A 72,089-nucleotide genomic window follows, 5' to 3' on the forward strand; every position below is an offset into this window, starting at 1 on the left:
CATGAATCTTAAACACAAGGAGTTATTCTATTTTGCTACTTTTTCTCCAGTACAAAAGGAAGCTATCCAGGAACTATTCACTTAAAATCCACATACATGCCTGGAACTAGCTTGACTTGTATGTGTAACCATTTCGGTCACTTGACTTGTACCCTGCATTTTTCCCCCCATRCTGTTTCTACTGCAAGTTGAAGCAAAAGATCTCCCCCTAGCAATTTCTCCTTCCCTCCTCATTCTGGAACGAGTTTAGTACCAACTCATTTTAGATGCTACTGGAATTCAAGCTATTACTGAAATACAAGCAGTGAATGAACTTAATGCTCTAGTTGACCCTGCTTTGAGCAGGGGTGTTGGACTAGATGATCTCCAGAGGTCGCATCCAACCGCAACCCTTCTGTGATGCTGTGACTGCAGCAATATACACATGTATGGATGGTTACAAATGCAAAGCTCTCTCTCTGCTAAGGTGCAAGACAACATGGCTCTAAAGTGCAGCTTATGACAGTGGAGAATCCAGACAGCAACCAATTTGTACATTTTAAACACTCTTCAGTCCTGCAGGGAAGGCACTGTGCTTTCGAGCATCCTGGAACATCACAATTCAAGTTTCCTGGTAGCTTTTATACTAGCAATTCAAAAAACCCTGCTTTAGAAGAACCTATAAACCAAACTGGTAAGGAGGTCTGATTTCAAGTGAAGCTGTACTTAGGTCTAATCTGCCATTACCTAGCATAGCTATTCCCAAATAATTGCTCCAAATTTCTTCTTTACTTTCATGACTCAAGGAAAAAGAAAAATCCACATGTAGTCTAATATTTTTAACTGGGACAAAAGAGCAAATGCAATGAATAAAAAACACTCCTAGGACAGAGCAATTGCAGAATACCTTATTCCAAAATAGCTAAGTTGATTTCTGAYTGCAGACAAGGTCCTATTTAGGCTCTCGTCCTTTTTTATTAGCACCTACACATCTTGACAGACAGCAGTTTTCAGCATTTATTCAAATTGCAAATCCCTGACATCTTTCTGATGGAGGCATGCTGTGGTGTACCAATGCTCACCTTTTACAACAAGCTTGTTAAAACAATTTGCCTTTGCTTAGTTACCTTCGTGGGCCATTCAGCAGTAGCTGTGAAATGCCAGGAGTCTCCTGTCCACAGGCTGGAAATGACTCCTAGAAAGATACAATGGATTTTCCTTTTCAGTTGAGATTAGACATTTCCCAGGACAGAACAATCATCCAGAGGATTCTCCCGCTATGACAGAGGTGAAAAGCCTCTCCTGACCTTTTTAATCCAAATAAAAGAGAGTACGGTCTTTCTTTTTTTTAACACATATCCATCATGGAGGACCAGACATAAAGCCATTTCATTGTCTTCCTACCATAGTCATATGCCTCTCTTTACTTTTGCCTTTTCCAGACCACTCTCCAAGACACTTTTACTTTCTTTGCAGTGATTTCCCTCTCTGTTTTCACACTGTCCCCTCTCCATAAAATGCCCTTCTGAAGTGAATGGCCACTGGAATAAGGGGACTTTGCCCCAGACAAGGCCTGCTCCCTCTCCACAGACCTCTGCTTTCGCTGGCTCCTGCTCCAAAGCATCAGGGACGGTTCCCAAGGTGCAGCAGTGCCACAAGCTCTCCATCCTGGCTCTGTGGCCAGTCTTGGCACATGAGGTGGTCAAGGATATATTAGCGTTGTGGCCACACCAGCACACCCTGCTGATCTGAATCTATTGCAAAAAACAAACAAAATGAGGGCATTAAATATCCCAGGCACAATTACAGGCATTTAAAGGAGACGGAGTAGGGGAATAAACATATACTAACTGAATTATTGGTCCAATTTGAAACRTCTGCATTCTGTGACAGACGTGCCATTACACATGTCCCTCAGCCATACGCAATTCGAGGAAACTAAGAAATACAAAAAGCCCTACTTTCCTATGTAACTGATTCAAGACCTGATACAAGGCTCCAGCTTTGCGGGGCACCGCCAGCTGAAGATGTGCAACGGTATCACTGCAGGTGTCCGACGGAAGGGCTAAGGCAGGAGCACCCAGTTCGTTCGGCAGCCAAACTTCAGGACATGACTCTGGGCTGAGATTTCTGAACAGAGCTAGGCAAGAGGTGGCAGCTCGGCAGGTGTCCTGGTAGAGATTTCAGAGGAAGCCTGCAGAATTGCTGGCTSTCCCCAGCATTACCAGCTCCTCTTTTCTCTCCAGTACAAAATCTACCRAATTTTCAAAAGCTTTTATTAACATAACAAACCTTTATGTGTTTCAGTTCCCTGGCTGTGCCTCTCCGCAAAGCTGCTTTGTTGTCTTTGCACTTAACAAGACAAAGAAGATGGTTAACAAGAACTTTTGCAGATACATTTTATTTTTATTTTTAAGACCTTCGCAAGCCAACTCATCTGCTCTCATGGGCTTCTTGCTGATACGTCTCACTTTATTAGTGACTTTGGCCTTGAGTGTCTCAGCTGTTTGATCAATACTGCAGGGGGTCAGTGATATTTTCTCACTTTTAGTGTCTCRCTGCCTTTAACTTTGTCACCTGATGAACAGCGCTACCCCTGGAACGCTTATCTCGTATCGATTTTCTCCAGGCTCCTACTGCATTTCCAGCTGTCCCACCATTTCCCCCCCTGTCACCACATGCCCATTTAATGTTAACTTATCCCCTTTCTCCTAGGCTCCTCATTCTTACAGGTTTTTTTTCCCCCCGCACAACAGCAGATTGTCAAAAAAACAATTTCCTTTTTTCACCTGACTCATTGTTATCCTTCAGCCGTTTATTGTTTGTCAGCCGGGCGCCCGCTGGTCTCTGCGCCCACAGCTCCACGCTGGGATGGGCCAAGCAAAGGTGCTAAGTTGAAGCAGACGTTCAAAAGCTCCCTGCACCGCCCCATCCAAACCTCCACCCGAGCCTCAGCTCCCGGGGCTGGTGTCCAGGCGCCTCCTGCCTCTGAGCTCAGGCCAACGAACGTCCTTGCCRGTCCCTCCCTTGAATGCCGTTTTCAGCTCTGGAGGGTGCAAGTGCCCTCACTGTGCCTGCAAGCTCAGGCTCCCCGACCGGCACCTGAGGCCAGGATCACTGTCCTGGCCCTTTCCTGCAGAATACCATGACACCGTTACAGCCAGCGATCCCCGCAGCAGTAAGTGGGATGTTTGCTGCTGTTACCACTTTACCTGGGATGAAAATGCTCAGGTCACCTATGAATYTGGGAGTGATGAGACCAGGTAACAGTGACTCTTATCCCTCCGCTGTCATGCCTTCAGCCCAACCTGGATTTGAAACAAGTGACAGGTGCCTGTCGTAAGCTCTGGAAAGCAGCTTGTCATATATTGCACCACCGTACACTTGATAGTAGAGAAATGACTGACAGCTACCAAAAGCTCTGTCTATGATGGAGTGATGCCTTTAATAATGTTGATTATAACTCTCTCAAACCGGATACAGACACCTTTGCTAGTTCTATCGTGAAGAGAGGTACCAATCTCAGATATCTCATCCCTGGGCTTACGCCAAACTGGGGTGAAACAGCAGAGAAGCATTTGCTGCAAGTTTTACACTATTAAGAAAGCCAACTATAAAAGAAGGTTTCTTTGATGATTAGTCCAGCAACTAAAACCTTTTCAAAAGACGCCTCTGTGACAACCAAACATGCTCTGTCCCCTAATATCTGAGAATGGCATTTGTCATCTAGAATTAAACACCTTCCCACTAGTTGAGCAAAAAGGCTCACAAGCAGAAAGTCCATCTTCCTCACCAAGAGGAAAATCCTTCGTCCCRTCTCAGTAGCTCAGCAAAATCTTAAGCAAAACAAAGCGCATTTCATGTGGCACAGAAAACTGTAAGAGCCTTGTCAATGGTCTCCAAATGCATGTCTGTCTGTCTGTCTCTCTAATGATGCAGATTTAAGCCAAGTCCAAAGGGTTTCTTGGGGAACCCTGCACAGACCTCAAGGCACAGGGTGTTTAATCACACTGTAAATTGCTCTGAAACAGCCGGAGTATGAAAAAGCCTTTCACGTTCCAGCTACATCACTGGCAGTAGGTAGCTGGTTTTAAAACTAGCAAAGTGCTGCCCCAAAGAGAGTCAGCCCATTCCATGCTCAATATCTGAGAAACTTCCTCAGGTACAAAAACAGCTGCTACTCCAACCAATCTCATTTCCAGAGCTTTGGGATTTCTACCCTGTCCACTTTACCCAGCAGCTGGTAACTCCCACTCACATCCTTAGCTCAAATCTGAACAGTCAGACTCAACTCTGTATGACAGTTCAAATATGCCTGTCCTTTTTTTAAGCTTTTTTTTTTAAGCTTTTTTAAAGCTTTTTTTAATTTAAGCAAATTTGAAAAGCCTTTGAGAACAGTCCRTCTTGGGCCACTTATTTCCATTTTTTCATTTGGGTGCCTTGCAAGTACTGTGAGACCAGTATAATCTGTACACGTACTGCATTGATCCTCCAATGAAATTCACAGTCACAGAAAGGAACGATAAGCGTACGCACTTCTTGGGCCTTATTTTGAGGGCTGAAAGCTCTCTATACCTATCCTGCATGTAATACAGCTCAGCACCCTACAACTGAGAGGCAACTCGTGCAGGCAGCGAACCTAAATCCCTTAACTCACTCATATATTTAAGGCATACGCAAAGCTTAAGATTACAACTAGCATTAAACAAAATTTCAGTCATCTACTTTATTTGTGAAAAGATTAAGCCTCAAGTTTAGCATTTGAAAGTAGTACTGCTAGAAATCCCTTCTGCAACTTCTCCACTGTTCCCTGTCCTTCCCTGGGGAYGGTCCTTGAGTGGCTAAGCCATGAACCAAGAGGGGAAAAACATCAGAAAGGGGAGCAGATCCACAGGGCACAGATGCTGAGCCAGCACAGGAAAAAGAGGCAGAAACAGGTAGTTAGGGGGTGCTTTAAGCCAGCGCTACTGCCAGAGACATGTTGTTATAACCAAAGTCAGAGCTTGTGAATTCATTAAGCTAATTTTTCCAGAATTGTTTTAATTTTTACTGTTAAGTCATTTCCATTTCAGCATTTTTAATATACTACAGTAATTTTTCCTTTTAGAAAAAGTTTCACTTGCAAGTGTGCTTCAATTTAAAACTAAGAGCAAAACAAAATAATTCACATGGAATAGAACATTTCATACAGTCCAAAATAGGATTTCTGATTTTGCATTTCAACAGGAAAATGCAAAGTAAAAATAAGTTTCATCTGATATTTAACTTTTTAAATTTCAGCTCATGCAGAAAAACAAAAAAACCCCAAATCCAAAAGATCAATAATTTGCACAGTTCTATTTTCAGTCCTGTTAGAGCCACACAGATGGGGGAAGTCCATTGATTTCAGTCGACCAAATCTAATAGGTTTCCATATTTCTTTCCTGTGAGTCTATTACAGACCCATGATTTTTAGCCTTTAAAAATCCTGAGCTCAGGGATGCAGAGAGCGTGAAAGGTGATCGCTTACCTTGTTGTACTTTGACTATAGGTTGTTGGCTTGAGATACCAAGTTGGAATTGCTCCATTTTTAGGCAAATAGTATGCTGAACTTCAGGGGAAAACACTGCACTATCTGTATTAATACAGGGACATTCCTCTGCAAGACTTAAGTCCAACCTTTTCTTGATTTTTGCCTTTTAAAATATTTTTTCAATTAAAAAAAGAAAAGAAATCGGTTTTCAGCAGTTGAATGTCTTCATATCTAATCTAATACACTAGAGTTTCAATCTTGCAACTACTTACTACAAGGTACTTTCTCTATCTAACAAGTGCTGCAGATCATTTGTAAACATTCAGAGATTGGTTCTTATGTCTAATAGATCATGCTGTAGAAAAAAAGAAATTCTTTCAGAAGACAAAAACCCCACAATCTCCTTTTACAATGCCTCAGGTCCTGCTTGTTCTAGGAAATTCCTTCTACCTTSGGGTTCAGAATGGATCGATTCTCTTCGGTTGACTTCCTCATGGCGTTTTGCCTTCTGGTGTGGTGARCATCAATGCCTTCAGAGGAGTGTTTATTTGGGCAAATGCTGCTATATTGCTGTGTAGAGTGAAGGGAATCAAAGCTCATTCAAATGCTGCAATAGGAAGATGGTTTCTCTGACTAGTGACTGTGTCCAGATTACCCCCCACACCCAGGGGAAACCAGAAAGGAGGATTTATTTGCAGACTATCTAGCCGAACTCTCACCAAGGAGGTTGGAGAARGGTGAAGGAGGTATTCATCATTCTGCACACAAAGCAGCAGGACTTCCCCAGAATAGCAGATATGGAGGAAGACCAGGGAACACTTTTTAGCAGCGAAAGGTTTCACAGATGCTTCAGTTTCCCACTGGGACTAGTGGAAAAGGAATCAGAGGCAAATAACACTTGCTCACTAGCAGCAAAGCCAGAGTCCCAGAAAGCTAGCTAGGATGGGGAAGACAAGTGTAATGGCAAGCGCTGCAGAGATAGCACCTCTCCCCAGTGCAAGGATGCTACACAGGTCCTGGCCTCCCAACTTGCTTCTGATGATGCCACTCAGTCCAAATGAAGTTACAAACAGGTCTCACCCACCTCTTTGCTCCTATGACAATATACATTTCTAGGGATGCTGGGGCAGCTTATTCCTCCCCTGCCTGTAATGAGCTTTGAACCCCTCTAGGTCTTACTGTGCCCTTCTTCCAAGCATTCCTGGAGGCTGGAGCACAAGGCTGAAGTGCCGCCAGCCGCTCTCCCACCCTGCACATCTCTGATGAACRCTCAGCGTGCAGCATGAATGTTACAGCGCCTGCACTGTACAACCCTCTCTCAGTCTCATGGCATTAGGCTCTCTGATTTAATGTATATGTGCTCCTTTATTCACCTAACAAGTTTATTCCTTTGTCAGGTGCAGCCTCATATCAGAAGGCTGTGCTGAGAYGGGTATGTAGGGAATTTATTGCTATAACAGGTTTATTCTTACAACAGCTATTCATTTATGCAGACTCCCCTTTATTTGGCATCTCTGTGCATAAGTGGACCGAAGCAGGCARTCTCCTCCACAGCAACCTACAAAGCAAGCCTGCATTGCCCTCATGTGGCCAGCTGCTGGATCTGAGACCCTGTACATTAATCATAGCAGCAGGAGTGTAAAATTCAATTTTACCTCTCCATTCATTCTGAGATGAGTTGAAGGCCGGCCTTGTACATATAAACCACACTTTACTTCATCAGAGCCCTGGTAACAAATGGAGTGTCTTCTTTGGGGAGTTTAACCATCAAAAAACACTGCGCCATTTAATTCCACGCGTGCCTAGGGTCAGAGAAGGAGCTCTTGGCATCAGCAAATGYTTCAGCCCTCAGCTGCGCAGTAAACTATGTTTTAGAGATTGTTCCTCAATACGAAATGATCAGTCCATTTATCTGCTAAAGCAGCCTGTCTCTTTGTTCAGTCTCCCAATATTTTTTCCGCTGACCTGATCTGGACAATAAACCAGAGTCATCTTAAGATATTCACCGTTCAATTTGTTACTTGAGTGCCTCCAAGCCAGGCTGTCCCTGATGTCAGCACTGCAGACTCCCCAGCTTTCACCATTAACCCGAGTGCCCGTGTCGGTCTCCCCCAGACCRAGGGCTCAGAGCCAGTGCAACGATGTCCAGTGCGCCTGGCTCACGGGGACAAGCTCCCCAGGTGCAGTAACCATACAGCCACAGCTACTGCCACATCCCAAAACTCCTGCAAGGAGTTCTTTTGTCCAATGTGTCTCTCACACCAAATATACAAACGGTACCCTGTGCAAGGACCCGGGCCTCTCTGCTCCCTGAGCTGTAGTCACACTCCTTCCCTCAGTCAATGCAACGTTGATTAGCTTTTACAAAGTAACTGAGCTGTACTCAAAGGGTGCACCATGCCCCCGTTTCAYCCTCAGACACTCTTCTGGAGGTGGGGGTTTTTAACACCTACAACTGAAGAGGGCTTAGAAGCCCCACTGTAGCCTATCAAGTGAATGCATGAAATGCCAAGCCATCATACAGAGCAGGAATTTACCTCTAATCTGTCTAGTCCTATAGATAGGACGATGACTTCTGTACAGTCACGCATGGTACTGAGGTCCCAAGAGCTAAAGCCAGTAAGTCTCCCAGGTCCTTGCAGCTCTCTGCACACTTACTAGCACAGGTCAAGAAACAGTGTAACCATATTCATCTCTCTCAGAAGGACTTTATAATTCAGCGGCACAGCTGTATCACTGTTGGACATCACCATCCCCCTGGTGTCTCTGTTCTGGGTTTCCAGTTTTAGAAAACATATTTTTTCCAGTTCATGTGTATCTACATCACCTTACAGAGAGGCTTTTAGAAACTTAGTTCCAGGAGAGTTCTCATAGCACCACAAAGAGCTGGCCTCCCAACTGGACTACCCTCTCAAACTCACTTCTTTCTGGCTATGTTAAGTGGGTCTCCACTCAGCAATCTGCCTGTCATGAACCTTATTCTTAGGCATCAATAGCCTCTTTACGTTGCATAGAAGATCAGACACCTAAACAAGGCTGTGGTGTCCACTCCAGGAGCCAGACATCCAGGAGTTAGACCTTGCAGATCCCTGAGTCATGCCCAGAGTTCTTTCATGCCTTTAGCTGTAAATAAATAATGCAAGTTTACACTACAGTGATGGAGGGATTTAATCTTCAAAGATGTTAAAAGACTGTCCAAACCACTGAACCATACYAGCTGTTCAGACAAGAAGCTGCCTAGAAAGCTGCTCCTTACAATCATTAATTTTGATTCGCTTACCATTTTTCATTACGCATCTGTCACCATGTTGCCCCATTCAGGAGGTTCCATATTGCATATTCAGCGCCACGTAAGCACCAAGATTTCAACAGCAACCTGCTGATAGCATGAGCTTTCTCAATACATCCCGCCTCGATTGCATCACAGAAACAATTCAGCCAGAACAACTCGGACACACAGAAGCAAATGAGAAACATCCAAAAACTCAAGAAGTAGACTCTCAKTTCATTCAAAAGGCCTTGTGGTTGGAGTGCTGTGCATGTGTGTGCAGAACACAGCTTGGACTGATGAATGACTGGAGAGTCACAGACAGGGGCCACAACCTGAGATTTGACATGAAGTCCAGGTTGTTTGTGCAAAGAGACCCAGATCATGCTCACTGACCTCCATTAGGACAGACCTGATGGTGTTTAAAATCCACATTGACACACAATAGYTGATCAGTCCAGTGGATCAGACACTTGTATCTGCTCAAACTATTTGCCAGCAATGGCATGGCTGCTTTCAGATCTTAGCTGGCTGTACACTTCATAGAAAACCCTCCAATCCCTAGAATTGGTAGTAGTTTTTTGAAAAATTTCCTCTAGAAAACTTTTCATTAAAAAAAGTTTTGATATTTTTTTCCCAAGGATGATTCTAAAACTTTATCCATGTTTTGAAGTATGTCCATACTTCTATTGCTTTTTTTTCCCCCAAATAGAAAGGGTGGTGGGGTAACACCCACTTACAATTCTACATCTTTCTATTGTGGGAAAGCAYGGAGAAGAGAGATACATGGCAAACTTCTTTCTTCCACTTGACTATGACAGGAGAAGGGTGCGATGGAAGACTTACTTTCTCTACTACTTTTCCTCCTGTGACTGCAAAGGAAGGATTAAATGGATGCAAGGGACAAACTCCAAAATCTAGAAGTGAAATTGAAGTGAAGAAAAAAGTGCAACTCAAATCAAGCATAATGTTTAAAGATCAGTCAGCATGGAAAATTATCAGATGTCAGCAATCTGCTTATTCCAATTTTAGAGTTTTCTCTCAGAATGTTTCAACTAGCTTTGGTTAGAAAACTCAAAACATGCTGCCTGGAATGCAAAAATATTTTTGGCAAGTGAGTTTGCATCGTTTTTGTGGGTGTGAACATATCTGACAGACATTACAGTCTCATACTGCCATAGGATAAAATTGCACCCACACTTACACTTCAGTGAAATGAACTACAAGTGGATTTACCCAGTGAGAGACGAACTAACATCAAAATTCAGATGTTCTAGTTTTTTCTGTCTCCAGCCAAAAATTCATTCCAGAATAAAATTTTGGAGGGAGGAGGCTGATACAAGATGTCCATCTGAATTAAGGCCTCTAATTTTTGTAAAAAATACACAAAATTGCCCATTCCAAAGCAGTCTGTCATACTGGACTTTTCAAAGGTATTTTTTTCCCTCAGAACTAGGTTTTGGAAGACTTGTGAGGATGAAAGACACTTACACATTGACTGCCTCCATGTGCTCCGTTGAGTGCCACCAACTGCATTCTGTTCTGGTCAAAGCTTAATTATATTCAGTTTAATGCTTCTTTCATTGCACCTGACACAGGAATCCTCATAAAGCCTAAAATAACTGTCTTTCCAGAAATGATTGCTTTTTTCAGTACAAGGTCCCCTAAAAAGCTTCCAAACCTGAATAGAAACTTCACTCAAATGACTGAGCAGTTGATTCCCCTGTATTTCAGCTTTCCTGGTTCTGGGATCTCCTCCTACAATACATCTTCCTCTATATACCGCTCCTCATACTGAGGAGAAGACCCTTAAATAGACTTAAAAGGACTTGTTGACAAAGGGAAAGAAATCAGGAGGCATCTATAAAAGGCTTTCAGATGGAAAACAGGAGGAGGATATAGAGCAGATCCAGGACCTACCATAGCAGAAACCATTCTTACCAACAGCGTATCCCCCATCCTCCTCTGACTATTGCTTCCTTCTTTGTTCAGTTAATGATGCATATTTTCCACATAGACCTTCTCCCTCATCTTCRTACATCTTCCTTGTGGTACAGCACATCCTCAGGAAGCCTCCATATGTTCCTTAAATTGAAAGGTGCATATGCAAAGATGAACAACACTAACGACAGATGTTCCTGTCCACATGGTAACCTGCATGGTGTGCATAACAAATGCTCATATGCCATGAACTTGGTTAACAAAAAACACCGTTGGGAACATTTTGAACAGTGATAACTTTGGGCTTCCTGAAATGCTTAACTGCTGCAATTCACCATTTAAAGAATTAACTGAAAAGTAGCTTTTCCATAGATGTTTTTTTCACAGGATGGGAGTCTGAAGGCAATGTGAGTCTGTATAGCCTGAAAATCATCCCCTAACTCATCTGTGTTCTTGAGGCTCAGAGATGTGAATGCCTTACAGCTTAGCCACGACCACGTGGGCACCTTTAGTCAGATGTAAGGGGAAGGACAACCTCTTCACTCTCACCTCAGTGAATGTGATTTGCACTGCTGCAAATGAGAAGCACATCCACAAGCTGTAATTATTGGTTCATTTGCTCTACAGACTTCAGTGAGCCCCGTTACCTAGACCGGGTGTCCGAACCCTGGGTTGACTCCCTATCACACAGGTGCTCAGACTGACTACAAGCCTGTTATGAAGGTGTATTTTGTGACAGGGCCAAGAATGACAATCTCTGGAAATGCTTCAGTGMAGCAGGCCCTAAGCACACAGCTGCAGCCCATGAGCTGTATCACCTTCCACTTCACTCTCCATTCAAAGGAAGAGAGCCCCATGGTGTCTCCRATCTATCCTTCACCACTGTAACACATGCTTTCTCACTAGCTAATCCCCCTGAAGTGCAAAGGGTTAAATCAGCATCAGCTGCAATTTCCAAGAAACCAAAGTGATTTCGAGCAAGACAGGGCCCTCCCCTGCGCATTGCCCAGCTCCACGCACTTGTGATGCAGCTCTGAGCCCCTCTGGGTGCGCCTTCTTGCCCACCACCCTCCCTGGGGAGCCACAAAGAGCCTTTTTCGGTATTCTGACCGGTCTGACAGCTCGTAATGGCCATCAGTATTTCATACTGTCTCAGCCTGTATTTACATGTCAGAATGGCTGCTGTGATCAATGCCTCGCACAAACACTAACCCCAGTCTGTGCCCTCGTTGTAACAGCAGAGAGACTTAATGTCTCTGCTCATGGCCTACCCCCCCGCTAATGGCAGTCTTTGAGATGTCAGTGAACATCTAGTCTTTGGGAGAGGCAGGACATTTACTTTGGAAACAAGCACACTGGAGGCAGTTTTGCTCATCTTTCATTCTTCTAGATAAAGCACATTCCTTGCTTCTCTATTCTCCTCCTAAGCTCCCTTATATGTCCCCACTCCTGAAGGCAACTGCTAAGATGTGTCCTGTTGTGCCAGATCATGAACACACATGTATGTACCCCCCCCATATTTGGCGATAGCCTTCAGCCCCCCCAAAACTTTGACTTTTTTAAATAGACAAGACAAAGAATGAGAAGGAGGAAGGATTAGCTCCACCTTACAAACACATGATGTAATTAGCAGAATGTTAGCCCAGCTCYTTCTGATCCTAACCCCAGGCCTTGCATCTGAAATGGTTCATTCGCTGCTCTCTAGACTAAGCAGGGTTCTTGGACAGCTCATAGGTCTTTCAAAAAATTCTGATATCTTATTAGGTACTGAAGGGAGAAACAGTAGGAGTTTCTTAACACCTGACTCATAAAAGATGTTTCCTGGCATCAAAACACTCCCTGTCTGATGGGATTATCTTTCTGCCAATAAGTTTTTACAATAAACAACCTGATTCTTGGCCTGAAGGKAGCCAAGCAGCCTTTGCAACTTTTTGTTCTCCTTCTTCTTCCCTCTCCCATAGGTTTTGACAATACCTTTCATCTTTGGTGCCCAGCAAAGTAGTACAGGATGAAAAGTCCAGAGGGAATTTTTTGTACTTTGTACAAAATTCTTTGTACTGGATATGACACCGTTGCTCTGAAGTGTGGACAAACTGGAAATGAGATAAAAGTCTAGTGGGAGGGTAGACTGGATTCATTTAACATCAGCAAAGCACATACACAAGAACAAGCGCACCAAGTCATCTCAAGAAGTTTATCCTGCCTCCGAATGAAGCCAGCAGTGGATACTTATAAAAAGAAATAAGGCATTCCTACAGTGCTTATATCCCATACATGCATACCTTCAAACTCTCCACTGAGACAGAAACTTTTTGGACATAGAYTGATACTTTCAAAATAAAAAAACATGGACTTCTGGCCTCATCATGCTGCTCTGAGCCTTGTTCACATGTCCAGAGCTCAGAGCAAGTCTTCTGTAAGCAGAATTAGTACAGACGCTTGGATGGCATCTTTCCTGGGATGTCGATTTTGCTAAAACAACATTCACCATAAGGAAGCACTTTGCTATTTTACCAGTATTTCATAGAGGAAAACCATTCAAGTTAATGYGAAGTCTTAACCAAGATAACTTCACTAATTTAATATTAGAAGASCAATTCAACTCACCTAACTTAGTTACATATCAAGATATGAAAAGAACAACAGTATGAGGAAAGAAAAAAGGTCTAAGTAACCCACAAGATTTGCAGCCTTATGTTGAGACTTCAGTAAAATACCAGGGCATACCTTGCTTAATAAGGTCCATCTGCTCCAGCCTTCAGCTTTGATTCTACAGGAGGACCCTTGCAGATGCACAGAGCTTCTGTGCAGAAATTTTGAACTTGAGGGATTCTATTAATTCTCAGCTTCCTTATTATAAAAATATTTCTACTAGCCAAGAAGGTTGCAAAATTTAGTTCATTGAAAATCTGAGAGTTCCAGCTGGAAGTAGCTACAGAAGAGTGAGAGAGTCTTATTTTTAATTTCAGCTGTGGTTGGTCATTTGGATAAGCCAAGTATAAAAGCCACAGACAAGTACTGTCAGTCTCCCTGAAGTATTAATACACTTCCAGCCAGCGCACACTTCCATACTTTCAGCTATGGCTTACAGTAAAGGTGCCATTTTTAGGATTTGGGGTGTGACTGAAAGAGCTGCTATAGAAATTATTGACTTACAGGTTGGTTGGTTCTTAAACCAGCAGGGCTCACAGCACTCTGGACTTTTCACTCATCTCTACACTTGAAATACTGACTTCATCCCACATCCACCAAGTGCTTTCTTCCTTACTCCCTCCTCGTCTCCATTTATCACYTAACTGACGTTAATGTTAAAACAAAAGAACAAGAAAACAATTTAAAAACCGGCCAATTATTTGTTCCCTGAAGTACCAGTGCTTGAAACTGCTGCCTGCCATCTGCCGGCACCTTTCTGAAAGTGCAGTCAGTCTTAAGCAAAACGGCACAGTTCTCTGAGGAAGCTTGTGGAGAGAGGTAAAGCTGTTAATTGGCAGAAAAAATGGACAAGCTCTCAARGACAAAAACTCTGCAAGTCTTAGAGAAGACTCAAAACTGGATACAAGGACGGGTTTTCCCATATGCCACTTACGTACCGCTTGCAAGTTGTTTTTTTTCTAAATCCCAGTAGAGGATACTCATCTTAAATGCTGAGTCATATTGTTTTGTTTTCTTTGCCAATTATTGCTAGTATGGTCACCTTGATAAAGATTAATATAAAATTATGAAGTTACGCTAATAAATACTGGTTCCAAGTTGCCCTCATGGAGTTGCTCAGAAGCAATGAACTAGGCCGGTAAACGCTACGTACCAGGATGATGGGATGAGAAAAGTTACAGAGGCAAATTCATGCTCCCAGATGAGTGGGTTCTGAAGGGCTAACAGAAAAAAAGATACAACTCCTCTCAGTTTTTAAAGAAAGCAGCTGAAACATAAGGAATGATTTCGATAACTACGTTTCAGCATAGAATCACCCTTCCAAATCCCAAGCTGGCWTGTTGTCCAGATGCTTTTCACCTCCAGCAACACCAGGTGAATGACTGAGCCCAGCTTCACCCAGTAAGCCCAGCACTGAAGCTACCACGTCTGTGTTTGTCCGTCAGCAGCTGGCCTACCTCTCAAACAAGCAGTCCAGTCCTCAGCTCCAAGACTGCTGCTCAATGACTCTTATCGCAAGATCCAGAAACCACACAGAGAGGATGAGCGTAGTGAGACTGCTCAGCCGACTCATTCCCAAGCAGCTTCTGGAAGTCCAGTTTCCCACCGAACAGGCCAGCAGCTCAGCAGCCAGTAGACCGGCAGCAACCAGAGGAGTAAACAAGCAAGGCACTTGCGTGAGTCACTATGCGAACTGATGCTGAAGAAACTTTTGCACACGTGCACCTGCCCTCCCTTCAGATCTCTCCCTGCTTCTCTGTTCCTTTCCTCCCTCCTCCTCCTCCACAACCTGCCCTCCTGACAGAAGATGCTGGCCCAGCCCTCCCTTATAATCAGAAATGTCTTTGCAGAATAAGGCTGGAATTACCTAAAGCAATTTTAGTGTGTTATGGCCCTGTCCTCTCCCACGCAGAAATGCTGCTCCACACTCTCCCTGTGTTAGCGGCTCTGTCCTGTTTTTCCATTTGTTGGACCAGGAAACAATAAGCACCGTGGGCCAGAGCCAGAGCAGATCTGAACCACCAGAATCTAGAATGAGTCACAGAGAAACACAGATAACCGATTCTGATAAACTACTTTTTTGGTTTAAAGATGTATGCAGTCTGACTTACCGCTTTTTTCCAATGCCTGTCTGTAATGTGCTTATTGTAGCACATACATAAATAACCTAGCTAAAAAAAAAAAAAAAAAAAATCATCACAGCATATTATCCTGAAGTTTAGGGAAGTCTGCTGCACACATGGCTCAATTACATACCCTATTCATTCACAGAATATCCAGACTAATCAATCCTCATGCATCTGGGTCACATATAGGGTATTTTTAATCATAAGGCACGCAGAAAATACAGCAGTTGCATCTCCCTAAACACTTCTTTGCTTTAGTTTTTTGAATTTTAATCTTTTAATTACTGGTCTCTTTCTTCATATTAACCAGAAAGAACTGTGACTGTTTTTTCCATCAGCTTATCAGAATTATTTTTAATCTACAAGATGAGAAATACATTTCAATTAATATTGTCTTGGCTGAATTTTTACTCCAATTTAGCTTCACCTTATTCTGCAACTGACAGCACTGAAGTCATGAGCAGAAGCACTGACAGCCCTCTCTGATGGGCTTCAGGACCATAGCTTCTCTTTTTTCCATGGTAATTTGACATCAATAGGTTGTAGATTTACTTTTTAAAAATACGGATCTCCTTGCCAGTAAAGGCATAACTTCTATTTCTGTTTCAAATAGTATTTTAATGCAAGAGCCTAATGTTTTACAATCTTTCTCTGAAAACGAGATTTAAACTGTTTCATAATCGCCTTTACAAACATCTTCAAATGACTCCAGCCTCCCCCGCAATGGCACACAGACTGTTTATCCAGCAAAGAGCCAACAACAAGACAGAGTTTCCCATTTCCTTATTCAAAGTTATTTAAAGCACAGTGCTACATACAAACGTAGCAGAGAGCTTTAGGCCAAAGTTTAGCAAAGTAAAGAGATTTTCAGACCTTTTAAGTTTTAGGGCTCTGACTTCAAACGCCTCCAAAGGGTCCACGTTTCTGATGGAAGCAGTGCTTTCGCTCTAAAGATAGCTTAATTTGGACACTAACGAACTCATTCTTAGCCCACATCTTCAGTCCAAAGGCTGCCTATACTAACTGTGAGTGCACCTCTGGCAATACCTCAATAGCCTGTAAAACTAACTACCCTGCCATGAAGACATGTCTTGGTTTCTGTTTTTGTTCACACAGACCTCTTACATTCATACTTACACCGGAACAACTGCTTGTGGCACATTACAAAGCTTTGACATCCTTGGGTTCTTGCTTAGCAGGAGCCACAATCATTCAAAGAGAAAATTTTGCCGATGCACAGCCAGGTAGCACCACATCTGGAGAACAGGATTCAAGTGCAGCCAAAGCTCTCAGAAATGGCAAATTAAGTGGCCATCCACTGAAAGCACATCAAATATAATATATATAATCACCCAGTGTGCGCTGGGAAATCACCCATTACTCAGATGGGCTGAAGTGATGCATTCCTCGATTCAATGGTTTTATTTTTCAAGAATATTTCCAGAAGACAGAGACACACGGACATTTTACAAGTCTTCATGTTCAGTTCTTTCTCTGATCCTTTAGGAGGAAAAAAAAAAAAATGCATGTTGAATCTTTTTAGTAAGCGCGAACGATGCTCTTGGCTCTGGCTGGGAAACCGTCCCTGCCCCAAAGAGCTTCCATTCTAAGAGAGGATGAGGTTCACAGCGAAGACAACAAAGGAGGTGACATCGCTTGTCATGCTGCTGGTGCCATATATTGACACTGGTACATCTTTTTGTGCTGGCAGTCAGTACACAGACGACACATTGCACATGACAGAACGTGTTCTCCCTGCAGGTGTTTGAAAGGGAAAAGGTAAAAAAGATCAAGAATATTTTCAAGGCAATCATGCGAAGAGGATGACATTCATTCTACATAGAAGTTTTCACTTATTTACATACTTAAAAGAAAAAAAAAAGAAAAGAAAATTGTGGTTAACGTGCCAGAAACACATCCACCAAGTCAACTGTGTTACAAAAATAAAACTTTCAGACAATGTATTTCTAAAATAAATATCAAAATGGTAGGAAAAAATAAATACATGTATTCCAGCTACCTTGTTTATACACCAAAAGGTACAGGTCTTTATGGAAAAGTAGCCATGGAGTCCCTGTTAAACCAGCAACGGTTTGGAGCATCCTTCTCTTGCAGTAAGAAGACAAGTCCAAAGCAGCAAAGAACAGATACTTAATAAAAAATATATATAGGACTGTGTTCCTTATTAGGAAAGTACAGAACATTTTCATCTTTCTTGAATGACATAGGCTAAGAACAGTGTTCCATGATATATCTCTGCTGCGATTTTCTGGGATCTCCAAGTGGTGATAGGCTAACATCTTTTCTCTTATTAGAGGGGAAAAAAATAAAGCCCCACCTGTGAACTTAAATAACAGTGAACATAAATATATAGTCTCCAGATTGAGAAAAATTTAAAGATCTTCTCAAAAAGGCCGAGCTACTCTTCCTCCCTCCTACCCAAGCAGCACATCTCATGTATGGAAACCACACGTTTTTAAATACAATGCTACCTACAGAATGACTGTTACAGCAAAGGGAACTAGGGGCAGCTCTAATACAAACAGGAGACTTTCTCTGCATGGGAGCATGAGTTGCACCAGTCYGGGACAGTCAAACACATGAAATCAATGTTTCTATGGCAGCCCTTTGCATTTCAAGGGCTAGTTCATCGCCCTGAGCTACCTCCTGTCAGCAGTCTGTCTCAGTTCGGCCAGTAGTAGTCACAGTGCTCCAGGTAACAGAAGACAGGGGACCCCACTCCCCGCTCTTGTAAGGCGACCGTACCACTCCAGGAACTCGGTTTCCCTCCTCAAGGTTTTAGTTCTTTGTGGTCCTGTGCGTTCTCTTGATTTTTTTTTTTTTAATCATTTGTTTACCTATTAAAAGGTGCAACGTGCCCAGATTAACAACAGTGGTCAATTAGGCAAGGAACAGAATGGCCACAGCCCAAGTTCCACGTAGGTTTACAATGTACTGGTCGTGCAAAACCCCCTATAGATCCTGACAGGCATTTAAACATTTCAGTTGATGTACGGTCAGATTGCTAATGTACTGACTGCTGAATGGACTGTAGCCAGCTTCAAACTACAGGCAGGTTCTGCATCTGATGTCACAAGATTTAAGTCACGTCAAATCAGTTGTCATCTACTTTGACCCTTTTTGCTTTCAAGGAAAGATGCTGCAAGAAGAAAAGAAAAACTGCTTAGCACATGGCACCACAATTAAAAAGAGTTCTATTAGAACGCACTCAGTCTTTAACCTCAAATTAAATTAACTCTCTTGCCAGTATCAAAACCACCCCTCCCAAGCCCTGCTTGTTATTGATAAAGCTAAAATAAATCTATGAAGTCAAAAAAACTGCATATATCCTAAAGTGATTTTTTGGGTTGGTATAATATATCATCTTCTAATACTTCTGAAGTAATTGCAAGTGTATGCACAATTTCCCACTGGAAACAATTTATCAATGTGTAAAAATGCACAGGAAGAGCAACGTCCTCCTAACACACAGACACTAGGAATACATACACGACGTGTAAGATTTTAACTAATGCATTAACATTGTAGCTGTAGTTTCATTGGACCTTTGAAGCCCTATGCTGTTAAAGAAAATAAATGTACAAAAAAACACAGAGCGAAAACGAGAATAAAATCCTTCCAAACCACTGCAAAAGTTGGAATGAAGCATAACTGACCGAGACTGTGATCAAATTATAGAAGAAAATCTTTTAGCACAGAGTCCTATTTGGTTTTAATTTGCTTTTAACTTGATAAAGGAATAAAAATTCTCATATTTCAAGAATCTCTTCTTAGCACAAGACACATCTTTCAGCATAAAGAGGGTATGAATGACTATAATTTAATATACATGTGTGTTTTGTACTTGCTTGCTTAATCAAAATGTGTATATAATACAAGACTTTAAACAACAGGCATATTACTTAAACATTCTATAAATACCTAAACCCTTTGCTGATGAGGACAATAACTGGCCAAACTGAAAAAGATAATTTCCCTCAAAAATAGCACTAGTCTCAATATCTTCCATTCACTTTAGGATGAAAATGATGCTTAGGGCACGCTGCAAACTTAACAGAGTTTGTCTGTCAAATCAAAAAGGGTGACAATGGTAAGAACTAGGTCCTGATGTAATTTTATAGAATATCTACAATAGTGGCAGTACGGCCCTGAAAAAGATATTTTCTCAGTAAGGTAGGTAATACAAATCAAGACAACTCTTCTTCACTTACAAAAAGCAATTAAAGTTTTGCCTAAGCAAGTCATTGAATCACATTTCCCAACATAACCTACCTAAAGGAAAACCTCACTCCAAGTTCCAGCCCGTGGAGAGGTCATATCATACCTTATGTTGTGTATGGGATGTTACAACATGTAAATATGCGAGTCAGAAGGATGAATTATTCCAGGGGTAGATTTGATACAGGTGGAACATTGGCTCATTTCCTTTTTACGCCGTGCTTGCAGAATGTATGTCAAGCAGCAGCTAAAGACTCAAGGGTCTGCCCTGCAGGGTCATTACTACCTTTGTCAAATGCATTATAGAATAAAAGGCAGAAAATACTCAACTGCTTAGAAAATTCATTTACGGATGGTAAGTGTCTGGATAACTGAGATGAATTAGCCAAGCTGAACATAAAAAACCTCTCAAGTCAATTACATGGACAGATGCCAACGCTGTTGTTGGCTGTAACCACATAGCTATGTCCTGAGTTGCTCTAGGCAGCACAGTGCTATTCTTTCTTCCCCAAAACCCCAAGAAGTGAAAAGAAACAAGCATATGAGTCTCAAAAATCTCAAATTAAGTAGCAGATGTATAAATTAGAAACATCCACTTTTGCAACATGGCTGCTCATATGCATAAACAAATCTCTTATGCTGCATACGTTTGCTATATCAGTGCATTTTTTCACTCAATATCCACATCATACACAAGCTTGTTACTGCAACAATCTGCTTAGGGTTAACCTTGCAGAGTTCAGAAAGTTTTGCAAGAAAAAAGGGAAGCAAGATGCAACAGTCTACAGTCTCACTTACTACGAGAATACAGGAACAGTATTTCATGTTTTGTTACTTGCTATTGGTTTGCTTTTGCATACATTACACAGTGCTATTTAGAAATCCATGAACAGTACAAGACCTTGCTGCCTTTCCAGTCACCTCTTTTCCTACATCCCATGTAAGCACTTTTTAAAAGCTGGATGCTTTGGCTGTTCCTGTTCAGGACTAGCAGCAATGTTATCTCTGCTAAAGGTGGCAGATTATATGAACATCTTCAGGGGGGCTAAGGCCACCATGTGGCCTTCAGCTCGACAATGTCAAAACCTAATCTGCTTTCAAATCAGCCATTCAGCTAAAAAGAGACCAGTTGGGAGATGGGTGGACGAAAAATAAAACCAAATACTGTATCTATCTGATAATACTTTGCTGGCTGCTCTCAGGAATACAAGCCAATGGATAGTTCTGCAACCACCATCACTTTCAAAGTTGAGTTGGAATGAAGCATAATGCTTGGCAGGAGGTTCCAAATATAAGGGGGGTTTGCTGTTGCCGTTTTAATAAAGAATTTGAACCAAGGCCTGATTTTGAATACCAGGGCCCTAACCAATGTCAAATCTAGCTTCCTCAAAAGCCTAGACAATTCAGACACATAAGGCCTAGCCACAGAGCCACTGAGGCATTCCTGAGGAGTCATTCTTAATAAAAAGGTGCTAGGCACAAAACAATCAAGAACCTGGAACAGAGGTTTGCACTAATAGCAGCTATCCTTTGCCATTTCAAGTTTTAAGTGATCAGCATTGACTTTTTGCAGTAAACATAATTAATGCTCAAAAAAAGATCTTGGGATTTGCATAAACATTTGCAATGCATGCAAGGACTCCTTTAAAATCACTGTGCAAAGTATGACTACTGCCTAGTAATAGCGCTGCTGACAGAAGCGCTACCAAGTACCTATATTCAAGTGTAAAATAGCTCAAGGCTTCATTTACTTGAAGGATTCAGTAATTTGTTACTTTGAGATCATGCTTGTTGGCAGGGTAACAGGGCAAAAAGCTTTCACATGCCAGTTTACTACCCACTTTCTCTACATTAAAACCACTATTATGAACCAAACTCAAATTAATTTTTATACCATTAAACAGGCAAAGACGCTTAAAACTTTATATACAAGAGCCGCTAATACAAATACTATGGTTTGGGCTCTATGCCGATTCCGTACCGTTCCTTGCTGGTAAAAATGAGGTGCCAGTTCCAAGAGCCACGCAGACTCGATGGCAGTCACATCTCTCATGTAGTATTTGGCGGTCTGTATGACTTCATTGTAGACAACCCTAGGAGAAAGAAAGAAAAAAAGAAAGAAAAAAGTGTTACAAAGCAATCAAGGAGACAGGTGATTAACAGCATATTTAGACAGCTTCACGTACAAAGTGCCAGCGGTACTATTCACAGCATGAGAAGAGAGTCTGTAGGTTATAATATAGCCTCTTACCTATTTTCCTTTGGTTGAGTGTCCTCAACATCACATTGTATGTACAATATTACATTGTGTACTCAACATTACATTGAGAGTACTCTGCATTAAGACAACTTTTAAACTGCTATTAAAAACATCTTTACATACTACCAGGAGGTATGGATGCAAGATATAAAAAGAAAGACCACTTCTAATAATGGGGTCAGGGCGACTCATAACACCACTTCCAAAAAGAGAATGCTAGTTACTCTGTGATAGCATGAGGAGGATGTCAAAGGCACCAAAACCTTAGACCCATAACGAGAAGAGAAGAGAAACCTGAGGAAAACAAACACGAATGAGAACGCTTTTTGTACACACCCATAGCAGGCAGAGAATTGAAGCACACACACGAGCATAGGAGGGGCTCCCAGCCGTAGTAGTACTGAAGCTGGGGTTGCCGGGTAAGTTAAATTCCTGCCTTATCGTGTGGCATGAACCAGCAGGATGTTAAGGCCGGCAATGGCAACTCCATGTGGCCTTTGGGAGGCAGCTATGTGCCCATTCCACAGCACAGGGATCCAGAAGAGAGTTAAGCCCAGCGTTAATACTCCCGAAAACTCCAGCAAAGCTGCTGCCACCTACACCACACAGGCAGCGAAGCAAACAGAGTCTTAAGGCTTTGCCAGTTAAGATTTACAACCGCCTACAGTTCTGCTTCTCTGTAGGTCTGGAAATGCCCAAGACCAGGATGGAGATTCCACTCTGCAGGCTAAACATCTAAAAGCTGAGTGCTGCAACACTTAAGTCCTCAACCAAGAGGATGCAGGAGGTGTGTGCCAAAACAAGGATTCTTTCAGTACTCTCCCACCTCCAAACTTTCCTTTCCAAGTGATTTTCTTCCCAATTCTTTCTTTCTGCAGTTCTGTCACCCCCTCATAACCCAACCTCTTTCAGGAGTCATCAATTACAAGCTGGAAAATTTCAGAAGTATATCTGCCAAGTATTCTTTTGACTATTAATAACAAATTGTGGTTTATTCTTAAAAGCAGTGACAGCAGGTTAAAAATCACTGGCAAAACAGCAGAGATCCAGGCTGATTTCAGTAGCAAAAATCAGTCTAGCTACACTCGGCTCCACTCAGCCCTAAAGAATTGGCACAGTTATGACCTAGCGAGCAGGATTCATTTCCATTTTGTGAACCAATGTAACTGGTGAATAAGTTCCCATCAGTTACACTTCCACAAACCCTGTACAGCAGGTGTAAGAGCACAATTCAAAGATAATGGAGTACATAGGCCAAGCTTATGCTTCATAATCTCAGCTACGGGCAAAAAAGGACAAAAATCCCAATACTTTAGGTTGATCATGCTGACCTGGTAGCTGGAAACACACTTCCATCTGTTAACTCACCACTTTTGGCACACAAATGGAATCGTAATACCCCAGTTAACATGAAAGTCCAACCATTTTTTTCATCAGTCTTTTAGACAACCATAACTTCCGTCAAACATATTGCCTCACGCATTTTATACGTATGCCCTCTCCTAGCAAGCCATATACAATTACTGCAACACCTACTTGACAGGACATTTACTTAACAGGCTTAATAGAAAGTAATTAACCCCAGTTCTATCTATGTATAGAGACCAGTCAGACCAATTTGCAGTGCAAGATGTGGTTCTTATTCAAAAAGGGTCACCTGACTCTGCTTTCCAACTTCTGCAATTTTTTGGTAGTGTAAGCAACACAGTTTCCCTGTTTTATTGGGATACTGCCTATTAACAGTTATAAAGGAAATACCGTTTGAATTCTCACTGTGGGAACCACTATCTCCTATATTTATTGCTCCACTGATGGAGAAAAGTCACTCATGGAAATGCCTGGAGCCTCCAGAATGACTTATCTAGATCACGAAGCAAGCAAAAGCAGCTCTAACTTACCAGCGTGGAGGTTTCTCTGCATACAACACCGAAGTGGGATGAATATGAAGCTCATGGTCATCACGTATAGTCCTTGAAAGCAAGACACTATTTCAGATTGTGCATAGATTTACTATTTAACATTTGTTTCCTTTCATTCCCCAGCCAGAATATTAATAAAAGGCCACAGCGAAAGAGCTGGAGCACAGTATAAGTGTTCAGATTTAATGAACAGGCTTTCAGGTGAAACCAGGCTTAAATCCTGGCTGAAGGAATGATTGAGAATTTAATGTCCTAAAAGATTTCTACCAACATTAAGTGAAAAAGCAGTGTTTCAGGCCTTTATTCAATGTACTGAAAGTCCTACAAAAGAAACATAGTACTTGCTTGTATTAACACAAGCTAATTACTATTAGTAACAGCTACCCACTTTTGATATCTCTAGTTGTTTTTTTTTTGAAAGTACAAACAAAGAGAGAGAGAGAGAGAGAGAAACATTGAAGCAGTATGAAAATACAAAGCTTCAAAGATTTACTGAAGCGATTGCCATGTATTTCTTATTGCAAGTATCTAGAGAAGCATTCATTTGTAGATTACACTTAGATTTATCAAGTCAAAGGAGTTTGTTAAACTGAACAACAGTTCCAATGAAACTATATATTCTTACCTGTAAGCTCCAGTAGAGTGGAATTTAGCTGCGTTGGCAAAGAATCCAGAAACTATACACCTCAAAACTGGATCTGGATCACCTGAAGAAAAGATTTTTTTTTCTGTAAAATGAGTCAATGCAATGGCAAAAAAAGCCTTTAAATCCACTTAATCATCTCAAACAACTTTCACACTGAATCAGGCTTTGACAGCAAAGGCTTAAAAGGCAGACAGACCCTGCAATTTTTTTCAAGTTCATTTTCACAGCAAATCAAAATTACTATGTAAAAACCTACTCTTGCCACTGGTGCCCCCATGAAGATAGTTTCACAGTCCTTAGAGCAACCTTGTGTGACAGCTAAGCATTGAAGACTGATTTTCAGAGCAGCTGGAGTCAAGTGCTGAGAACTATTCATGGTAACTGTGCACTCTCAACACAGCTGAAAAATCAAATCCCAATGTCTGTATATCATATTGAACATAGTAAAAAAGACCTTTTTGAAAAGGCAAAAAAAGAGAACTGGGTGACTTATCTCTGACTCTTTCTAAATCTGACTATTAAATGTATAATAAATGGTGATAATTTCTATACAACTGTGCTGGAAATTTTAACTTTCTAAGACTGGAATAAAAGTTAATTGTCAAAATGGCCTAAGTTGCTCTTTTACAGTTATTTTTAGAAAAAAAATTTGGTTTGATTTAACATTATTTTTAGGCCAGGAAGAAATATTTCAAAAGTTACATGAAAAGCAGGAAGCAGACTGAAAGTTTGGAGATGACCTTTAGTATATACTAAGCAACAGGTTAAAAACCCACACACAAGAAAAAAAACAACACCCAACAACAAGCAAGTCCTCACCTTCACTGGACGAGTTTGGTACTTTAAAGCGGACAAGAAGCTTTTTCAGCTGTTCTCTTACAATAGACGCTCTAACAAGGCCTTTGTAGTTTAGAAAGTGTTCCTGACACCACTGAGAGCTCTTGCTGTGCTGAACAGTGAGAAGAGGAGAAAAAATACTTAAAACCAAATACCACCAACAAAACAAAAATTAAACTCTTTCAGATCACAGTTTTATTCTTCTTATTCTGTTTTTTTCCCTGTCTCCTACAACATACTTACTGTCATTTTCCCTGAAAATTACCTATTTACAGAGCAACTAGCAAGAGTGCATACTGCCAGTAACTGCAAAACATATTTCAAATAACTTGTAAATAGGAGCAGAATAAATGTCCTGGGATATCTTCTAACAGTGTACCTCATTTCTTCATACACGGTGAAGGAGAACAGCATCAGTCATTCCATTCTCACACACAAATGCTTCATATCATGTATTAGTCTCAGTTTTTTTCTCAAAGTGTAAACAGACTTTTCTGTACACTGTTTTCACTGGCCTTCTCCATGCAAAGAGCTATTTCTCCAGAAGCTAGCACTTATTCCAGGAGTCTCTGCACATGAATATTTTTAAGAGAATTACGCAGATTTAAAATTTTAAGGGTGTCTGACTGTTTTGGGTAGGGGCTTTTTTTTTCTTTTTTTTTTTTAAACACTGGAGTGGTTATACTGGTACATCTCAGATTGTTGCAAATAAATTATTACAGAAATGTTTTAAGCCAGCAAAGTACACTTCTCCCAAATAGGTACATCACTTCAAAATTGTTAGGTAAAACCTCAGGTAACAGAGAAATATTAAGATTACTGTTAAATAAGGTGTATATATAAGGTCACTGGCAAGGAGAGTATGATAATCAATGAGGCAATTAAAGAAAAAAAGGCTACCAGCTTTGGATACATCCACAGAAAACATATGAGAACATGAATTTCATTTGGCATTTGGATACTTATTTTCCCTAGGCCCTTTCAAATTCCCGGTCTCATTGAAAATATAGATGTCTAGAGATAAGACTTCTGCGCTGCACCCAAATCACAGAACTTTTTCTACAAGAGGGTCTATGGCTAAATATGACCAGCTATCTTTTAAATAAATAATTGTTATCTCATATTTATTTATACTAATATTTATTTAATATTAAATATCTTTTAAAGCTGAAGCATCATTTTACAGCCTTGGCGAGTCCACAGYTTTGAGGATGCTATATCCAGAGCTTCCAGATTCAGAATTAGGGACTCTCCCCATTCCTGCAAATCCACATGCACACCAACTCACTTTGACAAAGGCTTCATAAACATTAAGCATAGTGAGATGATCGCCTTCTTCCACAGCAAACTTTCTGTGTTGCCTGGCCTGGAGGAGCAGAAATATATTTTAATAGGCAGATTGATTTTTGCAACAATCATTTCCAATACCTTCAGTTCCCATCATCTTCAATATTTCTTGGTGACTCTTCTAACTCTTACCATAAAGTATACCACCTTTAGGCAATATCAATCTTTTACTAGCCAATATATATCTAGGAGGAGTTCCAAAATCAAAATTAGAAAAATGAACTGAAAATAGACCCAAAAATCCAAGAGGGGGATGCATTAAAATTAGTCTCCTGCTACCCATTAAGGTATCCTAATGCCTTCTTTTCGTTCTTCTCAAAAGAAAGTTTGGGGGGGGGGGGGTAGGCCTCTTTAACAAATCCTGGTGCTGACAAATACTGGTTTATAGGCTTTCATGTTTCTGGTCCTCAGGAGGCGGCTTTGGCACTAGCAAAGGACTGCAAGGCTCCTGCTGTTACTCAGCTTCTCCTTTTATCTATAAGGGATAGTTAGAGTAAGAGACCTTGTTTCATTTTGATACAAATTTGCAAAGTCTAACAGGTACTTGGCAGAAATTTAGATATTTAGATAACCAAAAGATAAGACATGACTGAACTTACAGCTTTCAATTTTTGATTTGGAGGGATCACAAAGATGTTTTGAATCTGCATCATGGCAGCAATGGTCAAAATCTCCTGGGAGCAGCCAAAATTTCCTGAAGAGTTAAGTGGAAAAATTCAGTAATGGAAACCCTCTTTCCTTCAACTTAACAAAATACAGGATAATACAGAGGAAAAGCAGAATATTTTTAATGTATGTAAAACTAAAATACATATGCTATTGGATTTTTGAGCATAATAGGGAATATTTTTAATAGGAAGCTTCAAAGACAAATTGATTAGACTTTATTAGAGAGGTCCACGACTTGAACCAAGTCTTTTCTTTTCACTAAACATCAAACCATATAGTTTGTTCCAAGTTTAGCAAATGTCCAATACTACACTACAATTTCTAGAGGCAGTATCTTCTACTCAGCACAAGACTATGAAGAAAATTTGAATTTTTTTGTCCTACCTGATTCCAGAAGCATCTTTGCAAACATAGGATTCAAAGGAAACTCTGCTATTCTCATTCCAAGAGGTTCTGTTAAACGGCAGTGCATATCCAAACCTGCAGCACATTAATAAATGCAACTGTAATACAAGCAAAAGTAGCGCAGAAAGTCTTCTTTAAGAATTTATTGCAGACAAAAGAGCAGAATTAGGAGCTAAAATACAGCAAATGCACCTTAAAATTGCTGAGTTAGTATTAAACTAAACTTGAGGACTGTCTTTAATACCCATTTTCTCTCCTATGAGTCCCTGGTATTTCTTTTAAATAAAATATACTTAAACACACATGTTCCTCCATTTTTGACCAAGTTCTATTGCTCCTACAAATGATTTAGAAAACTTGCAGTCAAAGTCAATGCAACGGTCTAACTGCCTGACTCTTCAGTGAATTATCAGGAGGCATTTTTGGATAGTGCTTAGCCTAGAAAGTTAGGTGTTAGTGTCATGCAACTCCTTGTGAAGTATTTAGCAATATCTTCGTTCAGGGTGAGGGGAAGCAGAAGGAGTCCTGATGAGAAAAAAAAAAAAGGTCCTAATTACAGAAGGAGGCATAACTGTAGAAACAGGAGGCAGTACCATGGGGTGACATGGTGTCATTTTTCTGAGTCACATCTGCTTGAGTCATGGAGAAAAATTATTTAACTTTAATATCATCTAAACTAGATATGTACAGCAGCTAAGGAAGACTTCTCTGCAGTTTACTCTGCTTCATGCATCAATAACTAAATTGTCAGCCACATTCCAGCTGTAGCCTTTTTACTGGAGGCGAAGAGGTACAAGACAGAGACATGACAGCTTGATTTTCASTTCCCAGTTATTAGTGAGCAATCCTGCGTGTTTAGCATTTCAGATGAACAGCTTCCCACGACTGAACACCTGCAGTAAGTGTTACCCAYGCAAGCCACTGGGTGATATTCTAACCCAGAGCACTATGTTGACATTTCGAGGAAGAATTAAAACGGCAAAGCATTGCCCGTGTACGAGGACACGGGAAACAGAACAAGAACAGAATACAGATGACAGACACAGGGAATAATGAGAAGAGCAACTAGGAGGCAGAGCACAAGAGAAAAGCTACATAAGGAGGGACTAAGAGCACAATAACAGGATTTTGGAGCACTTTGGACTGCATAAATAACCACAGCAGAGTAGACTGAGGAAACAACTGTGGCCCACATGTTATATAAACAYGTTATACATCAAACTGTGGGGTGGAAAAAAAACACAGTTGTACTTTAGCCATGTTTCACAGAGAAACCCAAAACCACAAATCAAGTCAAAGAATGAGATCTCCTATAACTCATGTCAGCATATCTAAGGCCACAACTACCTCTATCAAGTGCTTACTTTCCTTTAGTATTTGAGATACTGTAATGTTTTATGACAATGTAGCGAACCATTCACCACACCCTTACACTGTAAAACAAGACCTAATAGGCATTTCGCATATTGCCAAAATACTTTTCTCAGAAACAGGTACAAAAGGGAGTTTATGTGAAATGATGAAGTGATACATGTAAACGCAAAGTCACAGAAACTGCAAAAATTAAGGTTGGATTAGCTCTCATTAGACCAGTGCAATACAAGACGCTTGAGTGCTACCACCATTAGTACCTTGGACTACTTAGTCTTTCATTTACAGAAATATAATTGGCTTCCTCAGTAGGAAAAAAAGAGAAATTACAATCTTTTAAACTTCCTATGGGTACATCAAGCCATAATCGTTTGGCTTCCGCTGAAGCTACAAGTCTCAACACAATTTTGCATGGACATATGGCTTGTGCACGGACGTCTTTGCAGCAGTACACCTGAATACACAGCAAAGGCCTGCAGTGGATATGAGTTTGGCACAGGTAAAGGTTTCAATGAAATAATCTTGGAAGCAACCACTATATCCAGTTATATAGGCAATCAGAGCTCTTCAGCTCTTTCCTAAGCTCTGCTTAAGGAAAGGTCTTGAGAAGATTTTTACTGAACATGCTCAGGAGAGATTATTCAAGTACTTTGCCATTAAAAAGTTTCAAGAAAATCACAAGTATGTGATGGGCTGACAGAGAACGAAGCGTTTAACTTAACTGGAGTGGTTGTTTCTTACAGGCCACAACTTACAAGATAACATTGAAGATTTGTTTGTATCTGGAATAAAGCTAAAAATAAAATCAATTTTTATCTGCTTATCTCTGTTCTCCTAAATTATGCTTAAAATAATGAACTCTGACAACTGAGACTTTCAAAGGGGCATCAAAGGAGAAAGTTGAGAAGATGCTCCTGGTGTARTCAGCCATGAAAATAATCAGTCTGAAAACAGCGGTGTGTTTATTCAACACAACTATCTCAACCTTAAGAGTACCCGCTCTGCACAAGTTCCCCAGTTGACACCGCGTTGGCACAATAGGGTCCTGAGCCCAAACTGCACATTTGCACAATGCAAATGATGAAATACACGTGCTTACTTGCATAAGAGGAATTTAATCCTTATTACAGCCTCAAACTTTTGGGTAGCTTCACCTCTGCAACTTATAGAAAAGCTCCTTAACAAACCACTTAAAACTGGAAACTTCAGCAAAAAATTGAGAGTAAATCTATATCTCATATAGGTGCACACACACTCCTTTCTGAGTTAAACACCACCACTCACACTTCTCTGCTTGCTGCAAAAGCTGGGCAGCCAACAGAGGACAGCTCTGTACTCACATGTGAATCTACCATGAGCATAATATTTTTGCCAAAACATCAAAGAGCAAAGCAAGGAGTTTATTGACCTTTCCTCTTCATTTCCCTAAGATGGTTTTGGCTGTGAATTCATCCTTGCAACACACTTCTGAGCCGGTGTGAAAACTGTTGTTCCAAGCTTGAAATGGCTGCCAAGAACCAAGTGCCTTAAGTGAAACCCTCCTTTGCCGGATGGAACTGAATCAGCATGGAAAATAATCATGGCCAAGAAGAGAGATACAGCTCCACAACAAGAATAACTGTGCACATTGCCACAGGTTACAACACAGCATTTATAAGTGATGTAAAAACAGCCACAAAACTCTTGAAGCTTCCAAAACTTAAACAATCCCTTTTATACTACCCTTTTCCTCATGCTTATATTACAGAGCAAATATTGTTAGTTTTGAATTAATTACGAACACTGAGTTAAAGCGGAGCAGAGCTTCATTTCGATCACGTGTTCTTGTGTCAGGTTTTTGTTTTGCTTTAAGTTTGTTGCACTGAAAAAGATTAAATAGCTATCATATTATATATAATGTGTGTGTGTGTATATATATACATATATAATTGTTCTGAAATTAGATATCATACATTACAGTCACCACAACAAAAAGGAATTGCATACTGCGTACAAAAATATTACTCCAGTGTGATTTAAAAGCTACAGGTATTCAACAGCAGCATAATGAATACAAACCAAATGAACACATTTAATCTCTACTGAATTTGAGACCAAGCTGTGATTAGTAGCTCAGAGATTATAAAAAAGATATTCTGTTAAGTATATAAATAGTAAAAAAGTTACTTTGATATGTTCTCAGGGTCTGTTAGACTAGCTTTTTCTTTCTTCGACATTCATGCTTATCTATCTGTTTGTCCATAAACAAAAACTTCAACCCTAGAACTAGAGCAAACTTACTTTGGGAGCTGCATACACACGTGCATCTAAGAGCATGAAAAGTCAGTGTGCTGTGCAATGAAACACAGACACTGAGTGTCAGAAATGTAGTTCCAATCCACCCAGGTGTAAATTGGCTACTTCTGGGAAYGATTAATGCTTTTTAGTGGTTGCATCATGCATTCATAGCTTACAAAATTAGAACAATTTAACTGATTAGCCTGTAGCAAGTCAAAGGTTGCCTGCTGAAGGCCAAAGACATGTTCGTAAGTAYGCTGAGTTAACATTCAAAATTCATGTCAGAACTCTGACCCAGTTGCAGGGTCAGTATCAACACTGACAGCACTACTCTGCTTAAGATGTAGCCTTTTAGCCATGCTACTTTCAGAGTAGAGACACAGGCTAAAACTCATTTTTTCAAGTATACCTAGACGGGCTGTTGATAACTTTTGGCAGTGGTACCTCCTATATCACATCAACGAGAATGTCTGAAGAACTAACATGTGACACTTGCTTTGCTAACAAACTGGAAAGCAAACTATTAGACTCTGAATCTAGTCTCCAGTGAACTGCATCTCTCAAATTCAAGTATCAGATTTTACTTACAATGTTTCTGCAGAGTTCTTGCACTTTTCTTTTTAATATATGCATAGACATATGCAAACACATCAAGATCAGATAATGAATGTTGCATGCTAACAGAAACAATTCAAATGGAAACAATGCACTTTTTAAAACCYGACTAGGGAATAAACAAAGTGGCAATTATTTTAAGCAGTCTAATTTCCATGTTATTACAATCAATCTCATAATGAAGGAGTTGACAAACCTACACTTTCAAAATTTTTTGTTTATACTTGAAAAGACTACAAGTTTCCATTACTGGCACATTAACACAAAATGAAAGTTCACCACCACACTTAAGAACTTGAATATCTAACAACTTATCTAATGGGATACAAATAAATTTACTACTGTTCAGCTTAGTGTCCTAACTCCATTCATATCTCCATATTATTCTRTAAGAATTGGAGAAAAATGAGCAAAGGAACTGCCTGTGAACATCAAACCAATACCCTAACCGACTCAGAGCCCTGGTCTTAGCAATAACAAATAGTTGGCACCTCTCATGAAAGTGCAAGAAAATACGCAGTAGATAGCTACAAATAAGCTTTGTCCAGCCCAAACAGTTAGATGCTAGTTTATTCTCCATGCAATAGATTTCCAGTTCCTCCCAGAAAATGATTGCTGCCTTCCGCTTGCCTACCCTTCTGAAATAACCTAAGAGGAATAAAAAGTGAGCTCAGAGAAAACTGAGGTACACTTTACAAAACACCAACAAAAAGCTTCCACTGGTCAAAGCTGTATTTTCTCATTCTCMAAGAGCTGTTCTCATGTCTATCCCAACACCAAATTCAAATTAACAATTTTTTTCTTCCAYATCTCCTGTAACATAAGCAAAGCAAAGCATAATATTCTCACCTCCTAAAGCATACAGCAATTCTAAAGCTTGCACCATTGACTGTGCAGGAGGGGGCTGTGAAGAAAAAAAAAAAAAGTGCATTATTTAAAGTTATCATCATCAGAACACATGAGTTTTCACAGAAATTCTTAAATCTTTTCCTTCCTCAGAATCCTAAACTCTGATTATCTATCTTTCTATCCATCCAGAATGGAGAAAGAGCTCTCAGACTCTTCCTATCACCCCTCCACTGACATTAGCGCTACAGGTCAAAACCCCCTCCAACAGGCTCAGCATCATCACTACAATACTCTCAAGATCCTGTCAGGACGCAGAATTAGGCCAAGCTAGAAAATACAAACCTTCTTTGTCCAACAGTGACACCACAGGTGATCAGAACAATTACTTCTGAACTTTCTCTTCTAATGCTATTATATTAGTCTTTCCACATCAATGCAGGAGTAGCTAAAAGCTTTATGGAAAGCAAGTCTAAAAACTGGCATTGCTATTCTTACAAGGAAGACAAGCACCAGCTTGGTTCTGCAGATACGCTTTTCTCCACAAATTCAGTGGAAGGGGCTACAACTACAGTTCTGCAGAATCTCAAATATTTTTTCTTTCTAGGCTGTTCTTGACAAAATTCATTCTTGACATTTCTAGCAGAAACTCTAGAATACAAACCACCACTATTTCTAAGTTGCCACACATGGTATTTGTGCTAGCTGATTCACAGAAAGCCACTTCACTACCCGACAGTGGGCCACGAGGCACACTTTCCAAAGTAATAGGGCAATGGTTWTCGGCTAATCGCTCTGAGGGTTACAAACAAGATCTAGTGATCCTCCTTCTCGCTGAAGAAGGAGGATAGTCTTTATTGTCTAAGACTCACCGAAAGAAAGGGGAACCTGAGCACATTGTCAATTCCCAAAGCCTTCAGCTGCAAGATGACAGGAGCGAGGTTACTGCGCTGCATCTCAGGAACAGTGGACTGCGGCAACTTCTCAAAGTCTTCCTCTGCCGTGGGAAAAAAAAACAAAGCCACTTGGGATTGGGTTTCAGCTTCCTTTACATGCAATCAACATGACAGTACTGCACTCATTTCAATTTAGAATTATTAAGTACGAATACTTAAAAGGTGTTAAAAATACTCTAACTCAAAGATGATGTTTCTCCAATTACTATATTTTAAGTTACTTGAACCTTAATACATGATTTCAATAGTAAGTGTTCTTCTACATTGTTGACTCTGCAGTTGATCCACATTTCAATCTGAAATCTTGTACATTCTTCACAAAATCTGAAAATGATTTATTTTTCTAAGAGTTTGATATTTTTATCATAAAATGAAATGCATTGTGCACATTGCTATAAAAGAGATTTTATGTTTTTTTAAGAGGAGACAAAACTTGAAACTGAGCATGTTTTCACTATAAGAATACTATTTTTTAATAATTATGCATAGAAAATGAGGTTTTAAAAAGCCTATCTCAGCTAACAACTAAGGATTGAAACAAAGTACGTGACAATGCTCTTTTAAAGTGTGTTCACTATAAAGTTTAGGTCTTTAAAAATACTTTGTGCAAGGTCAAAAAAACTTGTACCTTCTTTTAATCAACTATTCTTCAAATCAGCAGAACACCCTAAACATTAAAGAACAAGGCAGACACAAACGCAGCCCTAGATTGATTGAAAAATCCATATCAAGACAAGATGTGTTATTTTTCCCTGAATTAGTTTGTTTCATTTCCAACAACTCTCTCCTACCTCTGAGCATTGACTTTCAGTAATAGATATTGTACCTTTTCTTTATTACAGTTTATTCAGCACCCCCCCCTTTTTTTTTTTGTAGATATTGCTTAAAGTACTCATCATTAAACCAGTTCTTGGACACAGAAATAACTTCTGTGCAATCACTGTTTCTCAGCAAATTATTTAAAAGCTATATAAACTTGCTATATTGTGCAACATACAATGAAATTGGTATTAACATTCTAAAAGGACAGATACCTACTGTTATAAATGCAGAKATCATAAAACATTGAAGTTATGCATGGTATTGACACATATACGAAGAAACTTGCTTTAGAAGTTTTTCATGTGATACTGGCACAAGGCATTTAGACACCAAAATGACTGTTAACCCAGATGGATACATAGCAAGACAGAAATAGGCATCAACGAACAGAAAGCAACAACAGTTTGATATGGATATGAATATCACTTAGCTATCTTGTATTCCTAATCCTCAAAAAATATATACATATATGTACATGTGTGTGTGTGTATGTATATATAAAGGTTTGACCAATTACCACTAATTAATCACCTTTGCTCAAAATGAGACAAGAATAAATGCAGAAGAGTCATTTTCACATCTTACACTCCCCACAAACATTTCTAGGAAGAGATTATATTGATCGGATGCACTAAAAATGCAGAGGCTGACTAATCCCCAGACGTAATATCATCATGACCATCTCCAAAGGGGAGGTACTCGGCACCACTTCACATGCCAAAAAACAATCACTGGCCAAATCTGAACTCACAGATGTGATTCTAGAACACCATATTGAAAAGTTCTCCAAATCAGAATGGGAAGAAGTGTCTTGTTTCAAAGGTACAAGGATCACACATGCAAAAGACAACAAGAGGACTAGTAACTTTTTTTCATGATAGACAGGCAATTAAAACTGCTCTGCAATATAGCCAGAGACCAATCCTGTGAAATGTTAAGTGCATCTCTCATAGAGATATATTTTAAATATATCACCTAGACCTGATTATAAATTACTAATCTCAACTACCTACCAGGTATTTGCTTTAGTCTGCGGGTTCTCACAGTCCACAAGTATTTGTGCTAAATTTAAAGCAAGAACTACTACAATCACTCTCGATTCTTCAGTGGACACACAAATTTAGAGAATAAATCTTATCTTCATTTAAAATGGCAATGGCTGGCAAGCACACAGACATTTTAAAAAGATATGCTTGATCTCTTTAAGTCTCAAAGCTCCAGTACAACTAGAGGGAACCTGAGGCATATAAGCAATTGCACTGCTCTACTGTAAAGCTTTTTCTAATTAAAGGAAACAGCTGAGAACAGAGACAGTTGGATTGCAACTTTCTGAACATTACCAGATGGCTGACAGATTCACTCATAGCAGTTATTTTGGTACAGTGCCAGCCCTATCAGACCAAGGGAAGTATTTGGGGTTGGCACCTATTGCTAAGAAAGAGGGACCACACAAGGAGGAAGTTTTCCTCAATAATTTGAAGAATTTCCAGAGTTCTTTGTTAGACACACAATCTAAAGGAGACTTTAATCATGCTACAGTGTATCATAGGTGGGTACTGCAAATTGAAGTAAATGCTCAGAAACCAAAAGCATTATAAAGACAAATGTACTCAGTAGACTTGCCACTAAGAGCTGCATCACCATTACAGGCTTGCAACTGTTGCCAGTCTCATAGCACCTCTCTCGTTCAGTTTGTATTTATGTTTCATAAAAAGTTTCTAATGCTTAGAACAGGTGAGCAATGCATTTCCAAATAAGCCAGAGGAATAYTGAAGGGAAATTTATATCTCCTGTTCAAAGAAAAAAAATGCAAATATGTTCTCCTTAATCCAGTGCTAAAAATACCGTAAAACAAAATGCAAGTCACACAACAGCAAGTTCACCTACCCCGTACATCATCAAATTACTGACCTGTATAAAGTCTGTAACATTTTCCAGAACGGTTCCGGCCTGCACGTCCTGCTCTCTGATTAGCCGAAGCTTTAGATGCTGGTACCACCACAAGGCACTCAATGGCCGTTTTTGGATTATAGGCCCGAAGCTTCACAAAACCACAGTCAATTACGAACGCAATTCCGTGAACTGTGATAGAAGTCTCCGCAATGTTGGTGGCTACGATCACCTGCAGGTACGGACACAAYGAGGACACTGTGAACTCTCCAATCTTCGTAACACTATCAAGCCTTAGCATCAGTGCACCAGGAATCAAATACAAACCACTTGAAAGATCTTAGATATGACAGTTCCAGTAAACACTCTAGAGTACAAAAAGATACAGAACACGCAGCAGCTGTCAACTCAAAATAAGCCCAGTTTTTACAGTTTCACCATCACATTTTTATTCAAATTTATTCTCTTCATAAAAGTGGAAGAAGTTGGCTGTCTTTGCAGAGAAACCATAATCTGACTGTGTATCAAGTGTTCTCATGCAGCAAACTAAAACTAAGAACAGTTTCTGCTTCTCAGTTACATTTAAGTGTTACTTGTAACACTAGAGTGAGACAGCAGGARGGGAACAGTCAGTTAATTGTAAAATGATCAGTACTCCTGAAGAGTTATATTTGTATATATGCCTTAAAATATTTTTTTTTAATTGTTGCAAGAAAACAGGGGGAAATTTAATCTCTATTTCACTTGAAAAAGTAAATCTTTGAAGTTAATTGATTAATGCCATATCCTGGAGAGAAAAGTAGTATTTTCTTTATCACTCAACATCCTCCAACACCAGATGAACAATTTTACTACTCAGAGCCCAGCAGGTGCAAGAACTCTAATAAATCACTCCTGAAAAATTCTGTCAGTGTGTCTCAGCCCCAAGACAGGCTCTGTTTAAGCAGAAAGCACTAATCATGCCCAATTATATGATAGTTCTGTCATGTTCAACATCCAAACAAGACTTGCAGAAGCCARAACAAACCTTTTTTCAAAGGCAAGCAAGTTTTAACTTGTTGCTTAGGTAAAAATTCAGCATTTACTCACTCTGTCACTATTTTTCCATTACTAGTGGAAAACTCCATCAGACACTTGGACCACAAAAAGAAACAAAAATAGGTGAAAGCAGAGAACTTTAGAGTGTAAGAAGCTGCAACTGGACACAGACAAATTGATGGACATGCAMAGACATTTAAAAATGAAAAGYTGATGATGTGGACAGRAGAGTTATAACTGACATGTAGACCYGAAYAAAAATGAAAAGCGAAGCCAGAAAAACATGTTGCTGGAGAACTAGTTTCACATTCTAAAAACTGACAGGCAGTATTAAGAGACCCAGAAAATCCACCTATATCCAAAATGGAGTTTGCAATATTTTCRTGATGTGAATATCATATATACAATCTGTGAAAAGCAGACACCCTTCTGGTTGGTAGAAACGAAGACAGACGATACCCGGCAGCCTTACCTTTCTGACACTGCGAGAAACTCTCTCAAACACTTTCATTTGCTCAGCAGAAGGCAGCCCAGCATACATAGGGAGAACACGGAGGTGTTTTTTCATTCCAGTGCGAGAAAGGGCCCGAGCCTGTTCTATTAGCATAGAAACAACAGTTTCYACTTCCTCCTAGAACCATATCAAAAGAGAAGACAGAATATGAGAGAGATTATCTATATCACACAGCTAGCACCTATATACAAAAAAATACACAAAATAATGTCGATACAATTTTAGTGGTTTGAAACTCCAGGATCTTTTGACCAGCTCCCTCAATTCTGTAATATTCTTATATAAATCATTACTTAAATGAATACATACTTACATAACTATTTATATTCATTGCTATTTGAAACAGCATCACACTTCACTAATGCATGAGAAAAATCACCAAGAAAGGACTGAACAAAGTTCAGTAAGAAGGAAGCAGGAGTGTTTTCCTGTGCATCTCTAAGTTGTGACAGCAAAATGAGAGGCCAATCTATTTTGATTGTGCAGAATGTTGTGTGTCTAKATCAAGAATGACACAGTAACAGCATTAACATCCGCTATTCAAATTCATATTTAATCTCAGAGATCACCTGAGATATTTCACCCTTAAACACAGACAACAAAACTTTTAGACATCATCTCATCAGTTACTCAAGTCACTCTTTTGAAGTCAAATCAATAATGAGGGATGGAGAGTTTCTCTTGGAAACATACAGGATTTAACACAAGATACTAGTGAAGCAATGCAAGAAAGCTTGCTTCTTGCTGGAAGAATGATAAGCTATTCTTGTGCACTGCAAAATGAGCTGACAGGCTCAAATAGTGCAGAAGAGCTAGTAAATTTTTATCCTTCTGATTTATTTTTCTGGCAAAGATTTAAGATTTTAAGCCTAATAAACATAAATTCCATTTGCTCTGATTATTAATGATGACTCACTGTCAATTTAGCAACTTTGTAGGTCTGACTAGTACCAAAAACAGGCACTGTTCTGCTGGTTCGCGAGGYTGAAAGCATACAGCACAGAATGAAAAAAAACATTACTAACCCCTGAACATTAGCTCTGAGAAATCCAGGCCATTTCATAGTTAGTTTTTCTAGAAATCATTGGGACTGGCCCACTTCTACTCCCACTGATCATTGTCTTTAATGAGAGTAAGGTAAGCACAGCTAAGAAAAGCAGGAGGCCAAGAAGGCTTCGAATTGGCCACAATACAATACTGTAAAGCAAAAACTATGTATCAATTTTGTCTACCTGGCCAGTTAAAAATGCCAATATATCACCATCATTTTCTGTCTGGTGAATTTTCATTGCAGTTTCCACAGTTGATTTTAYATAATCTGGAACAGGACTGCAGGGATGAAAAAAAAAGCAGAGACATTAGTGGAAAAAATAACTACAGACAGTAAGGAAAGAACAGACAATTTTTGGATGTTATAAATCAACCATACCACATTTAATTGATGGTGCATCCTTGGGAGTCAGCTTTCAGCAAGTCATTTGTTTCCTTCACACCATTGTAAGCTTAAAAAATGTTTTATTTACATATGTTCTGCTGCTACAAGCAATATCCTACATTGTTTTTATATATATATATATATATATATATATATATATAAAATGCTATCTTTTAAAGCAAACAGTCAAAGCGTTTACTACAAATGCATAACCCAGCTACAACTATCAGCTTGATTTAAGAAAAAAGTGTAACTATAAGGATTTATACATCTTACAGTTTTATTCTTTCATATGATCAATTTACTGGTTTCTGGACATGCTCCCAAATATGTACATGAAGCATGGCATCTCTCCACATAAAGTGAACTGACATAACCAGAGGTGTTTATACAAATGTGAATTCATGGGCACATAAATTAGAAGGCTCTTTTGAGCATCCTGCTCTAACGATTTCCACCTGTGAAACTGCAGTAATAGTAAAGAATGAAGAAAGATGCCTTTAAAAATCCTCCCTCTGCTCTCTCAGAAAACTACAAATCACCTGCAGAATGCAGACAAATAAAAAACCCCAAAGGTTGKGGGGATTCTGAGAGGCTAGATGCAYTTCTTTCAAAATGAAACTGAAGGAAGACCAAAAGACCCTCCAATCTGTTCCATAACTTGCCCTGTTTGTTTGCCCAAGGCAGCCACCCTACTGCAGCCRTTCCTGACCGAGCCTGATGTTGAACATGACGACGCAGCCRTCGTCATGCTCAACATCAGGCTCGGTCAGGAATTGAAGGAAACTGTTAGAGGAAATCCAAATGTAGCACAAATGGTGATGCTGACTTAGCAGATGGAGAGCTCAAGTCCCAATATCATGTATCTCTGTACTATAACTGAAGTTTGAACAACTGTTTCCTTAAAATGTAGCTTGTCTTGTAGTTCCTTATTAGTTCTTAACTACAGTTATGTCCTTGTACCCTCCAAGGGAAACAGCAGTAAACTAATGGGTACATAATCTAATAATCCATGATCATTTACCYATCTCACCACCCATGTTTCTCTACTCAGCAAAAGTAAAAACTGAGCACTAAGGTAAAGAAAAAAAGAGGCTTCTAAGGCCACTGAATTTCTTCCTTCCCTTCTGTGGGCAAGAGGGAATATGATGCTGCTGTCAGGTTTGCTCACATCCCYTCTGTAAAAGAAAGGAATAAAAATATGCTTGGTTTTGCTCCCTCCAAGGAAAGAGCATAGAAAGGACATCAAATCCTCACAGCGCTTCTCTGGAAGTCTGATACAGCTGGACAGTGCAAAAAGAGGAGGAAGGGTCCCAAAGCCATTCTTCTGTAAGTAAGTCTGCTCCTGCCCCTCACAAAACCAGAAGATTGATTCAATCAGAAAAAAGTCACACTTGTATCCTTAATTTGTTGGTACCAAAACTATGAAAGTATTTTGAAAGAACGGCTATGTTTCCCAAATTAGGCATTACACCTCCTCACCCTTGTTCTGGGAACTTCTGAGCTTTTTATCTAGTCAAAAATGATACCACTGACACACATTCTCCTAATTACCACTTACAAGATCAAACAGGAACAGACCTCTGTAYGTAAAAGATGTCCACTGGAAACGTTCTCCCCTCCACAGTAAGGATCACACTGGTATCTTTGCTGGGGTCATTGGTCTCATTCTGATTAAAGAAATCTCTGAATTTCTAAATTAAAACCAAACACTTTCAGATTGATACTTCTAAGAATTGAGAGAGAAATATAAAAACACAACAAAGTCAAATCGGTATTACTTGAATAACTTCTTTGTAAATCTAACAGTATTTTGATAAAGTTCTGATTTTAAAGTTTTGAAGCTGGATTCTGTTGCCTTTTATTCTGGTTGGGATTCAGGCATTTAACACAATTAGGCTGTCTTGCATATTTATTATCTTGAGAAGCAAAGATTGAAAAGAAGTAATTAATTAGATCAGCTGATGTAGTTGGAAAAAGCAGATATATAATCTTTTCATTGGATCTTCTACAGCAGTAGCAAACAAAGCTAAGCAGAGCTTAGAAATGATTGTTCTTAAAGGTTTTGGGGAAGGGCTTGCATATTCTTTTACATTTTTAGATTAATAGGTAGATTTTACAGCTCTTACTAAACAGAGATCTCTCTTCRTAGAAGTCAGTTAAGCTGACTGTAAATTTGATTTGTGTTGTGACACCTTCATACATTAAAATTTATTGCCATGAAGTATTTTAAACACTCTATAGCAATAGAATGAACAGTAAGAACCCAAGCAGCGGATCTCTATTTTTCTGCACACTAAAGAGGTATAGTAAACTTACTGTATTTAAACAAACTTGTATAGAGAGCTGTAAGTTAATATGAGTAAAATTATTAGTATTTCTTCATGTTAACTGTAAGATTTTCAAAATATAAGACTTCTGACAGATAAAAACCCTGCAATGGCAGAGTAYTGTAATGCTAGCTTACACTACTGTGTATTCTGTATGTTGTATAAGTACCAAGTATAGCATGTCATCAACATTTATGGCACATTGATATTTGCTGCTAAAGAAAACTTTAGTACACCTATRTTGCCAGCGCTACGTGCACCACATCTCATGGAGGACATAGCAGAGGTAGGAGAAGTACAGATAAAGCATGCACAAAATCAAGGGGACAGAGCAGCTACCTTATGAGGAGACCAAAAAGGCTGGGACTCTGCTTGAAGAGCAGGAGATGGAGAAGGTACACAAATGGAGGTTTACACAGTCAAAGATGACAGRAAAAGTAAATGCAAATCTGCTTTGCTTTGGGKTTTTTTTTGTAAAACCAAATCCCACAATACTAGAAATAGGAGGCACTTGATGAAACTATAGGTTTAAGATAGTTAAAAGAAAATACATCATACATCAACTAGTAAGATCTCACTGCAACAAAAATCAGCTCATTAATCACCTTTTACTTGTCAATGGTTGTCTCAGGTTACTACTATTATCAAAACAGCTAAACCTTTTTTAGACTTTTTGGCTTTTTTTAGACTAGTTTAAGACAAGAGAACACCTTTTTATACAATACTAGTAAGAGGGGGAAAAAAGCCATAAATACATGAAAAGCAGATCCATATTTAAATGCACCTTCACAAACTATACCAACACAAAATAAAAAGCAAACAGAACAAYTGAACAACAGCAGATTCTTTTCCTGCATTCCTCCCCCTCTTCATCACCACTCAAACAGTAGTAATGCTTCACAAGAAGCAGACAGCACGTAAAGGACAAGCTGTACATAAACAGAAGTGGAGCTGCCRCTTGAGGTCACTGCATTTCAAAACCAAACCTTGGAGCTATACCTCTGCATCCAAGGTGGCTGAAGCCACAATCAGTCGAAGATCCCCACGCTTCTTTTGAACCTAAGATAGAGAGCAAGAACACACAGAGCAAAAATTGTTTTTGAGATACAAGTCCAGAAACAAAGTTTTAAAGCATCCAGACTACCAATGACTCCTCTTTAGAAATACTTCAGTTGCCACAAAACAGCCAATGAACCCATATCACCCCAGACCTATCAACCTGAAGGCTGTGTGTGGAGCTTTATAAATATATATTTATTTTAAGACCAAGAAAGAATGAGTGCTATTTAGCCTGTAATCATTACAGCTTACTACTAATTTCTGGTGGGAGTCAGATTGTTAGTAGGTTCAAAGCTGACAACGGATGCCTATCAGGCTATCAGATCACTTCACAGGATCAGCAGAATGAAGACTGCCTTTTTGCTAATATCATCTAACTAGAGGAGAAATTACTATGGCAGGAGAGGGAAAGTGGTTAGAGGAACCCGAGTGTCAGATGTGGAAAATAAATGGTAGAGTACATCCAATAGGCTGTAGGATAAATGCAGAACTAGAAAACCGTCTCTCAAATGGGTTTGCTATTCATCCACCTGGACTAGAGGCTTAGTGGAAAGAAAGGAAATATAAAAGATGACAGAAGACATTAAAAAAATAACCTTTTTTAATAAGCCAATGGCAATATCTGTATAAAGAGACCTTTCATGGGCTTCATCCAGCATGAGGACACTGTGAATAAAGCAGAAAGATAAGAATTTAGAAACTGACACCGAAATCACTGTCTTCCTGTCTGCTCTGAAATACCACAATTTAAAATCTGCTGAGCTATTAACGCTTATATTAATTTAGAAAACTGTGGAGGTTAAAAAAAAAAAAAAAAGCCAGAGAGGCAAACTCTTCCATTTCCAAAGTGGGGAGAAAAAAGGTAAAAAATAGTACCTGTGGTACATACTTATTATTCCTTATTTCAAGCTAGCTTTTGGAAAGGGGTGGAAGAAGGAAGATTGTACAACACTGCAAAGGTTTTCTGGATGCCAGAAATAAAATTGGTTTTTGTTGTTGCTTTTTTGTTTTTAATTTGATTAGCATGACAAAGAAAAAGCGCAAACTAGTAGGTGAAAAGATTCAGACTCCATGAGGCCCGTTTATCTCTTGTTCTAAAACCATGGCACCAAATCCTGCTGGGTTTGGTGTTGCAACGACCAAATGATTTACTAACAGTCTTTAAAACATACAAAAGTCAAGCCTCTAAATAATTTTCAAAGATTTGTGTTTCGACTTATACCAACTGTACCTCAGTCAAAAAAAAAAAGTTCAGTCATTTACCAACAATATACTTCAGCAAGCATTTATTTCATGTTTCCTTACCTGTATCTTGTTAATAATGGATCAGCCATCATCTCCCTCACCAGCATACCATCAGTTAGAAACTAAAAGTGAACGCAAATAAAAATGCAAAATAACTCAAAAAATAATAAAAAAAAMCCCTAACAGGTAGTTTTGATTACCCATGTTATTTTTTAGGCCTTTGCCTAAATTTCTTCTTGTCTTTCATTTTCTAATAATCTATTGAATTGATCTACTTTCAGTATGGAAGCCAAATAGATACTTCCAAGTGCTAGTCCTGAAGATAAGCAGAGCAACTTTTTTTTAAACCAGTTTTGCATTTTTGAGAATGAGTTATTTTCCTACTGAAAAAAACACAGACTGGTACCACTGGAACAGGGCAATTAAAGTTTCTTTCTTCACTCTTGTCTGTAACATGAGTAAACCTGCTCTGCAGATACCATTCTCTGCACTAATCCATCCTGACCCTCTCAAGGAAGGGTACTTAAGTATCATATGACTCCAATACACACAAAAAGTTAACATTTTAACAAAATGCAACATTTTAATTTGATACTTTCTGCTTACCAGCCAGCAGAAAGACACCAGCTTTATGTAGCCATCAAACAATAGTTACTATTGACCTGGGACTCAGGCTGTGGCCTTGAATAGGGCAAGAACTGGTAATTAAGATTAAAATCTCCAAATTTCCAAGCCCAAATGATGAATCATCACACTCCAAAAAAAAAAAAAAAAGCAAAAAGATTTCAGCTGCACTTAATAAACATCTCCATTTCCTTCACTTTAAAAAGTGCTACTAGCCTCAGAAAAAAAAATCAAAAGTAAATTATGTAAATCTCAGTCATCATCACTGCTATTCCAAAGTAACTAAAGCTAGCGCTCATCTGTACACAACACAAACAACATGAATACTGCTCACTGTGCTAAAGAACAGCTGCAAAGCTTGCTATTTAATGCACATCAGACCACTTTCAGCCAGTCTATCTGCATTTTTAATCAAAATCTATTTTTAGGGTGGTGAGGATGCTTCAGCTTTGATTCACTGCAGCCTTTCACTATTACTTTGAGTGGCATACCAGGTCACATTAGCGCTGTACCAGTATATGACCATAACAACCTTGAACATCTCCTTTAGGTTTAAAATGGTGGCTGCCAGACTGGCAGGATAGAACACATCCATTTTATTAAGGTCTGAACAGCCACAACCATCTTAAGCACACTCTTGGTGTACCCACCTGGAGAACAGAAATGCTATCTATCCTCTTTACTGGGCATCACCAAATTCTCATTAATTTTGCAGAAGTGCTTTAAGAGTTTCAGCTAACCATTTCAGACTACCCACATATTGTTCAAGTTTCACCTTAATTCTTGTAGCCTGTGGATCCGTGCAGTCATCAAACCGAATACAATATCCAACTTCATGACCCAACACTGCACCCCTTTCATCAGCAACTCGGCCTGCAACCTAAGAAAAGAGGTTCTTATAACAGATGAGACAGCTCACAGCAAACTTCATTATATCATTATTTTGGTCTGTGAAGAAACAGCACGGAAACAAGAACACAACTACTGCTTCCAAAGAACTATTTGTTCTTGATCCACAATAACATTCCGCTTCACACAAGAGTGCGTACCGAATGTACAACTGGTAATTATTTTTAGAACATTTTAGTATATTTTAATAAATCTGTTTCACACTGCTTCTACTTGAGAAACCTATAGAGGTATCTTTCTGCAGTAAGTACTCTGACAGCCCTGTAAAGGAAGACACTCAAGCACTCACAGAGCTGGGGAAGGACAGATTGCCATTCACCTCCCCCTACCCAAGACAGGCTTCACAGTAGAGAGGATACATAAAAGACGTTCTTTTAGAACATCTTCATTTGAGTAACTTTGCATTTTTAACGCTTAAAGCAGGAAAACTTCTTGGTTTAATTCTGAGACCTATGCACTGGTTTGTAATTGTACCTACCAACTAAGCTTTTCTTCCTGCAACAGCCCTAAAACTTTGAGTGTCGTTACCAAAGCTCAAAATAAGACCACTGAACAATAGAGAAAAGAAAAAACCCTACCACATAAACAACGCTAACTTCTAAAGTCATCTGTAAACTGTATTTTAACCAGACTATACAGGAACCCATGTTCATTTGGCCACAAAACATTAATAAAATTATCTTTCACAAAGTTCACATGAATGAGGAGCATCCTATTGAGGTTTTCTATAAACAGAAGGTCACAGCCAACATAATGAAGCCTTCCTAGGGTTAAATTGAGTTTCTTGGTGAAAGAGCCTGCAAGTTATTGTTTGTGGCAATAATTGCGTCTGTTCAAACAGCCTATTCTCAGAATAATCATGAAGGATAAAGGGAAGAGGTTTATCAGTGGTGGGCTTTTAGGCAGAATTTTTTTTTTTTTTCAGCAAATACAAAACCATCTTCACACACTTACTGAGTGAGGGAGAGGGATTCATGTACACAGGTTGTGAAAAGCAGTAAGTGAAAGGCTACTGCTTTATTTAATTTTTGATCTTAGGTTCAGGTATTAATCTTCAACTAAAATAGACTAAAGATTAACTTAAACCACCATTGGCATTGCAATGGTATTTTTCAACAGAGATGTGTTATCAACATTTAAAGCTCTACTCTGTGACTATTCTACATACCAAACCAAGTTCCCCCATTTCTATAGGAAGCTGATGTCAGAAGCTATGCACAAAATTAAAAGAAACAGTTATATTTAATAAAATGCTCAACCTTTATTGGCTTTTGCAATTTAAAGTGAATTTTATGCTTATAAAAATGCAAAAGAGACTACTCTGGAGACTGAGAGAAAAAATACTTCTAAAAAAGCCTGTATCCATTTAGCACGCACATTAACAAAATGGCATGATGAAATCAAATATTTGAATATCCAAGTTGCTAAGGGAGATACAGTTAAATCAAAAACATGTTATAAAGTATTTTAAGCTATACTGCTAAATCTGCTATACAAAAAACAGTTGGGGGAGGGTTGCGTTTTTCATTGACATTAATACACTTTCCAGTTACAGCCAGAATTCACCCTGAGATTCCYTGCGCTGTAGAATTTGTTTCAAACTCTGGAAGAGTTTTTATTTATAACAATCCTCACCAAAATTTTAATCCAACTGTGAACATTTCTCCTATTACAGAAGTCTTTCAAAAATACATTTCAATTTCAGCAAAGAGGTCCTTCGGCTAAGACCTGTACAAAGCTAGTAAGAAAACGGCTTCTCCTTACACAGAGTTACCTGTCTCACAGTTCATAACACACAAGCCAACTGCTGTGTCCCCAAAGCTCCTTATTGCCATTAATGAGGTGCTATATCAGTATATAGTAGTCAGCTCACATACCAGCAACTAAGAGACTGCAGTCTAAGAACACAGCTGGTATGCAAAAAAAGGAAACAGTACATGTATATGGCATGTTGAAAAAAAAAAAATGCTATCAGTTAAGCTGATCTGTCCCTGAACTCAGTCAGACAGACTAGTATTTTTTAAAGACGCTACTGTCCTTTAAGGGATGCAGAATTTCTTACTTGACAAACAGATGAAGACCAGCAGAATAATTAAAAGAAACAGCAATTGGGGAACAGTACCACCCTGGGTCAGTTGTAATCCAGTAGCTCATTAAGCAAAAGCTAAAATATTGAGTTATTCAGGCATTTAAAACAGTTTAAAACACACACACACACACACACGCATTAGTCCTATTAAAATTACCTTCAGTCATTTGAATGATGTTCTACATTATATTGAAAGGCTATGAATCATTACTTTCCTTGGAATCTTTTCATACCATTGCTTTCAGCCCAACTRGTCAAGATAATTGTCAGCCTGGGTAATTCAAACAGAAGTTCAGGAATCTCAAAACTACCATTTATGCCTCTGCAACTCCTTCTGTTCACTTCTGACAACCTCCATACTCTAGCTGGGAAAGCCAAYGAGCACACTGATTTAAGAAAAAAAAAAAATCAGTTTCAATTCAAGTTAAAGTAATAAATCATCAACTCTCTCTCTCTCATTTCCCTGCAACAGCCAAAGAGTCCAGGCAGTCTGCAACATTCTCAAAGAATCATCCCACAGTGGCTATATACTAAGCCTTAGCTGAGCAATCATTGTCTTTTAGACTTAAAAACAGTATTTTAAAGGCAAAGAGAAATAAGTTTATCACAAGAAGTCACTGCAGTACATACAATATCTCCAGCAGAACAGYGCACTGTCAGCTGGATGTGCTGCGAAGGAGAGAAGGGAGGATACTGCAGGCAGACTGCCCAAAGCGCAAGATGCAARTCACTGCTAGAGAGCGCTTCCTATCACGTCTGATCGGGTCAAAGAATGCTGGATGAGATAAATCAGAAAAGTATACCATTGCTCAAACTACTTCATTTTTATCAAAGGTGTAAGTCGATTTGGTGCAGGTACAGTTTAATATCATCATAAAGAACTGGCTACATACAAAACGGGGTTATATATATACACACACATACATATCATGGAAATTAGATATGAAGTGCTAGAAAAATGCACACTTCTTCCACTCATTATGTCACTGTGCTTATATTTACATCACTATTTTACTTTATGGAGGAAATTAAGGATCACAAGCAGAATTCTAGTCCAGATTCAATCTTAGCTCAATCTCACAGAGCCCTAACTTCCTATACAGAGTTCTGCTGATGCAACTTAATTTTATTTCAAAGCTTCTACATCTGCTATTCTAGATTTAGCATCTTTGACAAGACCTACTAATCAGGCTGAATTCAGTGTTTAGTACCATTAATCTGCAAAGAAGATAAGCAGAAAAGTCTATTCATTCAGGAGCTCATATAGTTGTTATTCTTGTCATTCAAAAAGAATTGCTAATAAACTAATTCTTGCAACAACCAAATAAGTCAGCTAATATAATAAACCTCAATCTGATATTGCACAATTTTCATAAAAATTGTGCAAAAAAATGTTCCAATTTCTAGAGAGAATCAACAGAAAAATAATTTGAACTGGAAGTTTTAATAACTTTTTTTTTTTTTTTTAAACAAAGTGGAGAAATTTGGATGTGAAGAAACTCACTGAAACAGCAGCAACTCGACGAGGCTGTGTCACCCCAACAACTCTTCCTTCAGCTGTCCAGCCAGCTTCTGCTAGATACTGCAAACAAATAAGCAGGGGTGGAAAATGAATCAGTCATCCCGTGATTACAGCAAAGTGTTGTTTCTCTAGACTCCAGGCTTTTTCCTGGTTCTGATACTAATTGACAGATGACTTTAGGCAAATCAGTTACTTAGAGAGTTTATGGATTACTTGTTCTTCATAAAATAATTCATAAAATTCTTCGTAAAATAAATGTGTAATTCTACAATACCTACCTGATAAGAACATTAGAGTACAGAAAGCCTGCTAAAAGCAGTTCTTTGGGTCTCAAGCATGTATTCAAACTACTTCCCTTTTTCTCTTCTTTCCCTATTTTGTAATCTCTTTAAGAAAAAATTAAGCAGCACAAGTCCAGCGATCACACTGAAGCAGATGACACTCATCATTAGTTTGCAAGTATTTAAGTTGGTATCAAAAACTAACTTTTAAATATTCTTGGACTTTTTTTCATTTCTGTCACAAAAGAGAAAATTTTACAAAAATACAAAAACAGGTAATACTCTAAAAATTTTCAAGTGCAAAGCACTTAAGAAATTTGCACCTGGAAAGTTCTTTCCTTCTTAAAAGCATATTATCAACAAAAATTTAAACATAATCCTGATAGAGTAATAAAAATGATAACACTAGTCTAGCAGAGTAACTACAATGCATACTAACACAAACTTACAGATTGTGTATGGTCCTTTACTGTAGTGGAAGAAGGCTTTACATTAAAGATATACCAGCTCCTGCTATCTAACAGGAAGCCTTATATTTCTCTTCTCTTGGTCATGCACTTAAGCACAGATAAATTCCATTCATTCAGTGCAGTTCTGGGAGGCTGGTTTAACATTTCATGTGAAATACCTTCAGAAAATATCTGATTTTACCAACTTATAAACACACTTACTTGTGGAATCTGGGTTGATTTCCCACATCCCGTTTCCCCAACAATCACCAGAGTTTGATAGTTTTCTACTAGGTAAAGTATGTGATTTCTCAGCTGAAAGAGAGAACAACAGTTATGTATCAAAAACAGATTTGCACAAAAAAAAAAGAAAATAAATTAAAAGTACAATAGTTATATAAGCAACAGACACAGTAAATTCATTTCACATAGTTTGCTGTCAAAAGTTAAACAGTTCCTTAAAATCTATAAATACTATGTGCACAACACATAGTAATTAACATAAATCTACAAAGTTTATTAAAAAAAAATCTCCTGGTAACAGTTGTCAAACTGGACAATTGATTCAAACAAATAGAGAGAACAAGGTCACAAAATTATTATTCTATGTTGTACAGTGATTCTATACTGCTTTTTCACAAACACCTACGAAAGCCGGACATCATGCAAGAAATTCAACATATCAAGAACTTCTCTACCTTAAAAACAGGCAGCTTTTGTCTTTGTTGCTCAATAGAAAGGGAAGCATAAGGATTATAAACAACGGTTACACCACTGCTCTCAGCAGGACTCTGCCTCTCCTCTGAGATACTGACACCAGGACCTTCTGTGCCTAGATGACATAAGGTAATTTTAACAAGAAGAATAGGCTTTTGTCTAGTGTACAACAGTACAACACAGATAAATACGTTCTTTACAAAGAGGAATAGCAGCATATAAGACTTACATTTCTAACAAAAAACCCCCCCAGACATTTAATAACAATAAAGAAATTCTTTCAAATGAAATGCGTCTTCTGATTTAAAAAAAAAATCTAATGCGAATATCTAAATTTTTAAAGGAAAATTGAGGAGAAAAAAAGCATGTAGAAGAAATATGCAGCAAGGCATTTGGATCTTTCTCGTTTTTCTCCATGGCAGTTCAGATATATTTTTAACATTCTTCTCAGAAGCATGCCCATGGGCTTTAAGCTAGCCAGTAAAACACACAGCAGAACTTTCTTTGACTGACAAGAATTGTGTAAATATTCAACCTTGCCTGCTTATGAGATATGCCACTCACTTCAGATCTGAATTTTCTTCAGTAACTGAAATGTGATTTACTCCTGCTGTAGGTTACCATAAAACCACTGAACAACTGAAATTGCTGAATCATGTAAGTGAACTTGAAGGAAAAAATAGCCTTAATATAGGCTAGAAGTACAGAAGTCATTTGCAGCTGCCTCTTATATTATTCAACTGGGAAAGAGCAAAGAGACAGATTCCCTTGTTTTGTAGGGTCTGCCTGTTCATGCTGTTTACACTTGATCAGCTCGATACTGTTTAAAAAGTTAGGCCCTATTCAGAACAGCCAAGCAAATTTTATGGCAGGCTGAACCAACTTTAAGAATGATTAGTGATGGTTCCAATAACTATCTGCTCCGCAGCACAAAGGGGAATTTGAGAAGCAGGGACTTGAATATTTGGATCTTGACAAATCAAGAGATGCTGCTTCCCATCACCCACTCCTTTTCTGGCAGTTTCTATGCTTTCTTTACGCAAATTAATGTCAACAACATTTTACTATACAAATATGCCTATTACACATATATACTATATATGTACTATATACTGTATACATACATACTATAGCATGTTGCTATACCACACACACGATTAAAAAGCTGTTTGCTCAGCTACTCTTGACCCTGGAATAGCTTCACAAACCAGGGCGCAGCACAACACAATGGCCAATTTAGGGGAGGGGGAAAAAAAAAAAAAAGAAACCACCAAGCTCAGAGGCAGCGAGCTGCCCCACGGGGGTCGCCGCGCACTGCCCGCTCCCGAGGGGCTGATCGCGAAAGCGCGGCGCGGCTGGGGCGGGAAGGGAGCCCTGGAGAGCGCCTCACCTCACCCCGCCCCGGGCAGGCCGGCCACAGCAGGCGGCTCGCGGCCGGGCGGGCTGGAGACCCCACAACCCGTCCGGGCAGCCCGTGTTTGACCGCTCCCACAGTAGGGAAACTTATTTTCTTGTGCTTAAGCGGAAATTCCCGTGTTTCAGTTCGTGCCCATCGCGCCCACTCGCCGCGAGCCCTCACCCGGCCTCCAAAACTTCACCGGCCCCGCGGGCGCCGCCATCTTGGGGTGAGGGGGCGGGGGAAGCGACGCAGCCCGCCCCGGGGGCCGGGCGGCGGCCACGTGACGGTCACGTGACGCGAGGCGCCGGCCGTTGCCGTGGCGCCATGTCGCGCTGCAGCGGCTGGCGCCCGTGAGGAAAAGCTGCGCTCCTCGCTCCCGCCGCCTCTCCTTCCTCTCACGGCAGCTAAATTACCGCTTAATCACCATCTTAATCGATTACGAGTTAATCACGAGCTTTTCAGCTACGCTCCCTTCGAGTACTGTGTCCTGGGGCAGAAGCCAGAATTTAATAGAATTGAAGGGTCTCAGTCTCCAAAAATCCTCGTTTTGTTCATTTAATAAACCTGATCTCCTCCCCCGTAAAAGATACCACGACAATGTGTGCGCTGCACTAGTTGCACTTTACACCAAACTGAAGGACTGGAAAGAAACACCAGTAACGGTAATAGTTAAAAGATCAAATTTAGTCCTGCCACAGTGATTGCAGCCAATGAAAATTATTATTGAATCAAATTTATTCTGGACTTTGGGTTAATTAAGTACAAGCAGGAGTATTAAAAATAAAAAGCAATAAGCAGCGTCTAACAAATTTAGTAATGCTGTCAAAAATTCTCACTCCAGAAAAAAATCTAATCACACTTCCTGTGCTTCTTATTCTTTCTCATCTTTCTTAATACTTCACAACGTTGCACCTCCACAGTTATTTGTCATGCTGAGTCTCTAGAATTGTTAAAATTCTAGATATTTCAATGTATTTTTCAGGTGAAATATATCAAAAACAGATGACCACAACTCTCACCACAGTATTTTGCATCATCACTGTATCAGCAACTTTGACTAGAGCTGGCACATGGAAAGAGTTGCTTATTAAAGAATGAGATGAATAACAAAGTTTAAAGTTATATCTGAGGAAACAAGGATATGCAGATAATCATTGTGAAAATAAGACACCACAAACATTTTATCATAGAGTACAAAATTACCAGCGAGATTATTTTTATTCTTATTTTTAACTGTTTTCCATAAACACAAAAATTCCTATTTCAAAATTCTTTACACGAGGATAAAAGTTAGACTGTTGAACTGTACACTATTAAACACTTAGAGATTAAGAAAATCAGAACTATTACATTTCCATGACTGTAAATGCAGAAGAAAAAGAATTGCTGAGTTGTAGTCTAATCAGTACTTTATTGATGTATTGTACATAAAGACCATTTCTTGTTTCCAAATGTGTAATATAGGATAGGCAAGCTACACAACAACATACCCAATTTAATATTGTCCTGCTGATGATTAGCATTATGAAATTCCCTGGCTAAGTTTGAACATCCACATTTGAGGCCCACAAGGCACTTAGACAAGCATGTACCTAAGATTTCAGCGGCAGCAGAGCCTCAAGAACAGCTTGGGAAGGTGGCACACGCGAAGGTGCCGTGCTTGGGCTAACAGGGGTTTCCTGCCATGGCAGACCATTGGAACTGTAGTGCATCTCTGTACAACTATTTGGGGAGGATTTTTTATTCATTGCTTTTTTTGCTCCAGAAAAGGAAGGACTTAACCAAAAACAAAAAACAAACAAACCAAAAAATTTGAACTTGTGTGAAACCTTGAAAATGAATTATTCTGGTTCTGACTTTTATGTTATTGCCTATCCAGCAAAAGTAAGGCATTTGAGAAGTAGCAGCTTCTTCACTGATTTCAAATCTACTCAACTTTTCCCATAAATCAGAGTTAGACACCAGAAGCAGCCATAAAAAAAACAACAGAGTAATGTCAAGAGAATGGCCTCATTTGCCTCAGCTAGAAACCTTAGTAAATTCTGAATAATGCTATCCCTTGCATTCAAGCATTTATAATGCATTTATTGCGATATTCAACAATCCAAGCATTCTTATAATTAAAAAGAAAAAGTAAGCTGGAATTCAGTCATGGCAAAAGCTTCATTAGCCAGCCATATTAGCTTGTTGCACTTAGCTGCATGGCTTTGTGTGAAGAACATGTAATTTGAGACCTACCAGCCTGGTACCAATCTACCAGTTTGCACATTTCAGTTACTCCATTTCAGTTTTGTTTCACAAAACAGTTCACAGGGAGCTTGTGGAACACAAGACTAAGCTTAGACTGATTTTAGAGCAGTAAGACTGTCCTGCTATTCATCTTTCGAAGACCTTTAAACAATATTTTCTATATCTAGATTCTTAAAAAAAAAAAAAAAAAAAAGTTTGAGCTACTGAGCAAAGACATTGCTAACCCAGTAAAACGCTTAAGAAAATAAGTTGAAAAATAAAATCCAACAGAATACTAAAAGTCAGTAATGGCTTTCCAGGTGGTAGATTAAAACAACCAAACAAAAACCACTTATAAGCCTAAGGCAATACCATGATTGCATCTGTTGATCTGCATTAGAGGGGTCTCCAAATGAAACCACGATGCCAGTATCACTTTCTCTCAATTTGAAGTTTGTTTCCCAACTGCTCTCACAAACACATTGGTTTGTAAGACAATACTGGACATGGACCATTGGACATGGTTTCTGAGGTTCTGCTTCTCACATGGAGTGAATGTGCAATTCATCTCTCTACAATCCAGTATGGCCTCATAACTGTAGAGCCATTCATCAGCGGAGGAGACACATGCATTGCGTTATTTGGCACATGGACTGCCTCCCTTGAGGCATGCAGCCAGCTTTGCTTCCTTTTTAGATTTCCTACAAATGCTCTAAGATACAAAAACTCCATTCTGAGAAAATTTTCCCTGGTAAAGTCTCTGGAAGCCATTGTTATCCTGACCAGCTGGTCCAACACTTTGTTCTTCTTGCAGCTGGATAACTCTTTGAAGTTGACAGGCTTTGACCGGGCATAAAGAATCCGAAATTCCAGGTCGAAGTGTGCAACTTCAGGGCCTGACAGAATCAAAATATTACTGCTGTTCAGTTTCCCATCTGTCCATGTAAAACTAGCAAAGGAAGGATGAGAAAATTCTGAGTCAATTCAAATAAAAATACACATTAAAGTATTAACTGAAAATTCAACACATTCAGTTAGATTGTTCTTATAACCTTAATAATTAGCAGTGTGCTTTTTTAGGACAAATGTTACACATAAACTGCTGATAAAAAAAAAAAGCAGCTTTGCAATCTAACTACTCTTTTATTTTGCATGTACAGAAATCATGTAAAAGAACAGGAAGAAATTGGGCACTTGCCTGTACGAGCCTGTAGTCACGCTAATGCCATCAATTAACATGAACTTTTCACAGACTTTTCCGATAATTTTGGCACCTGACCTTGTGTAGTACTTGTTCCCAGTGACAGTTCGAATTCTCATCAACTGTTGAAAAGAATGATGTGGAAAACATTACTTGGATTTCAAATTTAGCTAATTATTTAAAGGAATAACACACACCCATAATAATCACTGATACTAGAAAAGGTTGCTTCCCCATGGCACAAGATTCACTCTCTAGGGACCAAATGATAATTTTTGATGGGCAGAGGGAACCATACACTAAGGGGCAGACACAGAAATTGATTGCGCAGAATGTGATCCTAAAAATTTCTGCTGCCTAATCTTAGAGGGACCTAAACTCCATAGACACCTGAGAACTTGATTCCCCATCAGCCTTCAACGTTTCAGCAAGCCTGAGCAACCCCAACTATGCTTTTAGGAACTGGACATTGCTCTTTCATCTTCTTGAATTCAATTATTCAATAAATTGAATAATTTAGTATTAATGCTTGAAAAAGCATCTGTGACACCTGCTTGTAAAGATTCCAGCTATTATATTACTGTCTTATGCAAGATTGGTTAAATCTTGCAAGGAAAAGCTAGAGCTACATAAAACGTACTTTTAATTGTGGCAGCACACAAAATAGTTTATTCTGACAGCTCAAGACTTATGGTCATAATAGGATCAACTCTGTATTCCTATAAATATTAAAAGGCTTACCTTTTCCTGTTCAAGATCAACTCCCAGATCTTTGCACATTTTCAGAAAGTGGGAAAATGAAGACTGATCTAGAAGAATATATGCTTTAACCTGCCGCTGGCTACAAGCTTCCAAGAGATCTTTGAAGATATCAGTATCTGTGAAGGAATCCATAACCAAGGCAATCATCTGCAACAAGTTTCATAAGAAATCATTAGGCTATTTGCATAGCATCCCAAGGGAGATGGCACATGTGGAATTTGACTTGCAAATTAAACATTTCCTCTTTTTTTCTTTCCTCCTTCTTTTTCTGGTGGTTATGGAACATCTGTGATATGAGATAGTCTCCTGTTGTTCACAGAACTGCTGAAACGTTTAAGGGACATAAAAGAAAAAGAAAGGAAAAATAGCTCTTATTAAAATAAGCTTCTGTGAAGAGAATGGTATTTTGGTAAAGAGGATTACAGAGTACAGTTACGCTGAGGTACGGAATACACAATGTAAGTCAGTCCTTCCCTATTATGATTTATTCATGTCCCTACATAGTTAAATAAATAAATAAATAAGTAATCAAACTTATCATGGACAGAACCTGGTGTTAAACATTATTTGCCCTGGTTTTGATGTCACTTGAATGACTCGTACCTGATGATAATTTTTAAGATTTTTTATGATCACATTTATGGAATGTCCTTTTATATATAGTTTCAGTAGCAAACACTGAAGCTTCTTTTGTCAGGATCTGTATCTTTTTGGTTCATTAGGTACAAGCAACCTAGCCTGAAAACCTATTGTGGAGAGGAAAGGAAGAGTTACCAGCTAGGGCCATTCTGCCAACGCATGTTAACAGGAAAGACGGCTTGTGTCTATTCAAAAATCAGGGTTCATCACCCCTTCCTAGCAATGATACCTTCCTGCATCTGTTCAGCAGCTTGTCACTCATGATCTTAAATTAAAACTTGTACTAAAGCCCTCCCTTCTTTCGTATTACATAATGTCMCCCTCAAGATTAAGTTACTCAAACCTGAGGATCCCCTCCTTTTCCACCACCTCTAGTGTGGTCCCAATACCTACCAAAGCAGAGGGAGACTTGACAGCTCCCCAAAAAACAAAGTGAGCTGATAGAGAAAGTATTTAGAGTCAGAAAAAAGTACTGAGAGTCAGAAAAAGACAGGCATTTTGCCATCAGTCTTCTTTAACTACATCAGTAACTTTTGGCATAACAGGAGGACTAAGCTGATTGTGCAGAAGTTTCGGTGGTGAGAATACCTCGTGCAAATCAGAACCCTTACAAACTAGTTGTGTTGCTTCCTCACACTGAGATATGCCAAAATAGGGATCTACCTCTGTAGAGGCAGCAAACCTCTACAGTAGCAAACCAATTAGGTGTCCATTTCCTAAGCAAGAGGTTTTTTTTCCTGGAAACAGGAAACCCTTTCCTCAAAAGCACTGCCCGAAGAGAAAGATGCATAAATTTCCAAAACTTAAATCGTCCAGAGTCCTCCAAGCTTTTCAAATATGAAAAGAAAAATGAAAAATCTCATTGGCTTCTGGCTCCTCTTTGAATCTCACCTGTCTACTCAAGATAAAACCGAGGTTTCTCTATAACTTATCCAGATTCTCGAGCTATTCCAAGCGAGGATCTGCAGAAGAGCCCAGGCTCCCTGGGCGAAGCCTTCCGCGAGCGGCAGCTCCTGCCGGCCCAGCCTAGCCCAGCTCGGCTCCTGCCCGCACACCGGCTCCTGCCCGCGCGCCGCGGTGCGAGGACCGCGCACGGGGCTGCGGCGGTGCGCGGCGGGAGGCGCTGCTGGCACGGCGAGGCACAAGCGAGCCCCCAAACAGACGTGCCGCATCGCTCGCAAAAAGCGCGCCCGTTGGAAGAATAAGTAATTCGGGAACTCGGGCTGAAAGTAGGAGCCGACTGCGGGCGAGGCGCGGCGGGCGCGGGCGCGCACTCACCTCGCGGGCGGAGCGGACCTGCCGCCGCACCGCCTCCTTGCAGCCGTAGGGGCGCTCGCCGCAGCCCGGCTGGAAGTGCGCCTCCACCCGCGTGAGCCCGCGGAAGGCGCCGCTGGCGAAGCCCGGCCAGCCCAGCTCCAGCGCCGGCGGCTCCACGTCCGAGCGCTCGGGGAAGTAGGTGAGCGACGAGGCGTCCAGCGAGGCGCCGAGCGACGGCTCGCCCGCGCCCTCCTCGGCGGCGGCGGCGGCGGCGGGCGGCACGGCGCCCCGCGCGATGGCCCGCACCTCGGGCTCCGACAGGAACGGCGGCACCTGCTCCCGCCGCAGGAAGGCGCGCAGCGCCGCGGGGCCGCCCGCCACCAGCGCCTCCAGCGCCAGCCGCTGCGCCTCGCTGTACGGCTCGGGCGAGCGCGGCGGCCACGGCCCGGCGCCCTCCTCCAGGCACTGCGACGCGTTGGCCATGGCGCCGCCCGCTTCCACTCGGCTCGGGGCGCCGCGCCGCCGCAGCGCCTTTATAGGCGCCTCGAAGCCGGGCAGGAGCCGCGGGAGGCTCTGCCTCCGCCTCCCGCCCGCCCTCGGCCCCCGCCCGAGAAGCAACCCCGGAATGAAGCGGGGAGAGTAAATACAGCCTGCGCCTGGCTCTCCGGCCCCTGATGAAAAGGCTGCTGCGGAGGTTAGGAAGAGCAGTTGGTCCTCTAGGACATGCGGCTTCATTCCAAGCTACTGCAGCTCAGCCAGAGTAGCAGGAAAGCATCGCCAAAGTAGGAAGCATTGCATTAGTCCCTGGGAGTCAAAATGCTAAATAAATAGAAGACGAAGCTCGGAAATGACCAGGTAAAAATCCACGTAGCAAAGTGACTGTTTATTTGTAAACTATTTCTTGTTCCTATCRGAGTACCAAAACAGCTGTACAATATAATAAAGTTTTAAAAAGCACATAGAAAAACAAGTGTTTCATGTTGGTTTTGGACACATTTAGGCATTGCTGAACATGACCTCTCCAAAGCTAATCCTGAGAATTTTACTTTTAAGCTGTACCTTGGCTCCCTCGCTACAGCTCCCTTTGCCCCGGGTGTTCCAGCTCCAGGAGCCTTCTTGCAAGAAAGTACGTTATGTGTTTAAACAAGTGCAGACAGAGCTTTTCTCACCTGCACCTCTCTGTACATCTGCCTTACGGCTTTAGGAAAGGAGTGCCCACTTTGAAATCCAGGCTACAAAAGCAGCTAAGCCTCTGTCACAATAGCTTTCAGATAGAAATGCTGAAGTTTGTAGAATAAAGTGTTGCTCTCCACACTTACGTTGCAGCCATCCTGAGTTTTCGATGTTCTTCTGTTCGTTGGCACATTCATTGCTGTTTATAGGACTATCCAAAAAAGACAGCTGAAATGTGCCACCTACTGGACACAAACACTGAGAGTAGAGCGTACATTTGCCAGGCTCTGATCCCATCTGGCAAATTCAAGAGCAGGTTGGCCACCAAGATACTGGACTGCAGGTCCAGGGAATATCAGCACAGGTCAGATCTCAGAGGACCCACATACAGCTCAAGAAAGCAATCCATCAAGCACGCACACACATGTGCAGATACTACTGCTAACAAATGTCTAGGTGATCCATCTCCATCAGGTAGGAAGGAACACAGACTGAAATCCATTTAATGTTGAAGGCAGAGTATTTTCAAAGACACATAGGTCCCTCAAACCGATTTGTGTCCACTTTTTTTGAAGTTTCTCTCAAGTTGTTAGTGGAAAAAGGACATAGAGCAGGAAATACCAAAATACTTCAGATGCCACAGTTTGAAGAAAACATTTTTCTCTTTAGAATTACTTGTATGAAAATATTATCAAACAGAACCCACAGTGTTTTAGTGGTGCATTTGTCAGTTTGCTTTTTAGCAGGAGCTGTCATCTGTCCTTAGTGATTGTCTCGCTCCTAAGCTCACTCCAAAGAAGTTTGCAGGTCTGTTACTGGAAGCAAAATGGTTCAGACACTCCCAGACCTTAACAGAATTAGAAGCCAATTTAAGGAGCCGAGACTGCAAGTTTTAGTTCTGTGTAACAAGATGCACAAGAGAAACTTCTTTGAAGTAATCCCAAAAGAAAAGTACAAACGATATACTGCAGCAAGACACACTACCCTTCAAACACTGAACTTCAAGTGTCACCTGCTCCTCTCCCACTCACAAGAAGAAATGTTGCAGCAATATCTTCTCCATTAATATTCTTAAAGATGCAATGTATACAGCTTTTGGGGCTGAACACCAGAAACATCATGACTGTTCTCCCAAAATAGGTATGGCTATCTTGGAGTGCTAAGGTGCTATTTCTTGGTATTGGTTTCTAAAGGTGCTCCTCTGTAGCTGTGTGAATACACACACATGCACCCAGGCATAAGAGGATGATTAAACTAAAGAGTTGGTTAGCTCAGTCCTATTTAGTCCATTTCAGAAGGCTTAAACAGTGGAAAAAGGATATAGCTGAGCACGAGAGCCTTCAATTGTTCTAACAGAGCCTTCACTTGATGGGAGAGCAATGCATTTAATTTATCTCTGAAATCAGACTTAGAATAAAATTGGCTTTGCGAATCTTTAATAAGGTTCTTTCCCCTCATGCCAAAGATAAAGTAGAAATAAAACCCAGTAATAAAAAGAAAAAATGAGTATACATAGATATAAACCAAATCTCCAAAGCCACTCTGAGCAAGATCTATCTGTCTCAAAATTTTCCAGGTTTAGATAACTTAAAGCCAGAGCATTAGCAATCCTACAAACCATTAATAAGTTTACTTTTCGGGTTAAACATCCAGAATTAAAATTAATGTCTACCACTAATGCATACAAGAGGAACACATAAGCACTTATGGTATAGATAAAACCATCTTTTTTAGTGTTTAAATTGCATAGTATAAAACAAAAGTGCTGAAAAGTGATACTCGTACACATAGATCAATGAAAGTTAAAAGTACTGGCAGAATTAAGAAGCAGCAGCTATAAAGTGACTGCACTAAAAAGACCAGAGTTTTTGTGCTCCACATTCAGCTGAGCAATTGTCATTTATTCAGAGAGAAGAGTGAAACGTCTCGGAGGCTACGTAGGCTGGCACTGATGTCACGCCTCTGTTTTAGAGTGCATCTTCCAGTGTATTGGCTCATGTAGTTTTCAGGCACTCGTCCCCTCCGGGACAGGATATCCACCATGTGGCTAAGCTTCGATCTGATAGTAGAGTAGTGAAATTGCCTCTCTTTATGCAGTTTTTGGAAATATTCTGCCCTGTGACTGGTAGGATACTCAATGGACCGAAGAGAAGACAGTGAGCTGGTAGAGCTTGCTAGAGAGCACTGGGATGATGATGAAGACAGTGATCGCAGACTAGAATTTGATACGGACTTCCCAGATGCACAAGATCCTTCTCTTGATTGCTGCCTGTGAAGCAGGGGTGTTTCTGCACACTCGTCTTCCTTCGTCTGTGTTACTGCAGTCTTCAACAGAACCGAAGTTTGTGTGCCCGTTATTTTAGCAGCAACAGAAGTTTGAGTGCCGGTTTCTACCGTTGCAACATTGGTCTGTGCAACGGCATCACACACAGTCACAGGCTTCTCTTCCCACGGACTAGTTTGAGTTGATGCGCTCTTCTGTTCCACTGTGGCTTCTCGATCGCTGAACCACTCCTCTTCAGCAATGCAAGAATGTCCCAGGTTATAAGGTTTGCCTCCAGGAGTACCTTCAGCCAGATCTATTTCCCTCAACAGTTTCTTTGGAGTACTAGACAATCTGGCAAATTCTGCTCTCAGATTGCTTTCCACAGTATACTCTTTTGACGACTCTGTTCTGTTCARCAGGTGATCAAATATTCCACTGTTCCTGCAGCTTGATGACCATTTAGGGCTGATAGGCTTCGACTGGGCATAAAGAATCCTGAACTGAAGATCAAAATGTTCAACCACTTGACCTGACAGTACCAGCAAGTTACTGCTGTTCAGTTTCCCATCGGTCCACGTGAAACTATTGAAAACAAGCCAAGATTCACAGTTAATCTCTAATGCATTTCAACACGTACAATTACAGATGAAACAGCACGATTCAGCTTAGAAGTGTTTTGCCTGAGTTTTGCAAATAATCAGTAGAATATTCTCTCTTTTTCAGGGAAACCCCTATTTAGTCATTGTCAAATTCTTTGCTAGTAACACAGTAGCACATCTGTAGCAAAGGTAACTGACTCCTCTGACAACCCGCTCACAGCTGAGTTGACAGCTTTGTGCGAAGTGAGTTTATGTAGTTCCAAGAGAAGCAAGAAGTTCAGCCTTCAGCCACAACCTCTCCTATTACCAGTTCAATCTCACAACCAAAAGACACGCAGGAATCTGCTGAGTTTCTCTCCTTTCAGGTATTTGCATACAGATATTTGCCTGAAGATATGCAAGTTTGCCCCTGCTAGACTAGGTCAGAAGTGTCCAAGCGTAATAGCAGTCACAGAAAATTCTCAGTCAGACCAGAAGCAAATGAAACATAAGGGTTCACTATCTACCACAGACAGGAATAGGAGCAGACTGTTTTTCATTCCTTGATTTAGTTTTCAATTGAAATATAACCCTTCTAAGAAACCAACCCCTTTGCTTTCCCAAGCCCAGGTAACCAAACTATTAGGAGATGGAAAAGGATTACTACAGAGATACAAGGCAGCTTATGCAAGACACCTGGCTATGCTGTTAGCTGAAGCTTTTTTGTTGATTAATTTGAATGTCAGATACTCACATAACTCATATGTTTGCACACAGTTAGTGGTGTGTACAGATTTCCAAAGCTATTTCCACCTTTGTGTTAATCCCACTTAGACTCAGTTAGTCCACTTGACATCGGTATTCATTAACACCAGAAAGGCAGCAAAGCTAATCTACCCATCTTTCAGAAATTCCCCCTTTCCAAAGCTTCATCTGGCACTAACGGACACCAATACTTGCCTGTAGGAGCCCGTTGTCACTCTAATGCCATCAATTAACATGAACTTCTCATGGACTTTCCCAATAATTTTGGCACCTGACCTCGTGTAGTACGTGTTCCCAGTGAGAGTTCGAACTCTCAGCATCTGTTTCAGAAAAGAGGGGAAAATAAACATCACATTTAAGCTGGCTTCCAAAAATTCTGATTAGCAATTCCACACAGAAACAACTAGGCACACCATGGAAGAGAGGCATGACATGAGCTTCCTTATATTGGTCTGCAAGCAAGTGTTATTAGTTACACAGTGCTATATTTCTGTTAGATTAGGAGTCTGCAGAGAATCAGCCTGGAGGGAACAGCCAATTCCAATCAATTGCTGCCTGTGAGTCTGGGCACGAAGCTAGGAGTGCTTCCCAGTCTCGAGAAACTCTCCCGGGGGCCAACACAAGTTTGCCCAAGCCAAGACAGAACACAGTCATGTCAGTTCATAATCAGAGGAACTAAGTGTGCCACATCATTCACACCCAGTGTTTGCCATCCCATTTAAAATAAAACAGCTATGTGTTAAGGAAGAAAAGAGATGTTTCCAAAGCCAAACTACCCTTGAACTTAACATCTCTTCTGTTTTTCTTAGAGGGTCGTTTCCTTTTATAAGCTGTTCCTTGAGCCAAAGAAATAAAGCTACTTAGGTTTTGCAAAACTAAATGTTTGAAAAATGCCACTTCTTCAGGACAGGTGCACACTGATCACAGGTCCGCACTCCACCCAGCACACTGGAGAGCTGCACAGCAGGGCTGTAGCTCCTACATGCAGGTAGTGTAAGGGAAGGGAAGCCTAAGGGTGCCTTTTCTGCATGGTTTTTGCTGAGTTTCTGAGAAGTTTCAAGTGTTGCATTAGAGATTATACTGAAACCATGCAATATTCAGCCTTGATCTTCAGAAGCACAGAGAAACCTTTCAAACAACTTTTATTTCAGTTCTCATCAGCAGACAGGATGCTTCAGCCTTTCAAAGAAGTCTCTTATTTATAAAAGCGTATCTATCTTTGATGACCATAAGTGTAACCTGTACCAAAAAAGCAAAACCAAAATACCTCACACACACAACACACTGTATTTAACACTTACGCTTTCCTGCTCAGGACAGACTCCTAAATTCTTGCACATTTCCAAGAAATGGGGTAGAAAGTCCTGGTCAAGAAGGATATACACTGGGACTTTACGGTTGTTATAGGCATCCTGGAGGTCACCAAAGATATCAATATCTGTGAAGGAATCCATCACAAGGGCAATTACCTGCAAAAAAAGACAACACTTGTTCAAGAGCTTTATATCACTCTACACGAGACTAGACCACTGCCTCCCTCCAGCCATTTTCTCCTGCTGATATCGAGCCTGAAGAGCTTTGTCTCACATCTGCTGTTGCTTTTGTGCACTTTCACAGCCTGCTTTCCTACATGATCTCCCATGGCCAGGCCTTTTTGTAGCATCTGGGGAGCTAGCCTAGCAGAATCACCAACCCAGACAGGTCATCTCCACTCCTATGGGATTATGGTGTATGCAAAATGGCTGTACCCACAGATCAGCTCACAGCAGGTTTTACAGACAAAGAGGGAGTTTCTAACCTAAAACGTACTGAGGACACAAGGCCAGAGGTCAGCAATCTTTCAGATGCAGTGTACCAGATGTAGTGTCTCATTCCCCAATTAAGTGTGTTCACAAGATCTTAGCAGAGACAGCAGCTTCCTGAAGAGGGGAGCTGCTGTCACTGGGCTGTTCTGTCTGGAGCACTGGCCTCCAGCTCCCACCACATCAGGATACAAGAGACCCTGCCTCTCACCAAGGCCTGTATCATTGTGGTCAAGTACCCTGGTACTTACACAAGTAATGAAAAATTGTCTCATCCAACAGTCTACACACTGTTCTCCTCTCAAGACATTCTTCTGTGGCATACACGCTACAGCTAGCCTCCGTCCGTCACAGAGAAATATCTCACTAACATGGACTATTTTCTCTTCAAACCCTATGGTAGAAGCGCACCACTATCCCTGTATAAATTATCAGAGCTGGGAAACCACGACTGTGCGGAGGCACAGACACGCACAGGATTTGGGTTCATGGCTTCTTTTACCACTGCTCCATCAGAACAGCTTCAAGGACAGTGATTATACAACTGCGGCAGGTCCCTGGGATCTGCCCTTATCAGACGGTAAGGCATACATGCTCTGCTGCGACCCGCCCCAGGGTGTATACGTATTGCAAAACAGCAAGGTGTGTGGCATTGCCTATGCTCAGAGGAAACATTTCCCACAAGAACAGGCTAAGCTTTGCATTCACACCTGTGTCCTGCTCCTTAGGGAATTGGCTCTAGAGTGGATGATTTCTTAGTTATAAAACAGAGACATGCCGGCATTTCTAAATAAAGTTAGTTGATGCTTTTGTTTCTCCTGCTTTTCTCCACCCTGTCACCTGGCTGAGTGTCAAAGGAAGGTGAAAGTAAGGTACACTTGACAAGACCAGCCACTGAAAACAGGATAATAGGTGCACAATTCACATTAAATCCCCTTGGAAAAACTGTTGCTTTCAATGACTATTCAATTATCAGGATATTTGAGTTCAGATCCCAGAGTCAGCAGCTGAAAAGGAAATAAAGATTTGCTTAAAATGAAAAAAGCACACAGTTCTGCTTAGAGGAAGTAGAGAAAACCCTTCTTCATAGGCTTGGCCCTTCAGGAGGGTGGAAGCAAGACAGGGATGTGGTCCACTCCAGTCACTCAGGCTGAGCATATTTTAGCAAGCTGTGAAGCGACTAAACAGCATCTGGAGTTTTAATTTTCCTCACATTAACTCCGAGGACTCAGAACTGATTGAGTGACATTGCAGGACATCTTATATTCAATAATAGGCATAGGGGTCAATTTTTCTCTTGACTTTGTGTCCACAAAAGAGCTTCCTAGATGAGGGATGTATACTGCAGTGACAAGAACAGCTTGCCTGGTTGGTGGCTTGCTGCGAGAGAAGGATTTTTGGCAGGATGCTACAAGCAAGAACAGCTTTTTGGAAAAAACAGATGTTTTGCACGGCATTTGCTTGAATCACCAGAGTGGTGTCATCTACCTAATGGTCAACCTGCGAGAACAGACTTTCATCCGTGACAGTCTCTGGCGAGAAGCCCATCACTCGTGCCATCCTCACAAAAGCCCAGAGCCTCTTGGTGCAGAAGCTGGCAGGGACCACGCTGAACAGCGAAGTCGGGGCATGCCCTGCGCAAGCACAGGCTGCGCCCAGAGCCAGCGGGTTACCTCACCTCCAGAAGCAGCTATGCTTTGAAGTTCGAGCTAAGCCAATCTAAAGGCTGCCGAAGAAGAGGGTGGCTCCCTCCCGGGGAATCCAGTTAGAGGCTGCAAACTCAGGTAGTGTAACGGGCTACAGAGAACAGCTAGAAGCTACTACTCAACCTGATTTTTAGGCCACTCGCTGCAACAAATCACACCCAGCCCTGCAGGAGGGAAGTCCTACTACAAGGAGGCCTGCAGATCCCTTCGGGGCAGTAGGGGATGTGAAAGAGGTGAAGAAATCTTTATAATCATAGGGTTTTGTCTGTAGGTAGGATTCTTTCGTACGAAAGGACGTCACGCCACAGGCACGGCCTCCGAGAGACGGCCGGAAGCCCCTGACAGGGAGCGCAGCGCGGCCGGGCGCGGGCGCGCACTCACCTCGCGGGCGGAGCGGACCTGCCGCCGCACCGCCTCCTTGCAGCCGTAGGGGCGCTCGCCGCAGCCCGGCTGGAAGTGCGCCTCCACCCGCGTGAGCCCGCGGAAGGCGCCGCTGGCGAAGCCCGGCCAGCCCAGCTCCAGCGCCGGCGGCTCCACGTCCGAGCGCTCGGGGAAGTAGGTGAGCGACGAGGCGTCCAGCGAGGCGCCGAGCGACGGCTCGCCCGCGCCCTCCTCGGCGGCGGCGGCGGCGGCGGGCGGCACGGCGCCCCGCGCGATGGCCCGCACCTCGGGCTCCGACAGGAACGGCGGCACCTGCTCCCGCCGCAGGAAGGCGCGCAGCGCCGCGGGGCCGCCCGCCACCAGCGCCTCCAGCGCCAGCCGCTGCGCCTCGCTGTACGGCTCGGGCGAGCGCGGCGGCCACGGCCCGGCGCCCTCCTCCAGGCACTGCGACGCGTTCGCCATGGCGCCGCTCGGTTCCACTCGGCTCAGGCCGCCGCGGCGCCTTTATAGGCGCTTTGAATCCAAACAGGGGCCGCGCCGCCGCCGCCAGTGGGGGAGCCGCGCTCCGCCCCCCGCCCTCGTTGGCTGCGTTTGAACGCGGCCCGCCCCGGCCCGGCCCGCGGCTCTTTAAACGGGGCTTCGCTCGCTGCCGCCCAGGCGCCGCCGCGCCCTAGCTCCCTGCGCCGCCTGGTCGCCGGCGCTCCCCGCCGGCCCTCGCCTCAGGGCGGGCTGGGGCCCGGCGCGGCCCCGGGCGGAGCCCTTCCCCCCGCACCGCCGCCGGGACCCCCCGCTCCCGCCCAAACGGGCCTGCGGCCYCGGCGCGCGGGGGCCCTGTCACGGCGGCGGCCATTTGCAGCGGCCGCGTCTCYGCCACGGCGCCGTGGTGTGGGGGGGCGGTAAGGCCGGTGGCGCCTGTGCCCGCCTGTCCGCCGCCAGCCCCGCCGGGCTCTGCGCCCCGGGGGCCTCGTCCCCCTCCCCGCTGCCGCCCCGGGGCGGCAGCACCCCGGGGGCACGTTGCCTCCGTGAAAGCCCTGGGAGAAGGAGCCGCTCTCCCCCCTGGGCGCCAGAACCATCCTTAACCGACACCGCTAAATCCAGAACGAGCAGCTACGGCTCTGGCCTTCCTGCTTGTCCACGTGAAGAAATACCACTATAAGCAATAAATAAATACATAAGATTATGCCTACCAACCGCCTAGATTTACTCTTCTAGGCTTTTCTTGGCAATACTTACAGTTGTGTGAGAGGCAAAGGCATTCAGGCAGAGTCCACAGAGTGGAAAGATATATTGAAAAGATGCCACATATTCCAAAATGTAAATAAATAAGAACCAATGGCATTTTTGGTATTATTAAAAGAAATTTAATATATTTTTTAAATTAAAAAATTGAATCTCTCTCTTAAAGACACTGAAGTCAGGTGCTAATACTGTCAGACATACCCTTTTGGCATGAGATTTACATACAGTTTAAGATTTTATGCATTGCTTCAACATGTTAAGAAACCATCTTTTCATACTTACAGTAGCAATAAAGTCAATTCCATACAATATCAAATATCCTTTTTTTAAAAAAAGTTTTAAATATATTAGACTCTGATTGCCAAAATGCCATTTTATACACAAAGCTGCTAATGCAATATACAGTTCTTACATTATTTTTTTCACATAAAATACATTTCATCAAGTTTTATTTGTACATCATTTACTACCGCTCGATGGAATTATGAATTATTGCAGAGGGCTTGCCACCATTTTTAAATATCCTGGATATGCAGCAGTCAAACATAGCTGTACAAGGGTTATGGACACTATAGTTCATTCTCCCCCCTCTCACAGGGAAACAAACACTGCAGTCTATAGGCCGAGGAGTTAGAAGTGGCTATACTAAGGCTGCATGTGCCTCCCAAACCTATGTTTTTCCCCCCAGCTGCAGGTAGAGATAATTGTATTGGTGTAGGCTTGGGAACTGGTGTCTTGAGCACTGCCTCCCCCACCACAGCTTCCACGTGTGGAACGCAGCAAAATATTCCAAGTTCTAATTTTGCCATGGCAGATGTTGCCAAAAGATCCCAGTCCTACTCTAATCATGTAGGAGGCCCGAAGGGTCCATCTGCAGTTTGGCCAACATGTAAAGCTGAAGAACAGCCAGGAACTACCATTGTACGGCCACAGAGAAAAAAAAATATATATATATACACACATATACATACATACATATATATGTGTGTGTATATATGTATATATGAGTGTGTATATATATATATATATATATATATATATATATATAAACTGTGTTCTGCAGTAACAAGCTAGCTCTTGCTACTACTAGCGTGTTCTGGACCCTGCCGGCAGAGAACTGCCATAACAAGGTTGGCCAATGCGATTCGTTAAATTAGGATGAAGTCTTTGTGCATTTGCTGTCTCTGTATCATAGGAAGAGAAAAATGGCAATCATGAGAGAAATGAAAGAACAAATAAAATTTGCAAAATACAGCATGCTGTGAACAGTTTTCCCTTTGCAAAATAGTATTAAAATTCAAAACAGCATTGTACAGTCACCACACACATCTCAGAGACTAGACACTGAGCTACTTTTAGCAAATATAAGGCACAGCTATATCCAGACAGAGGGAGAACACCTTCCAGCAAACAGACAACAGTTAATCCACTGTGGCTCTCTAGAAACCAGTCCCATTGCTTTCTCAGGTAAGATACTCCTATTTCATGGTATTGCTGATTTTGTTTCAGCACAGAAGAAACAGGGGAAACAGGTCCAACATTTGATCAAAAAGGATGCTGCACAGAAGTCAATCTCCCAAATGGAAATTTGGGAGATAAGTGCTCTCATCTGCAACCCCATGAAATAACCCCCTGCTCAGTATACTAAAGAATTCACTGCAACTGCTGGGTATCGCACTGATTCGTTATTGCTATTTCCCTGCTGTGCTCTTCTCCTCCTTCCCTAGCAGGAGTTTCTCGACCATGTGACATCACGCCTACAAGACGGTACACAATCACATCAGCTAGAGGCAGTTCTTTCCAAACTGGAGAGGGTTTTCAGGTCCTGAAGCACCACAGAAGTGAGACAAACTGGGCGAAAACTGCATCACTTGGTATGTGAAATACAGATGTAGGTCCAAAGCCAAACATCCCAGCAACCATACTTAAGCCCATGTCTAACGATTCACTGCTGGGACTTCCCTGGTGGAGCTCAGGAAAGCAGAGACACTAGTTTGAGAGACACTTCTGCATTTGAATAAAGCCTTTCAACGTGGAAAGCAAAGCTGCTCTCATGAACCAGTTAGTTTGCTATAAACACTATGACTTCAGCATATAAGAAGATTTTTCAAGCAGAAGGGTTGTTCCTGTGTGCAGATCTGCCTACAGTGCCTAACAGGGGAACCGTCACCGCGTCCAAATTCTCAAATCTTTGAGTGGGTCTGGATGAACAACTGCGATCTTGGGCTTACAGCTAATAAAAGCAGAACTCTGATCTGACCTTGAATCCGTACTGAGATCTTTACAGAGAGGTTGAGTACAGTATAAAACACCCAAATCTTCCTCTAATAATCCAAGTGCTATATATGCCAATCACAACACCTTTTCTCATTTCCACAGCTTTTTAGCAATTTTAAGAGCTCCAGTGAAACAGCTGACTGCCTTCTGCTATGTACCTCAGAACTTTCCACTGGGATGGCCTTGTTTAAAATGCACAGATATGAAAAGCACTATAGTTATAACAGTGCTAAATTTTGTAATCAGGAGCCCTATTCCTACAGGCAGGCTCCTGCAATGCACATATAAGAGTATCTGTGCATTTATCATGCCCCCCAAAAGCTTGTTTGTCTCTATAAAGGATTTAACCTCTGGTTAACTATATTTTACAGAATTGCTCATCCCTGATCTACTGCCAACAACTCTGCACACACCATAAATTGTCAGCTCCTTCCCTGACCATTATCTGCCAATGTCCCACAGGCAGTGACCATTATATTCAGACTGTCACCCACACATAAGCAGGGAAAGCATCAGTCCATTTTGGGTCTTCAGCAATCTTTGGAAACCCCACTTGAATGCAACTTCCAACCCAAAGCCAGTGGTAGATAATTAGTTGTCTTTGCTGTGAAACATATCCTGGAATATTTACCAGTTACTGACTCTCCTTTCTGAGTAAGAATCGTTTGCATTTGATCAGACACCACTAGAGCATGTTAGCTTATAGCAATAAAGCTAGAAGAGCTGTATTACTGCCAATTTTAAATCACAATATAACGGTCCAATTACAGGGATGTTTTATATCTAGAACCTGTAAGTATCTTTCTCCTGATCGTGAATCAATTGTTACTTTGCTCAAGATCACAGCTAGAATCATGGATTCCCGGAGTTTTACATATAAATAGAGTGAAATACTGATGAACTGAAAGCTATTTGTCTAAAACAGACTGGCTTCATGCAACTTTAACATATTAACTACTCACAGGGAAAGCAAGCCTCAAACTGCCTCACATGATTGCATTCGACTGCCTGCTTTTCATTTGCTTGGAGATATGTAAGATTCAATATACGTAACAGCACAAAATTGCTCTGAGAAGGAAAAGGGCCTGACTCCTCCTGTCCCTGGGAGGGAAAGCATCAGCTGGGCCCAAATTTTGCACTGCTTACAAGCTAGTGGACGGCAGCACCAAAAATTGTTACACTGACTCCCGAATTCTCATTAGGATAGGATCCGGAGAGACTACCCCAGCACCATGGGAGAAGAAAGGCATCCAAAAGATCATCTTCCCTTATTCAGCAACCCCTAGGCTACACCTGATATTATCCCAGAAGCATTTTCTTTAAGGTCACAAGACTCACTCTTAACAACACACAGACCACCTGAGACACTGTAAAGTCTCCAGCTACCAAACCAACTTATTTCAACTAGAGAGTGACTTTTTAATTCCCTTGAGGTTCAGTAAAGCACAAGAAGTATCTTCAAGTTTTATATTTAATATATGTATTCAAATAATGGAAGGACAGAGTGGCAACTTGTATAGATCAGCAGAAACCAGGAGATTAGTCAAATGGGACAGAGGTGTTAAGCAAGCTACCCAGGCATGTGTCAGAGAGGGCTCACTTTCTCTGAATGTTTCAGAACATGCA

The 72,089-nt window shown here is 41.0% G+C and overlaps 4 protein-coding genes across 11 annotated transcripts in view; all 4 read right to left on the reverse strand.

Annotated features, from left to right (window-relative positions):
- Positions 1–16,877: 16,877 nt before the first annotated feature.
- On the reverse strand, positions 16,878–52,423 carry DHX35 (DEAH-box helicase 35). Of its 6 annotated transcripts, none has more exons than XR_003255331.1 (23): positions 52,369–52,423; positions 50,771–50,904; positions 50,295–50,387; positions 49,325–49,402; positions 45,598–45,702; positions 44,259–44,320; positions 43,550–43,619; positions 42,894–42,953; positions 41,146–41,258; positions 39,362–39,458; positions 38,088–38,246; positions 36,599–36,809; positions 33,782–33,906; positions 32,913–32,967; positions 27,780–27,875; positions 27,326–27,420; positions 26,668–26,745; positions 25,362–25,491; positions 24,522–24,603; positions 23,876–23,947; positions 21,699–21,810; positions 18,143–18,638; positions 16,878–16,978 (listed from the first exon to the last, which is right to left on the reverse strand). XR_003255331.1 is itself a non-coding variant. In XM_026076774.1 (22 exons), exons 1-22 carry the CDS (start codon positions 52,406–52,408, stop codon positions 18,594–18,596), a joined length of 2,112 nt encoding a protein of 703 aa, XP_025932559.1. In that variant the 5' UTR covers positions 52,409–52,423; the 3' UTR covers positions 16,878–18,593. The 6 variants fall into 6 exon arrangements, 2 of the variants coding, with proteins under 2 accessions (XP_025932559.1, XP_025932560.1); XR_003255330.1 differs by having other exon boundaries at positions 16,878–17,233; XR_003255329.1 differs by having other exon boundaries at positions 17,499–18,638.
- Positions 52,424–54,981: 2,558 nt separating this feature from the next.
- Positions 54,982–58,759, reverse strand: LOC112971407 (protein FAM83D-B-like). Its single transcript, XM_026076802.1, has 4 exons — positions 58,298–58,759; positions 56,360–56,527; positions 55,616–55,740; positions 54,982–55,366 (listed from the first exon to the last, which is right to left on the reverse strand). The coding sequence occupies exons 1-4, from the start codon at positions 58,757–58,759 to the stop codon at positions 54,982–54,984; spliced, it is 1,140 nt and encodes a 379-aa protein (XP_025932587.1).
- A 397-nt stretch (positions 58,760–59,156) lies between these two features.
- LOC112971431 (protein FAM83D-like) lies at positions 59,157–67,578 on the reverse strand. The gene is made up of 4 exons (XM_026076857.1): positions 66,948–67,578; positions 64,360–64,527; positions 63,254–63,378; positions 59,157–62,297 (listed from the first exon to the last, which is right to left on the reverse strand). Exons 1-4 carry the CDS (start codon positions 67,407–67,409, stop codon positions 61,346–61,348), a joined length of 1,707 nt encoding a protein of 568 aa, XP_025932642.1. The 5' UTR covers positions 67,410–67,578; the 3' UTR covers positions 59,157–61,345.
- A 734-nt stretch (positions 67,579–68,312) lies between these two features.
- The window catches only part of PPP1R16B (protein phosphatase 1 regulatory subunit 16B), a 70,000-nt gene continuing 66,223 nt past the window's right edge, over positions 68,313–72,089 (reverse strand). For all 3 annotated transcript variants that reach the window (XM_026076847.1, XM_026076846.1, XM_026076845.1), the window contains one exon: positions 68,313–72,089. This exon is cut by the window's right edge and continues 2,835 nt beyond it. The gene's annotated coding sequence lies outside the window, so the exon portion shown is untranslated.

Source organism: Apteryx rowi, unplaced genomic scaffold (genome assembly GCF_003343035.1).
Source record: "Apteryx rowi isolate R43461 unplaced genomic scaffold, aptRow1 scaffold_44, whole genome shotgun sequence".
NCBI classification, from domain to species: Eukaryota; Metazoa; Chordata; class Aves; order Apterygiformes; family Apterygidae; genus Apteryx; species Apteryx rowi.

Coding starts and splice junctions, on each gene's coding strand:
- LOC112971407 (XM_026076802.1), bottom strand. CDS start 58,759: ATGGCCAACGCGTCGCAGTGCCTGGAGGAGGGCGCCGGGCCGTGGCCG. Junction 56,528..58,297: donor AGGTCCGCTCCGCCCGCGAG/GTGAGTGCGCGC, acceptor AACTTGTTGCAG/ATGATTGCCTTGGTTATGGA. Junction 55,367..55,615: donor GTGACTACAGGCTCGTACAG/GCAAGTGCCCAA, acceptor TTCCTTTGCTAG/TTTTACATGGACAGATGGGA.